This window comes from Podarcis pityusensis, assembly GCF_964106645.2.
Source record: "Podarcis pityusensis genome assembly, chromosome: 3".
Taxonomy (NCBI): Eukaryota; Metazoa; Chordata; class Lepidosauria; order Squamata; family Lacertidae; genus Podarcis; species Podarcis pityusensis.
Window position 1 is genome coordinate 59,425,172 of NC_138026.1, and position 72,089 is coordinate 59,497,260.

The 72,089-nt window shown below is 43.3% G+C and overlaps 1 long non-coding RNA gene across 1 annotated transcript; it reads left to right on the forward strand.

Annotated features, from left to right (window-relative positions):
• The first annotated feature begins 4,809 nt into the window (after positions 1-4,809).
• On the forward strand, positions 4,810-30,475 carry LOC308474420. Its single transcript, XR_013984715.1, has 2 exons — positions 4,810-4,890; positions 30,361-30,475. It is a non-coding gene; the product is annotated as an uncharacterized lncRNA (long non-coding RNA).
• The last annotated feature ends 41,614 nt before the right edge of the window (positions 30,476-72,089 follow it).

Below are 72,089 nucleotides of genomic sequence, written 5' to 3' on the forward strand. Positions count from 1 at the left end.
TGAAAGGTCTGCAGTTTGAAAGTACAGGAAATGATCATTAATTATTCTTAGACATCCTTTGTAGATGTTGGGGTTGTTGCTCAAAGAGCATCGTTTCCCAATGCTAGACAGACAGGAGGACATTCACAGCTCCATGACCTCTACATAAAAACAGGAATGCAATGATTAATGGAGCACTTAGAACTTTCTGCCACTGTGGCAGGGAGTTAGCAGGATTATTATTATTACTATTATTATTGCAGAATTGGCCATCTATATATTTAAAAGCCAGTTCATAACTTTTCATCCACTCACCTAACTTCCCTTCATGGGCTGGTATAATTAAGGCTGCAATCCTATGCATTTACCTGGGAGTGAGCACTTTTGGACTCAGTTGGACTTCCTTTTTTATATATATAAATAATTTTTATTAACTTTCAATTACATATATCCAATATAAGCCACATTCTAACATTGCCAAATTACAATTGCAATTCAAAAATAAACCAACTGATAAGCCAATTATTCTTTTTGGATGGCCTCCCGCGTGCTAGATTTCAAGGAAAGAGAAATTCATTTAATTTTGCTTCCAAAATCTTATTTAATCCAATTACATTTCAGGACTCAGTTGGACTTCCATGTGAGCAAACATGCCTGGGATTGTGTTGTAAGGCTCCCTGGCTCTGCCACCATCAGGGCCCCTAGTAGGGCAAGCGCTTTACACCTCTGGCTCTTGGAGTGGCTCAGGAGGAATTCTTGGGGATCAAACTCCCTCTGACCTCTAAGCAATAAGATGTCTCTGGTTGCCTAGCACCTTGTGCTATGCTGAACCTTTGCACAGTACTTATTTTTTAAGGGGGCACACAGGCAAAACAAGCATCCCTCTGAGAGCGTAGTAGAAGGAGGTAGAATTCTTCAAGCAAAATTTTAATTTTGAAGTATCTGGCTGGGGGATGGTGGGTTTGCATTTACCTTTAAGCTTAATGAAGTTCCCAAGGGGTGTGTGTGTGTGTGTGTGTGTGTGTGTGTGTGTGTCTTTCCTTAACTTCAAAGCATTTAGGAAAACCTCCCCCCAAGCAGTTTAAACCTCTTTGTGGCTGGGCAACTCTCCTTCCTGGGAGGACCCTCTGACCCTGCGCCATCCAATTTAGTACAGAATTAGTTCCATGTACAGAAACACAAGGATGCAGGTGGCGCTGTGGTCTAAACCACAGAGCCTAGGGCTTGCCGATCAGAAGGTCGGCAATTCGAATCCCTGCGACGGGGTGAGCTCCCATTGCTCGGTCCCTGCTCCTGCCAACCTAGCAGTTCGAAAGCATGTCAAAGTGCAAGTAGATAAATAGGTACCGCTCCGGCAGGAAGGTAAATGGTGTTTCCGTGTGCTGCTCTGATTTGCCAGAAGCGGCTTAGTCATGCTGGCACATGATCCAGAAAAACTGTCTGTGGACAAGCGCCAGCTCCCTCAGCCTGTAAAGCAAGATGAGCACTGCAACCCCAGAGTGGTCTGCAACTGGACTTAACTGTTACCTTTACCTTTTACAGAAACACAACATATTTCTATGTGATCTTTAAGACTTTATTTTAAGGTTTTTTAATTTAAAAAAACACACACACCTGACTGAATTGTGAGTCTAGTGGCTAAGTTGCCTAGAATGAGAGCTTTTAATCTGTGGACTCCCATCATGGGTCCTATATGTATTGTGACAGTTCATTAAGTGGCCAGTGAAACACCAACATGTCACACATCCATCCTCTAACTCAGGCAGCTGTGGCTGAGTCCAGGGGCCCTGAAGACATACTTCTGATGTTGGGCTGGCAGAATGATAATTTATGCACTCTGCAATTCAAAGGGATTTCATGGCAGTTGTAAATTAATGAAATCTGAATGGTTGTGTGTGTTTTTTGGTGTGTTTTTTTTTTAAAAGGGGGGAACTTCTCATTTAATTGATTGAGTTTAACATTTAAAAACAAATAAAGAACTTTGGGTCAGTTATTTTTCCTCCCTCTTTTTACAGAGAACAAGATAAATGAGATTAATGCTAGCAAGAAAGGGGGTGGGGGGGGAGAGAAATGCATGGCTTTTGGCCAACACAAAAAAACTGATTCCCTCCATGCCTCCTCTTTTATTTCCCCTTAAAAACCTGCTGTTAATCGCTGCCAAGGAAGAAGTGTAGTAACTTACTACAGATTTTGCTTTCAGTCAGGATTTTAAAAAAGAAGGAAAAAGAAAAGCCTGCAAATGAAAGAATCTCTTTAATCAGATAATTGACCAGCTGGTAATCTTAGCTCTTTTGTGACACACCAGTTGGCAGGTACAGTAGTACCTAAGCATGAGACTCTCTCTCCCTTTCCCTTCCCTTTTGGATACTTATAGAGCTCCTCTGTCTCATTCAGTCTCCAGGGATATTTCCCAGACATTTTGAAGTCCTGAAAAAAGGGACAAGCTATCAGAGGTAATGACTGCCTATGGACATGCAGATGACACTACTACAGATACTAAGGCATCATGCATTGGGGGGGGGGGGGTTTCCCCATAAACAATTGTCTTGACACAAGGCTGTGTTGCCTCAAAAGGCATAGCTTGAAGTCATTTTATGATACCTCTTTCCTCACAAAAGTGTGTAAACCAGTATTGCTGTTCACAAGGTAAAAAATGGCAAAGGACCCCTGGACAGTTAAGCCCAGTCAAAGGCAACTGTGGGATGTGGTGCTCATCTTGCTTTTCAGGCCAAGGGAGCCGGGATTTGTCTGCAGACAGCTTTCTGGGTCATGTGGCCAGCATGACTAAACTACTTCTGGCACAACAGGACACCGTGACAGAAACCAGAGCGCACGGAAAGGCCGTTTACCTTCCCACTGCAGTGGTACCTATTTATCTACTTGCACTGGCTTGTTTTCCAACTGCTAGGTTGGCAGGAGCTCGGACCAAGCAACGGGAGCTCATCCCGTTGCAGGGATTCGAACCACCGACCTTCTGATTGGCAAGCCCAAGAGGCTCCATAGTTTAGACCACAGCCCCACCCATGCCCATGATGGTATTGCCCTAGCACACCACCGCTTCTAAACCCACCTTAATAAAAACAAGGACGGGTGCTTTGCCTGTTTGACACTCTTATGATCCATTGCCCCTATTTTTACTGCTCACTGTTCTAAACTTAAGGCTCTTCCAGATGATCTGTTTATTGAGAATTCATTCTTATTTGCATCCATAAAGCTTATGTAGAGCTTAAACCGCCAGCAGATCCACACCATTCCATTTAAAGCACATCCAACACATATTTAAAGCATGCGAGTTCTCCCAAAGAATCATGGGAACTGTAGTTGCTAAGGGTACTGGGAACTGTAGCTCTGTGAGGGGAAACTACAGTTCCCAGGGTTCTTTGGAGAAGGTCATGTGCTTTCAGTGTGCATTGGATGTGCAGAGTAGGCCTTTATGGAGCATCCATTCTCATTTGCCTATGGGGTAGTTATAAGATAATGAGCATTCATCCTGATTTTCTTGCGTGGTGCTTACCCATCTTCCCCTAATCCCTTGTCCATCCCACACTTCTCAGTGCATTTCCTGGTCAGTTTCCGAACTGCAGATATAGAATCATAGAGTCATAGTACATCCATGTACGGCAGGGATTTTTTAAAGTGGCTCTGTCACCCTTTCATCCATTAACTGCACACAGCTCAGTTTTTGGTATGCGCTGTAATCGCTTCGGCAAAGCATTGATAGTCTGAAGGTAACCTTAGAAATATTTCATATATTAAATCAGCAAACTAGTTCTGCTTTCATTTTTGTTTTTCACATTTTAATTTAACAGGTAGCTGGGTGCCCTAAGCTGCTATCTCACCAGTAGCGTAGCATGGGTTGCTAGCATCCAGGGGTGTGCGGAGTGGGTAGGTGGGAGGGAGTGAAATGGGTGGAGTACGCATGCGCATTCAACTGCCTAGCAGCGTCTGTGTCTCCCAGGAGATCGCAGCCACAGGGATAAGAAAATAAGAATCATTCCGTTGTCTAGAGAGGTCACTTCCTGGTCTGCATGGAGAAGCCCAGTGGAAGCATGCAGCTGTATTGAGGCAGCACTGGGTGTTGAAATTTGGCATCCCTAACAATTTTGTGCCCAGGGCAGCTACTCCTGTGCCCCCCCCCCATGCTACACCAGTGGCTTTCACACACCACACATCTCCATTGGTCAACATGAACAACATATTTTGTAATTCCAAAATCTCCAATGTCATATTTGGTGTTCATTTGGGTGCTTAAATGGGTGCTTTGAACAGAAGAAAATAATAATAATAATAATAATAATAATAATAATAATAATAATAATATCTTAAAGGGGAGGGAGGGGTGAGAAAAAACCACCACGGGGAAGGGATTCGTCTTCATTCAAGGACCTCAAACTCAAGCTCTTTGCCATGGTTGGATGGTAGCTTCCAGATAATGGGTGAAGTCCCCACTCCTGGTTCATGGAAAGAGGAGCTGAGGAAGTGCTTGCTAAAATGTAGCATTGCCACCATTGCAAAATACTTTCCTTCCTGTCTGCCTTCTCCTTTTATTCTTTCTCTTCTCTTCGTGTCCACCAGCAGCTATGAATGAAATGCGGCGTGTTAAATGATTGACATCTATTAACGCTCCTTCACAAACCTTGTGCCTTATATCAGAAAAAGCCTACAATTGTATTTTTTTATTAAAAATTCTTTATTTTTGCAAAGGAAGAAACTAAGGGAGGGAGGGAGGAGGGAGGGAGGGAGAGATTGGAGGATAGTGTGTTCTTTGAATCTGACTCTGCTGAACCACTGCCAAATGCAGGCCGTTCCATTCAAAGGGCTGAGTGAATAAATGAGAATAACATCCTTGGGGACCTTCAGGATCAGTTTACTCTGAAAATGCTCAGCCTCACAAAGGGTCAGAGTCACAAGGTAAATGAAAATGGCTGGGAGGGGACTTTGATGGCCGAAACACTGTAACTGTAGAGGACTTGAAAGAAAATTGTATTTTTTAAAAAGGAGAGGGGAGAGGGAGAAATACTGAGGGGGTGGGAGACAGCAGGAAGTGACTTGAAGGGGGGTGGAAGCAATTGAAAAATGGTAATCTAGAGAAACTTTTCGTGCTATTTTTTTTCATATTTATGATTCAAAATTTTGCCACTTAGAACAAAATTGGTCAGCGGTGCCAGTGAGAAAGTTAGAAATGCTTTTCTGCATGACAAGACTTTCTTGGTGTGTGGCTTTTTTTGGAGGGGGGGGGGACACGGACACAAAATGCATGATCTATTACTGAAGATTGGCTGGCTGAGGAGCTATAGGATTCAGCCAAAGCCTCACTATGATGGTGGGATGCCAGAGACAACTGCCACAATGGCGCATGACACTGACAGCATGCCCCAATTCTGCCAGTGGAACATTTCCCCAGCAGAGCCATTCTAAGCCAGTTCGGTAATGTCAGAGGAATAGCTGAAAGAAGCCAGGTGGGGGTACAAGAAAAGATGCTGTAGGGGGGCAGATGCATATTTGGAAACCCTGGCTGCCCATCTCTGCTGTAAAGCAGTGATAGTAGGGCAGGTCAGTGGGCAGGATGGTTTGCTTAACCCCTGCCCACCTGCTGCTTCCTCCCTGCAGGGCAAAACATCAGGGCTAAAAAGAAAATGTGGTGAATGCATGAAGGATTAAGCACCCCAGCTCCTACTCACTATCCACCACCTGAAAATTCCTGCCCACAGTTCATACTGGGGAAGACTGCTCAGGCTACCCAGATGTATGCTGGTAGCTTTGGTATGAATCCTGTTTGGCTCTGCTGTTTGTCTGATGGAAACTGGAAGAAGGTTCACCAATAAACTATATGTGGTGTGTGTGTGTGTGTGTGTGTGTGTGTGTGTGTGTGACACATATGGTGCACATATTTCCCCTTGATAGCGGAAGCATCTTAGAAGTGTTTTGGGGGCACAGAAATTCTATACTGGTCTCCTTATCATAGACACACATACACACAAAAATCCAGGACTTGCCAGCATGACACATAACTCTTAGTACATATGGTGGCAAGTGTATGGTCAATGGAGCTGCAATATTATTCAGATGCTATGGAAGTAAGAGACACAATGGTTCTATCTTCTAAAAAACCCAACTCTTCATCTTTATTTTCACCAAAAACACAGCAACACAGACAGGAAATAATAAATAAGCAAAAGGGTTTGTCGAGGACATCAATTGGGTGTGGGGAAATAAAACCAGTTTGAAAAGCTTTATCACACCATGCATTGCACAGATCAGCCTTCTTCAACCAGGTATTGTTTGGTAGTTTTGGACTACAACTCTCATCAGCCCCAGCTAGCATGCCGATGGGAGTTGTAGTCCAAAACCTCTGAAGGGTGCCTGGTTGGGGGAGGGTGGCACAGATGAAACCTTCATATTTCTGAATGAGACCAGATTCACTAAATAATTCTCATGGGGAGTCATAGTGACCGGCCAAATGCTCATTTTTGCCCATGGGATTCATAAATTTAAGACAAAAGCAAGTGTCCAGTTTTGACCTGGTAATTCTATTACTCACAGTTAGCTCCTATGTCCATTGAAGGAAATGTTACTGTTTACTTCAGCTGCTTTGAAGTGTAGCATGCCTTTTATCTAGGCAGCAATACGTAGACAGATTTGCTCTCCTTATGAGGAAGGAAGTAAAATATGATACAACAGAATATCAGTGACAATATGGCAACATTTCCTTCCATCTCATGTTGGTGGTCACATTACTGGGGCCAAAGGATTTCCACTTTTACATGTTGCATCCAGGAGATGATAGTATTAATAATTACAGTAAGTCCAATCCATCAAATCTTGTCAGTGTTCACATCCCGTAATATCAGGCAAAAGACTCCTGTGTTTTCTGAGCAATCAAATAATAAGTCACTATGAGATATGAAGAGCTGCTTCAGATGTCACAACCTGAAGATATGAGACTCCCACCATATAGGCACATGTTGCAGCAAGCTGTGTCCGGTCAGAAATTCCCTTCAGTGTGTCCTTGTTTCAATACAGTCAGAGTACTGTGGATACATCAATGGACTAAAGAACCAGCACTGGTTCTTTAGAGGTTTAGGTTTGAATATTGGGCACTATCTCTGTTGTCTTTACAGTACCTGCTAAAGACTTTCTTCTTCCAATAAGCCATCTATAAACTATGGAGAAACCAGCAATGTGCACACAGTGTTTTAAAATGATGCCATGGCTAATACAGCTTGGTGAAAGAACCGACATTGACTGATTGTTGACATAGCTTGTAGGTGGCTCCATGGACCATGGAGAACAGCTCCCAGTACTAGTTAAGATGGGTTATCAGGCCACCTCTGTATAACACAGCTTCTTGCATCTTCGATCACCACCTTTGTTGTTGTTTAGTCGTTTAGTTGTGTCCGACTCTTCGTGACCCCATGGACCAGAGCACGCCAGGCACTCCTGTCTTCCACTGCCTCCTGCAGTTTGGTCAAACTCATGCTGGTAGCTTCGCGAACACTATCCAACCATCTCGTCCTCTGTCGTCCCCTTCTCCTTGTGCCCTCCATCTTTCCCGACATCAGGGTCTTTTCCAGGGAGTCTTCTCTTCTCATGAGGTGGCCAAAGTATTGGACCCTCAGCTTCACGATTTGTCCTTCCAGTGAGCACTCAGGGCTGATTTCCTTAAGAAGGAGAGGTTTGATCTTCTTGCAGTCCATGGGACTCTCAAGAGTCTCCTCCAACACCATCATAATACCTCTGCTGGATCAGGCTAGTGGCCCATGTAGCACAGCATCCTATACCCACAGTGGTCAGCCAGATGTCCATTAGAAGACAGTACTTTCCTTCAGTTTTCAGAACAGATATTAACAAGCCTGTAGTGTCTACGAGTAGTTCAACTGTGGCTTGCTTTGTTACATTTTAACTTGAATGAAAATTCCTATGCAGAAATTATATTATGTGAAACAAAGATATTTGGTGCTCTTGTTAATTTACACACACACACACACACACACACACACACACATATATATATAGGACAGACTCCCAAATTTGAAGGAGGTTATTGTACACCAGAATAACAGGTCTTCCCTGGATCTATATAGGATTGGGCCTAGTTTGCTTTAGAATCAGGTCTGACCTCAAATGGATGCATTTCAACATCCCAGAGCTTTCCTCACTGCATCATTGGCATTCAGGGATGCAAGGAACTATGAAAAATGTAGCCTCCATGATGCCGAATATCCCCAGAAACTCAGGGGCATGCATGGTAAGACCCTGCTGGCCATGGATGTCATGGTGCATGCACTTAACAGCTTTTAGGATCAAATGGAAGCCTTGCATAGCTACAAATGTACTTGACTCAGTCTGTGCATAGCTAAAGGGGCAACAGATAGGTCTGATGTTGGGCTACAGCAGTAGAGGCCCAAATAATAGCAGATACCATTCAGAAATAAGTGCAAAGCCTAGACTCTGTTCTTCAATCTGGTTCTTCTGAATTATTTCTGCTGTGAACTGGCATTTGTCCATCTAGCATTTGCCAGCACCTCTAACATCGCCATCATCACCATGAGTGGGCAGGCAAACCAGCAGTTTGCCCATGAACAAATTAAGCGGGTGGCTCATCAAGACCAGGCTGACTGGGGATCCTCAAACCCTGAAGCCAGATGTGGCTTCACATCTGTCAGTACAGTGGTACCTCGGGTTACAGACACTTCAGGTTACAGACTCCAATAACCCAGAAATAGTACCTCGGATTAAGAACTTTGCTTCAGGATGAGAATAGAAATTGTGCTCTGGCGGTGCAGCGGCAGTAGGAGGCCCCATTAGCTAAAGTGGTTAAGAACAGTTTCAGGTTAAGAATGGACCTCCAGAACAAATTAAGTTCTTAACCCGAGGTACCACTGTAATAGGAACACACAGAAGTATAATAGTGCTTAGAAGAAAGTGAGGCAAAAGACAGCATCCTTTGGTTCACATACAATCAGCTGAATAAAGTGGAAGGTGAAATGTTTTTCTAAAATAATTTAATATATCTGGTTTGTTAGTCATTGCAATATATAGTTAGTTAGATAGATAGATAAATTAAAAAAACTAAAAAAATGGCATCAATGAGGTATTTATTTCAATTCTGTGGACCCAACACAGCCACCAGTATTTATTTTTATTAGTAGGCTTGAGATGGTAAATGTAATTCATTAATGAGCAAACTCTGGTTTATTAAAAAAAATGGTAGCTGTGAGTTCAGGTCCTGTGGGTAATTAGTGCTGGATGCAAGTGGGTATGTTTCTCCTAGTGATATCGGTAGATAATTTATTGACAAGGCAGGTATCCAAGATTTAAAATGTATGGTTAGTTTAGATCTGACAACCCAAGTGGTGTCAATAACAGTAGACAAACTGGCTTCTACAACAATCTTGGTTCTTTGGCTCAGCTGTATACCCAGGGTAGTGGGCTAAAACAGGTTATATTTCTTTTTCCAAGTGGCACCATATGTTTTGAATGCCAAGCAAACTTACACATGGAAGAAATAAGAAAAGCCTAACTTAGCTTATTGCCATAGTCAGCACAAACATATGTTTTAAAGTATTCATTTATGGCCTTACCTCCTATGATGATTTTCATATAGAATACTCTTTTGTGAGGTATCTCCCCCCCCCCGCCCCGAATCTTCTAGATTACCTGTCCTGTTCTTCCTGAGCTTTTTGACTGCTTTGCAAACCTTTGCAAATAGAGTTTTAAATTCTGTCCTTTTTGTTTGTTTTGGGACCTCTCGACAAAAATGTCTTGAGATCTGGGAGTCTGCTTTAATTTGATTGTTTAGAAGTCAGCAAACTGAGGGAAGTTTTCTTCTTCACAGTGTACACAAGTTCAGCCTTCAGAGGGCAGCCCAAGGCAGTCAGACAATCCTCACATACCTGGGCAGGCCAACATGTGTTTTCGCTGCAATTTGAGTAGCCCCTTGTTCAGAATATGCTGAAGCAAAAGCTGAAGTTTGAAGCACTCCTCATCTGTCATTGAACTGAAGAGAGCTGAGGCAGCCATATTTAATCAACACCGAAACCTCCTTCTGGGCGATGTTTTGTACTCTCTCCTGCAATATTTTATTCTAAGCCATTTCCCAGACGGCATTATTGATTCATGTCGTTGTCTTCCACATGGCACTGAGCACTTATGCAACATGATACCTAGCTGCCCGCTCGCTTTCTGGGCATGACTTCATAACAAAACAACAATAAAAAGCGAGATAACTATTGTGTAAGCTTTAACCAGGCTGAAAATCATGTGGAACACAATGCACAAATATGTATGTCTGTAGGTTGCATTCGTTTTCTAGATAACATTAAAATGGGGCATGCGACCAACGAATCCTGAACATCTAGAAAATGCCTAGGCAAATCTGGTGGGAGCTGAATGTCTGGGAGAGTGTAGAAGCCAAAATAGCTGTTGCAACTGATTTGGGGATTTGACCACATGTTTGTTGAATTGCCCCAGGTGTTATACATTGTGACACAACATAATTTGTGCCAGATCCCTGAGAAATGTGTTTAATAGTTAATAGTTTAATAGTTATTGTCTCAAGAGCTGTCTGAAGTCAAAGTAGAATTTTCCAGATTTTGCTCAGGCATACATAGGTTTGCCCATGTTTTTCAATTTTCTCATAACATATATAAATACTATATAGGAAAGATGACACCTTTGATTAATGCAAAGATCGTTCAGGACAGACAGGAAAACAGTTGTCCATGTGGGCACTGTGATCATCTGCAAGGGATTCTGATACAGCAGGGGTTATGTCGCCAGCCTTCATGTCATGTTTGCAGACAACTTTGTAGTGCAGAGTTGGTCTGCCAATGGGCCTGGTGCCTGAACCTAGCTCATCATAGAGCACATCCTTGGGGATCCTGCCATCTTCCATTCTGTGGACATGACTAAGCCATGCGAACATGGTGGGAATGTGGGCTTGGGAGAGCACATCTTTGTTTGAGACTCTGTCCTGCCATGTGATGCTCAAAATCTTCCTGATGGAAGGCACTGAGGTGTCACTGAGGCAGGTGTAAGTTGCCCATTACTCACTTCCATGAAGCAGCGTGTTCAACACACAGACCTGATAGACCTTCCTCTGAGTATTTGTTGTTCTCATCAAATACCCTTTTGGAGAGGCGAGCCATTGCTGTAGATGCCTTGCCAAAATGTTTGTCAAGCTCTGCATCAATGGAGAGGTTGCTGGTTATGGTGGAGCCCAGGGAGACAAAATCATCTGCCACCTTGAGTGTGGGGTCACCAATGCTGGTGCATGGAGTGTTGGCAATGTCCCGACCCAGAATGTCCTTCTTCTTCTTCATCAGGCTGGTGGTGAGGCTGAACTCCATACAGGCTTGGGCAAAACAGTTAATGAATCTCTTTAGGCAGCGGTTCTCAACCTGTGGGTCCCCAGATGTTGTTGGACTACAACTCCCATCATCCCTGAGCTCTGGCCTTGCTAGCTAGGGGTGATGGGAGTTGTCGTTCAACAACATCTGGGGACCCACAGGTTGAGAAAGGCTGCTCTAGAGGTTCCTTGGAATGTGCTGTCAAGGCTGTGTCATTTGCAAACATCTTCTCTCAGATAGTAACCTGCCACACTTTTGTCTTGGAGTGAAAACCTCCCAGGTTGTACAGACGCCTGTCACTTCTTGAATGGAATTACACATCATTGTTGTACTACAAACAGGACACCCTCCCAGAATATCTTGCAAAAATGCGCAGCTGAGATATTTTTTTCAATTATTTTTATTTATTTACATTGTTTCACAATATAGACTTCAAATAAAGCTGAAGCTTTTCTTGCAGCATTTTAAAACATTAGCCATGCTACAATGTAAAGTTTACAAAAACCAAACAAATCCAGCTTTTCATCTCTGGAAGAAAATCATTTTTACATATCTGTTTTCCCTCTGCATTATGAAGGCACTGAAATATTAGCCTGGCAACGAAATGTTTTTATAACTGTGAGAGTTTAATTCATGGAAGACAACCAAGTGTCCTTGAAAACACTTGAGAGGATGTGTGTCACACGCAATTTGCAGTTTTAGTGATTCCAGCAACTGGAAACGGAACAGCATACAGATTTTAAACACACACACACACACCAAGTAAAATAAGATACCAGCAGAAGTCTTTGCTGTTATAGCAAAGTAAAATGTATCTTTACTGTGCAGTAGAGAAGGATAAGTACTATAATCAAAATAAAATGCAGCAAATAAAATCCTAAAACAGGTGTCTATGAAGAAATCATACAAGGCAGCATCAATCAATAATCAGCCAGCTAACCAGTTAAACTTCATGGTTAATTACTAGCCCTGAGCACTCTCAAGGAGAGAGAAAAACCTCAGCAGGTTCCAGAAAACATTTTATTTTGAATAAATGTTCTATCCCAGTTTTTGGCAAGATATTTTAGGTTACCAGCCCCATCAGCCCCAGCCAGGAGCTTTTGCTGGCTGGGGCTAATAGGAGTTGTGGTTCAAAACATCTGGAAGGCATCAGGCTGGCATAGGCTGTTCTGTCCCAAGAATCTTGGGGTTTTCTCCCTTCTGCAGAACTGCTATCATGTGATTCCTTGTGTCCCTTTATCCTGGAATGCGAAGAAGTTAAAAGGTGTCTATATTTTAAAATTGCCAGCATGTGTGATGGCCATGGCTGGTGCTACCAGGAGCCCTTCTGAAGCAGTTTCCTCAAGTGGCACTCTGGGAGGGGTGGCAGATTTGAATCTGGGTGCTGTGCTTGCCTTCTTGCCTCCTGCAGGCTTGCTTGTGGTGGCAATGCCTTGTCCTCTTTCAGACAGTTCCCTTCTATCCTTCATTCAGGATAGCACTCATCTCACCCTTGCTTCTTCACCCCACTCCCTCTAAAAAATGCCTCCTCTTTCCATTCTGCCAACTGACACCTCTCTCACTTTTGCACTGCATTCCCCCAGAAGAACCATCAACTTTGTTGGGTGTTTTGGATGCTATTCTCTGTTGCACAAAAAATAGCTCTTTAGAGGTCCAAAAATTTTAATAGGTTAATTTTTGATAATTATGGTGCATTTTGGGGGAAAAATGTATGTAATGATTTTTAAAAGTGAAAGGAAAACACTTTGTCTCTTTCAGGCTATATAGCAGTAATTGAACCACGGTATCTAAAATGTCTTACCTTTTTGAAACTTTACCTTTATTGGTATATGTATAAGGTCCCACTCATTCAGGAAACCCAAATGGGGGCATGACAAAAAGAAAGAATGAAAAACAGGTGGGGGAAAGTGGGCAGAGGTGAGGTTAAAAAACCTTCTCTATATATTTGACTTTGGTCCATGTGAGCCTAACATGGTTTAGGAACAGGGCTGTAGCTAGTGGGTGGCAAGGTGGACCAGGGGCGCAGGTGAGGGAGGCGTGCAAAATCAGCTTAAAATATGTCCATAAATATGTCTATAAATAAAAATATCAATTATTGCCTCATAAGAAAAGGTTTTGAATAGAGGGTGAATTGAATGGTGGGGGGGGGGGGGTTGGAGGAGAGGCAGAAAGAAGAGCTAATTTGTCCATGGCAAGGGGGCGCAATCTGGACAGTTCTGCCAGGGGCACAAGATCACCTAGCTACTGTTCTGTTTAGGAAGCAGTGGTTCGTCTGCCACAGACCCTTCTTCCACCCTTCATAGAATGGTTCTGATTGTCTCTTCTATTCTCAGTACAAATTTATGGGAAATTACAGGACACATTGGCCTATACCAAGATCCTGAACACAAACAAAATATTGTGACATGAGTTATCTTGGGAACAGCAAAAGGCATGCTGCATGAAACTATTTGGAGAGGTTATAAATTAGGTTTTTAAGAAAAGAGGATTGCCTCATGTTCATGTTATTTTCCCTTGTTGAGATTGCATCAAATAAATCCAGCAAATTTCAGCAGAAATGCCGGATCAGAGAGTGAGTGACAGAGAAAGATGCCAAAGGGGTAAAAAGAGCCAGATGAAAAATACACAAATTGGAAGAAAATAAAATAATTCATAGGTTGCCGCTCATGTTATTATGCAGACTACACTTGTTCCTCTTCTGAGTTAGGAGTTCTCCATGCATGGCTCCACAGTTTGCCATAGGCAGCTGAGAGCTATTAATGGACCACAACATCTGTTTCAGCAACAGTGGTTCCTTGGTTAATGAAACTAATTAAAAAGAAATCCAGAATAAAATCTCACGACCTATCCCGCATATCTCTGTATAAATATGGCAACAGTTGAGATAATGATAAAATTCATATGGCTAAAATTATGCACACACTATCATGGGGGATATTAAAACCTCCTTTGGACTATTCTTTAGCACTCTGATAAAATGCTGAAATGAGTTAATTCTTAAGAACTTCCCCTCTCCTCCCTCCATATGTGCCCTGCACCCTTCCCAAATCTGCTCTGGAGGGGGGGGGGGTTGGAAAACCGGAAGAGATGGGGGGCAGAAGGAGGAGATGAGGGTAAGTTCTGTTGCATAAATAGAAATGTGTGCACCATTGGGATGAGTTAGTTAGATAGCACCCCATATCTTACACAACTTAAACATGCACACATAAGACAGTCATCCGTTAGCTAAAGAAAAACCCAAGGTTTTCAGAAGTATGAAAAACATTGGGGAGGAAAACCTGAATGAGACCCCCCCCCCCATAAGCCCAAGGAGGACTGAGCGTGCTCAGTAGGCATGGCATACTGACTCATTATTGGGGATGGGGGAGAGACAAAACCCAGGTAGAAGCAGAACTTGAATGGATTTTCCTGAAAGAAGGCACAGCTGCTTGACTAGAAGACTGAGCAGCAGCATCCCAAAGTGCAATGTTTGTTGCCAGGCCCCACTGGTTCCCTCTTTTTCTGATGTTCATTCAGTGAGGGCCATTGCTTGTGATGTCAACATGGCACCGTCCATGCGCAAAAGAGAGATTTCCGCAGGCTTGAGGCAACCTCAAAGTTTTCAGAAGTACATGGTCTTTGGAGGAATCACCTGCCACCACCCCTAAAAACAAATGTGGAATGGGCATGCTTGGTAGCTAGAGATTGTTGATTTGACTGTTGGAGGGGGGAAGCAGAAAACCAGGTGGGATGGAAGGGCTGGAATCCAAAGCAAGAAGTACTTCATAATGCAACATTTTGGACGTTCACTTCAATAGAGGATGTAGCCATGCATGCAGTCTCTTTGATACTCCTTCATTATGTTGATTGCAGAGCCCGTATGTCAGGCATAGGCAACCTCGGCCCTTCAGATGTTTTGGGACTACAATTCCCATCATCCATGACCACTTGTCCTGTTAGCTAGGGATCATGGGAGTGTAGTCTCAAAATATCTAGAGGGCCAAGGTTGTCTATGCCTGCCGTATGTGCAGGAATACATATACAAATCACTTGTGTGCCTTTGTTCCATTTACAACAAAAAATATAGATACTTGTGGCATGTTTAACACCAGCACATTTATCATGACAAGGTTTCTTGGCCTATTCAACAGATTTAATATGGCACCGATTTTTCTGGACCAGAGGCCACTCATCAGATGCATGATCAAGCAGGCTTTGACCTCCAAAAGCTGAATCCATAATAAAAATGTTAGGCTTTAAAGTGCTATGTGTTTCTTCGTTGTTTTTGTTACTGCAGATTAACCTGGATGCCCCTCTGGAAGTGGCTTTGCTTTAGTGGCTCTGTATTCAGAGCACATGACTGGTACTAAGGGATAAGGCAACATAGGTTGCACCTAGCATGATAAGAAATTATCCAAAGAACCTGCCCGGGCACAGCATGCTTTTCCTTGCAAGATGTTTTCTATTCCACTGGACTCCCTGCTCAGTGCTGGAGATGGGCTGGGCCTGAATTCTATGCCACAGCATTCCAAAGACAAACAAGGAAACGGGTAACTGTACCCTTGGCTGGAAAATGTGGAGGCTGGGTGTGTGGTGCCCAAATGAATTACTCAAAAATGATTGCCTGGGACTGGGCCAAGTATTATCTCACCAGGCTTCAGCACTCACTGCAGTGGCATGACAGGGACAAACTACAGTAACCTGAGAAAGAGATAAGAGTCTGAGAGTAGTGAGAATGCTTTTAAGCTGTGCAGTAGGTGTTGGGTCTCTGCTTTGTTCTTGCTTCCCAAACCAGAAGAAGAAAATCAACCTGCTTGTGCAATCTTGTGATAAATTAGATCAGCGTTCAGGCAATTTCTTCACCGGCAATGCTTTTGAAAACGAGGCTGTGATTAATGCAATGAGATTTTTAAGCCTGCCCAGTGGCAAAGGTTCTGAGCAGGGAAGATATGGAAGCAGCATGGCAGGTGTTGCTGAGACCCAGTCATTCTATCTACCCATTTCACCCTTTCCATGTAGCAGCAGAGAAAACGGAGTGTGACTCCTGCTTCGCTTACTTTGGCTTGGCAAGCACTACTAGGAAGGCCAAAAGGAATCTGAGAGAGTCGCATGCCACTCCCTTTACTCCATTTGGGAAAGTTCCCAGCGGCCTCTGTATTGTCATAGCGCCCATGGAGCGATTTCCTTTTCACTGACGGGTGGATAGCGCCTTGTGGCTAAGTGAGAAGCAATGCTACTATGCAAGCTTCTTCTGTACCTGCTAGCTTTGCTCAGCTGGGTTTACACAATGATGCAGGACCATTGATGCATCATTCCCAATGAGAGGGGCACCCAATGGCAACTTACGGATCAAGCAATGACATTCTTGTGCTCTCTTTGGGCATCAAAAACACTAGATTCTTCTGCCTGGTGATGCCAGCATGCCCAAGCTGTTGGAATATCATTGCCAAAATGCTGGCACTGAAGCACTAAAGTATACCCAACCATTAATAAAACAGGTAAAATATGACTAATATGAGCCCATTCAACACACACACACACACACACACACACACACACACACACACACCCTTCCTCTTACCATATCTCAAGAAGAAGAAAACCTAACAAGTTCAGACTGTAGGGGAATGGAAGTATTTAACTTTAGAGACTGCCATCAAGAACATCTCTGGATGTGCTATTCACGTCCTGGTTTGGTTCACAGAAGACATTTTTCAAAAGGCTATTCAGTCTGAGAAACTGCAGTGCAATTGTTATGCATATGCCCTAAATCTTCCTCTGCCCACGCTCACCCATTGATTGAAATAATAATGACATTACTGCCACCCATTCTAAAGTTTGGACCTATGAGAGGTCAGCAAGCATACTGGACCATGAGGAATAAGCTTCCTTGGACATAGTTTGAACCAGTGCTTATGGAAGTCCCAGCAATAAAATGTATTCTTAATATTAAAGACTGTGTTTGCATATGAGAGCTCATTCCTGGATTGAGTGTGGTAAGAGCAGAAGGAAGAGTGTGCAGAGAACCTTCTATAGACTGATGAGTGTCTGGAACCAGTCTCTTATGTGCACAACTATCTCAGTCAACTCTTCTTGATGTAACATAGCAACTGGACCCCACTCAACTTTGCTGCTCCTCTCAGTACCACTGGCGCTTCTATTTTATGTAAGAGAATCTCTGCAGGCAGGAGCTTTTGCTTAAAGTGTTAATCTTCTGTCAATCCCTCGCTTGGGCCAGAATATTATTCAGGCAGCATTGAAGCTCCCCTACTGTCCTGTCTGGAATGTTCACATTTGAAGTGTAATATTACCTATGCAAGGCAGCCTACCAAAAGTCATTATTAACTTATCTAATTATGAAAATGGTATCTTCCATTCCGAGCCCTGGCTTTAAATTCTTCTTAAAAATAATAATAGAGTATTCTGTTGATTTCAGCAGCCCCTTATAAACTGCAGTTGCTGGGGAACAGAAGTGGGGATGTTGCCCTCATAGGCTGCTTGTGGGCTTCTCATAGGCATCTGGTTAGCCATGTGTGAGAACAGGATGTTGGACTAGATTAGTCTTTGGTCCGATCCAGCAGAGCTCTTCTTACATTCCTATGCATTGAGAAATACGGTAGAGATTATGCCACACCTCTGTTTTCCCCCTGCTTTCTCTGTGATGCTGATGACAGAGTGATACTACCATTGTGTGGGAAGAATCTGTAGCTGAAATGAATCTATCTGCTGCTGAAAATTCTTCTCAGAATTTTCCTCTGCCAAATCTTACTGTTGAATATTCTCTAGGTTGATACACCATCACCCACTGAGAATGTGCTGTAGAACATTCTCAGCATTCAGCTGCGGCTGTGCATTGCAGAAGAGAAGCAGTTGTGGTGAGGATTTGGGAAGGTTTCTTCACAATAGGCTCCTCCAGATGACCTGCTTATTGAACGTTCATCATCATTTGCTTGTACAAAGCTTACCTGGTGGCTTGATTATTTATTTATTTATTTATTTATTCATTCATTCATTTCACATAAATTACATACCACTTAATTATTAAAAAACCCCACCTCAAAGTGGTTTATATCCCCTCCTTACTGAGCATTCACTATGGTTTATTTGCAAGGCATTTATTAGATCGTGAACATTCATCCTGATTTGCTTGGAGGGTGTTTACACATCTTCCTGTTAGTGATTTTCTCACTGCACACTTTTCAAAGGCTTTTCCCATCACTTTCCAAACTGCAATAAGTCCATTTCTTTTTCAGTGTGGATTTACTGAACTAAGTTGACAGAGCCCTTTAAGCCACTTTAATTGCACAAACCTAAAGCTCTGGTATGCGCTCAAACCTTTCTCACAAAATAGTGACAGTTACTGGTTTTCCATTTGGGAGCCTCTGATCAGTTTCCAAATACCAAGGGCTGCTCAGAATATGGCTTATGAACCACTGGTATATTATATCTAATAGTATTTTATAGTTGATAGCATTAATTATATAATGTGCAGTGGTATATAGCACTGAACAGCATTTTGTAGGTAATATACAATGGGAAGCCATGGATATTTGACAGTATGTGACAGCTGACAGCTTATGAGATTTGACATTTGAAGCCCACAAAAATGACAGCTGTCTAGAGATGCCCAACTTCTTATTGTCAGGTAAAAATAGTTGCATTCAAGATGCAAGTTAAATTAGTGAGAGATACCCAACACACACAAATACACACACACAATCACAATTTAATTTGGCCATAAATATTTTCCAGAATGAAAATCAAATAGACACCTAAAAGCACAACCCCAAGCATGCCTACCAAGATGTCAGCTTATCTTAAATGCTCAGGTGGCATTGCCACCTAGCCACGGGCCTTGCCAGCCAGCTGGCAGCCAGCTGGGGAGGATGGCAGGCCTGTCTGCAGATTAGCTAATGGCAGGGAGATCTGGGTCTGGGGATTCCCCAGGGGGTGAGCCCAACCAACCAACCAATGGGCATAGTAAGTTACACTAAGTTCAGAGGGGCTTACTATAAGATAAGTCTATATAGGATTGCAACACACTTACCTGGGAGTAAGTCCCTTTTAACTCAGTAGGATTGCAGTTAAAGTAAAAGAGAGAATAATGGTATGATTTGCAAATATTCTCTCCAGAACCAGCCACAGCAATTATGCTTTGCTTCAGCGGACTGTTTCATTAAGTTACTTATGTTAGTTTCATAAATATTTAGAGCCTTTCAATATGTGTGTGTGCGTGCGTGCAAATTTATTAAAGAAAAAAAAATTGAGAAAATGAGAAAAACAACTTCCCCCCACAAACATATACTTAAATATAAATAAAGGAATCACAACTTTATTTCCCTTTGGGAATATAATGACAAATCTACCCTTTCTGTCTGGTGCTGTAGATTATAGTAGTGAAGAATGTATCCCTACAGGAATGCTAGCATTGTATCACACAATACGCATGGATACCACAGCCATTTCAAGCCACAGGGATTGCATCTGGATCTTCATTTTTTGTTCTTTCCCCCATTTTTCTGGAAACCAGAGTTCCAAAACAGAACTTATTTCACCCATAACCCTGGGACTTTAGGCAAACTGTGAGTCCCAAAACACAGTTTGCCCGAACTCTGTGTGTTATGGGTGTAATAAGTTCTGAATTTCCAATTGGAAGTGGACTTCCATTCCCTTGCCTTACATTCCCAGTTTCATAAGGACATGCCTTCCCTAACTTTAATGGGACTTATGCAGGCAGCGTTTCCTTCAGATTGTCCCTAATGTGGTTATTCAGAAATTTTCAGGATTTTTCTTTCTTTCTAGAGCTTTCATTTCATTTATATATAAAAAAAATTAATTCACTGTTGTTAAAAAGAAGAGGGGAATAAACCCCATCAGCTTAAGGCTATTTAATGCCGTTCCTTAATTTTTTTAAAAATAAAATGGGTGATTATCTTTAAGGGGGGGACCTTTGATTCACTGCTGCCCATTTATGTCCTTCCTTCATCCTTGGTGGCCCTCTGGTTTCTTAGACAAAGGGCCTCAATGTGCTATATATGCCTCCTCCTCTTAATGCGAACCAGCAGCCCAAATTACCTGTGTGACCTTTCCCATGAGCGTGAGGAGAAATCTCTCCTGGAGTGAGATAAAGAAATTAGGTCTTCATTCTTCCATGGTTTACTCCTAGGAATGCTTCTTGGCTGGACGCTAAGAATAAGCCAGTTATTGAAAAGGGGCGCTGGGAAGCTGACAAGCATGGCTAAGCCGAGTAGGGAAATTTGATGAGGAAATAAGATGCTTTGTAGATCAGTGTGTAGTGATTAGTCTTTTGAATGCTAGGATTATTATATAAGCAAAAAGAGAGGGGGTGCTTATTGTAACTGACAGCTTCCACTTATACAGGTATTCTTCCAACTAATGAGAAGCATAATGGACTATTTGTTTATAAATCTTAGCCCATAACCCCCCCCCCACCTTTTCCTCAGGCCAATTAAGTGGGCTGGAAAGCTTGAGACAATGATATTTCAAAGAAGAACCCACCCTCTGGCTGCCTCTCCCCAAATGCTGGAATCGCAGTAGTAGGACTAACAACAACTGCAGACAAATTAAAAACTCATTTCTTATTACTTGCATTCTTCTGTGATCACAGAATATAAAGAAGACACGTGGCATTTATAGTTCAAAAGAAAAGGCCTGAAGCCTGAGGGTAGATTTGCTTGTACCTTTAGCATAAATAACTTTTCTTCTTTCTTTCTTTCCTTTCTTTTGTATGTATAAGCACTCCAAAGAAAATCCTTCGCTGTAAACATCCATCAATTTAGGTCTATAACTAAGGGATGATCAACTAGAGAGCTGGAAACCGGCTTTGTACCCCAACTTGGTATGGAAGAATCTGTCAATTTTCAGTTCTCTCGGTTTCTCATTTTTCCAGTCAAAAACACAGTTCTCCACTCTTCTGCAGCAATTTGCATTAAAAAAAATCTTCATGAAAATTCTTCAGCACTTTAGTAAGAAGGTCTCTTAATTAACACATTTTTATACACAGTTTTTGACTAATGTAATATTTTTCCAAGCAATTTTGCTAATGTATTGTGTTTTGTATGCTATTCTAACAAATATATTCATTTCTATGCACAATTTCACCTAAGACGTGCATTTTTTGTGAACACTGGTCGATTGGCGAACGGCATCACAAAATTTGGATAAGTGTGAACTTCGAAGGAGGGCTGCGTTTCGGATCTCCTATTGTTTCGGGAAATGTGAATTTGACAGATTCAGCTTTGAATGAAAATGGTATCAAATTTCTCTCCCATCCGTAACCCCAACACACTTTATTTAGCCCCAATGGCCATACTAAATTTCAACTTAGGGTTATTAATTTTTTTACTCAGACTCATTCATTTGTAACAAGTACACCATACGCATGTCCCTGTGTGTAATGGTTCTAGGAGTTGCTCGTGCATAAGCAGGTGCCTATCTCCCCGGCTGGGTGCAAACACCTGGCTGGGTTGCCAAAGTGAACCTTTTCTCTCCGGACAGCCACTCACCCGTGGCTGACTCAATCGCTGGCAGAATCCGTCAGTGGGCGTTTCTTAAACTTCTTCCAGCAAAGAAGCTCTTTGACGCCTAGTCTCCTCCTACCCTCTCTGCGCGAAAGCCTTCTGCGCAAGGAGGGCGTGGGCAACGGAGGAGCCCTACTCTCCCCTCTGGTCCCAGACAAGGAGTCATGGGACCGCCTCGCTGCTTCCCCCATCTGCCCCCCTTCTCCACTGGTGCTACGCTGATTCTCTTCCCCAGAAGATGGGCTGCTTCTCCCGATCTCTCTGGAGCTCTCTGGAATCCCTCTGGCTTTTGCTCTCTCCCTCCGGCACTGATGGCAGTTCCCTGACATCCACCTCCCCCTCAGGACCCACCCCCCACCCCTGGCGCGATCTTCCGATACATCCTCCTCTCTCTCCTTGACCGACGATGCAGGGAATCCCCTGAAAGAACTGTCATCATCTTCTGAGGATTCAAAACCAGCCTCCCATCCTCTCGGATCTCTTCCAGCTGGTTGAACCTCCCAGTCTGATTCTTCTCCCTCGGACACCTCCCCTCCCTCCTCTTTGGAGGCAGGAAAACCCACAAAGTCCCCTTCGTCGTCTGTGGGTCCAAATTCTTCCTCCCAGAATCTAGCTAATGGTTTGGGCTTACCCGGGAACAAACCATGAAAATCTTCCACCAGATACCCGTCAGTGTTTGATTCAGCAGGGACCCAAGTGTTTTCAGACCTGGGTTCTCCCTCCCAGGCTACCAAGTACTCTACCTGGCGACCTTGCCACCTCGAATCAAGTATTTCCGTAGCTTCGTTACAGTGTTCCCTCTCCTCCCTCCCGTCCCGGAATTCCCGCCCCTCCCAGTAATGTGAAAGTGGGGACCTATGGAACACCGGGTGTATCTTCATGCTGTCAGGCAACTTGAGTTTAAATGCCACTGGGTTAACCTGCTGTATTACCTCAAAAGGCCCCAGCCGCCTAGGCTGCAACTTCTTGCACCCTCCCTTTAGGGGCAACCCTTGGGATGACAACCACACCCGGTCTCCCACCCGTATGGCCTCCCCCTCCCGACGGTGCCTGTCTGCCTGCCTCTTGTAAACTTCCTTGGCCCGCTCCAAGTTCAGCCTGAGTTGCTGGTGTAAGGCCTCCATTTCCTCCGCAAATTGCTCAGCCGCAGGTACACTCCATCCTTCCTCCCCCCGCCCCAGGAAGGCCCTGGGGTGACACCCGTAATTGGCCATGAAAGGGCTCATTCCCGTGGACACGTGTTCAGCGTTATTGTACGCAAATTCAGCCAGAGCTAATTTCTCTACCCAATCGTTCTGCCTCTCGCTGACATAGCAGCGTAGGTACTGCTGGAGTATACCGTTCGCTCTTTCGGCTTGTCCGTTGGTTTCTGGGTGCCTCGCCGTCGAGAAGCTCACCTCGACCTGCAGCAAGCTCATGAGTCTCCACCAGAACCGGGAGGTAAATTGTTTCCCGCGATCTGAGATTACCCTCAATGGGGTCCCATGCAGTCTAAAAATGTGGTCCACAAACAGCCTGGCTGTCTCCTCTGCCGATACTGCATGCGAACAAGCTACGAAATGGCACATTTTAGTCAGTAGATCGACCACTACCATGACCGCTGTCTTTCCCCTTGACTTGGGCAGATCTGTCATAAAATCAATGGACACCACCTCCCAGGGCCTTTCCGGTGTAGGTAAGGGTTCCAGTAGCCCTGTGGGGGCAGTCCTTTCCCCCTTTGCCCTCTGGCATTGGTCGCACCCTCGTACATATTCTCGTATGTCTTCCTGCACCTTTGGCCACCAGAACTGCCTGGTGACAAGTAGCATGGTCTTGTGCTGTTCAAAGTGCCCAGCTGTTGGGTTGTCATGGAGTTGTCTAAGTACCTTCCCCCTCAAAGTCTCCCCTGGTACATACAGCGCCCCCTTATAGTACAGTAGCCCTTCCTTTTCCTCAAACCCTCCATTGTCTTCCTTTCCGTCCCTGAGTTCCCTGATTTTTGTCTGAGCAAACTCATCGTCTCTGGTGAGCCTGCCAGTTCTCGTTTCCCAACCAACGCTTCCCCACACACCCACCGGTCCTCGGGGAACACGTGCCTGGTCTCTAGTGGCCCCTCTCCTTCCATGTACTCTGGTTTCCGGGAGAGAGCATCTGCCCTTACGTTTTCCTCTCCTGGCACGTATCGGATCTCGAAGAAAAACTTGGCAAACTCCTGGGACCATCTGATCTGTCTCTGGTTGAGCACTCACGCGGTCCGCCAGTATTCCAAGTTCTTGTGGTCAGTTCGGACCTGGATCTTGTGCCGCGCCCCTATCAATAGATGTCTTGATTGCCAAAATGCCGCATAGATCGCAAGCAGTTCTCGGTCATACACCATATAGTTTTGCTCCGACTTGCTCAGCTTCCTAGAGAAAAAGGCACACGGTCGCCAGTTCTCCTTGGACCCGGGTTGCAAAAGTACCGCTCCAATCACGCGGTCGGACGCGTCCGTCTCCAGTCTCATGGGCTTCTCCGGATCCACGTGCAGGAGCTGCTCTTCCAAGGTGAACGCCTTCTTCAGTTTTTCAAAGGATTGCTGCGCATCCTCTGTCCATGCGAACTTCTTTTTGCTACTAAGACAATCCGTTATGGGCGCTGTCAAGTGAGCGAAGTTCTTTATGAACTTCCTGTAGAAGTTGCTGAAGCCTAGGAACCTCTGCACATCCTTTCTTTTTTGGGGGGCCTTCCATTCCAGCACTGCCTTCACCTTGCCTGGATCCATGGCCAGTCCTTTGTCTGACAACCTGTACCCCAGGAACTCGACCTCCCTGGCATGGAATTGGCATTTTTCCAGCTTGACCCACAACTGATGCTTCTTCAGTCTCTGTAGCACCTCCCTGACGTCTCTGACGTGTTGCGTTTCATTGTCCGAATAGATTAAGACGTCATCCAAAAAGGCTACACAGTTCTTGTACAGCAGGGACCCCAACACATGGTGCATGAAGGCTTGAAAGCAGGCGGACCCCGACTGTAATCCAAATGGCATAACTAAGTACTCAAAAGCCCCCAGGGGGGTGAACATGGTCGTTTTCCATTCGTCCCCCTCCCTTATCCTAATCAGATTGTATGCCCCCCTGAGGTCCAGCTTGGTAAAAATCTTCCCCTGCCTCACTTCCGGGGTGGCGCCATCGGTAATGGCGGACTCCCTCTGATCCGGAGGGACTGGCTCTACGGAAATCGGGTCTGTTCCGCTACGGCGAAGCGGGGACCCTTTAAAAAATCACAGGCGGGTGAAGCCTGTGACCGTGGGACTCGGCGGACACCTTTCGCGCCCCCCCCCCCCAATTTGCAAAGGAACCCAGTTACGGGCTCCGGAGCGAAGCGGGGCAAGTGGCGCGGTGCTGAGAGTCAACTGCTTCTTCTGTGGAGCGAAGCCGCACAGCCGTTACCGGAGAGCGCTACCTTTTTCCTGTGACAATCTGGCTACAAAAACAACTACCCGTGAGTAGGTTAAATTTGGACAATTGGACTCTAAACAACGACCCGTGAGTAGAAAGGAAAATTGGACTAAGAAATTCCTTTTAATTTGGCACTGAAGCGGGAAGGTCTAAACAGGAAGTCAGCCTTCCACTTTTTGTAGAAAGATTAAAGCAAAGACATGGCAAGCTAGAGTTTAGAAAACCGTTTGTAAAGGATCAACTTTCATCATCTAAAATTACTGAACCCCCTTTGGAAGCAGGAGAAGAGGGGGGGATTTTTTCTGGACTGTTTAAACCTGCAGAAGAGTGTGTAAAGAAAAGCAATTTTCCACCGTCTTGAACCTGGGAGCGGGGTGTCAGGACAGACGTTTTCGGAGTTCATTGACTATAGACAAACGTTTTTGACAGACAGTTAAAAGAAGAGAAACATAGTGATTCCATTGTTCTCCTTCGCAGTTAAAAGGAACAAAATATTGACAAAATATCTGAAAAAGGAAACTTTGTTGTTAGATCTGCTTTATAAAAAAGAGAGAGAAAGATGGATACAAATAGAAGTTCTTCCCCTAGAGGGAGCTTGTGAAACTGTTATTAAATCTGAACTGGGGAGCTTTGCAGCTGCAATAGATTAAGATCGTGGGATCAGACTTTGACCTTGCACAACAATGTACTCGTAGGCTCTGGTGCGTGCTTTCTGCAAGACAAGTGCTTTATTGGAACAGTTACATGAGAAGACAGATTTGATGACTGTTGCGATCAGAAATTTTGGACAGGTAGTGGGTATCTATATAGAACCCACTCAGGAATCAATTCAGGAGTGTGCTCTGTCAGATCAGATGAGGGAGGAGGTTGTGGCTGGACCCCAGGAGGCAGAGACAGAGGGAACTGTGGCCCAGCAGGAACATGAGTTGTTGGACCTGACGAATGAACCTGGAAAAAGCCAGATTTGGAGAGATAGAGTCTTGTTTGGCTTGGAGATGGGGGGCTGGATAGACCCCCCCCCCCATGCAGGGATGTTTTTACTTTTCAAGTCTGGCGTTGGGCCGGGAGGAGTTTGGAGTTGTGGGGGTCCTCAACTTTGGAGGGACCTTGAAACATGCTTTTAAATACCACATGGAGTTCAGTGTGGACTATGGAAAAGGGGCTGATCTGTCGAGAAGGGACAAAAATATTGTCAAGCTGGAGTCTTCATGAGTGAAAGGAGCAGAAGACAAAGTAAAGTACAGGTATAAATATGAAGAAGATCTGCGGAAGGGACATGGAAGAGACTTAAGGGCCTCGGACATAAGGTTACCAGGTTAATGAACTAGATGGATGAGATAGAAAGGACTGACAAAACCCAAGACCAGGAGGAAGAGACGTTGGATGAAGATTGGAAGAAAGTTTTAAAAAATTCTACTTAGGAATGTTTTCTAAAATTAATGAGTATTAGAAAAATGTTGGAATGAAATTATTTGGCTTTAGCAGAAATGTTAAAAAGAACTATGTAAGAATATGCTATGGCTATGAGAAATTGGTATAAATAAGATTTAAGTTTTAAGTTTTAGGGTTCTTTATGGTAAGATAAGGTTAAAATAGATTAAGGTAATTTAATGACAGAATATTATGAAAAATGGAAAGGATTTGCTGTGACAATCAACAGCTAGAATACAAAAAAAGGGAGGTGTGAGGAGGTCGATGAAATAAGGTAATGACAGTTAAGGATTTGGGAATATTGGATCTGTTTTTAAATCTTTGTGGCTTATTTTTGTTTTCTGATTTTGATGTGCTATGTGTTTTGTTTTTGCTTTTTGCTTTTGACTTTTATCGATTTGTATTGTTTAATTGCTATTTGTTTCTTGTTTTTTCCTTCTTTTTCTCTTTTTTTTTGTAATTTTAAAATTCTCAATAAACATCATTTTAAAAAAAAATCTTCCCCTGCCTCACACGTGTCAAAATATCGTCAATCCTGGGCATTGGGAAAGTCACGGGTTCTGACACCAGGTTTACGGCCCTGTAATCCACGACTAATCTGGGCTGATTAGTCTCTTTTTTGTCCACAAAGAACACTGGACTGCCTCCCACCGCCTTTGATTCCCTTATGAAACCTCTCTTCAGGTTCTTGTCAATAAACTGCCTCAACTCCTGCATCTCCCGGTCGGACATGGCATACAGCTTACCCACCGGTAACTGAGCCCCTGGAAGCAGGTTGATTTGGCAGTCAAATGGCCTGTGGGGGGGCAGTCTGTCTGCCTCCCTCTCGCTGAAGACCTCCTTCAAATCTGCATATTGTGGTGGCACCTGCCCTTTTTCCTCCAGGGCCACCCCAGCCACCCTGGCCACAGTTATTCTTGGTTCCTTCCCTCCCAGACAGTGTTCTAAGCAGTAAGCTGACCCAAAGGTGAGCGACCGCTGATGCCATGACACCACTGGGTCATGTATTGTCAGCCAGCTCATTCCCAGTATTATTGGGGGTCCTGCCAGCGTGGCCACGTGAAAGGCAATGGTTTCTGTGTGCCTGGAAACACTCATCCGCATTGGCGGTGTCTGGTGTGTCACTTCCCCTCCCAGTAGTTCCCTGCCATCAGTGGTGGTCACCTGCAAGGGAAAATCTAGTGGCAACAGGTGGAGCTGGTGCTCCAGAGCGAAGTCTCTGCTGAAGAAATTACACGAGCTGCCAGAATCCAGCAGCCCCTCCACTTTGACTGGGTGCCCATTTGGGAGTTCTAGCACCACTTCAATGGCTATAGCTGCCTTGGGAGGGTCAGGCTGGGGCACTTCTATTGGTTGCTGGCCTGGCTGCTGCCCCTGCTGGTTGACAGCCAGGCTTTCTCATTTCCCTGCACCGGCCCTTCCTCCCCCTTCTCGTCGTGGCCTGCAGGGACTGACGGATTGCTGTAATGGTTCTAGGGGTTGCTCGTGCGTAAGCAGGTGCCTATCTCCCCGGCTGGGTGCAAACACCTGGCTGGGTTGCCAAAGTGAACCTTTTCTGTCCGGACAGCCACTCACCGGTGGCTGACTCAATCGCTGGCAGAATCCGTCAGAGGGCGTTTCTTAAACTTCTTCCAGCAAAGAAGCTCTTTGATGCCTAGTCTCCTCCTACTCTCTCTGCGCGAAAGCCTTCTGCGCAAGGAGGGCGTGGGCAACGGAGGAGCCCTACTCTCCCCGCTGGTCCCAGGCAAGGAGTCATGGGACCGCCTCACCGCTTCCCCCATCTGCCCCCCTTCTCCACTGGTGCTACGCTGATTCTCTTCCCCAGAAGATGGGCTGCTTCTCCCGATCTCTGGACGCTCTCTGGAATCCCTCTGGCTTTTGCTCTCTCCCTCCGACACTGATGGCAGTTACCTGACACTGTGCTTCCATCTTCTGCTGATTTGCCTCTTAAGGAGAAGATCTTTCAGGAAGTGCATTCATTTCCATTAGAGCTGTGCTAAATATTATCTGGTGTTGATTTTTGGCTATAGTACTAGCGCGTAGGACATTTAAGGGGGGGTGTTAATTTAGCTTACATTTAAAGGCAAATCTTATCACACTGGCACTTTCTGAAACAATATTTGAACCAAAACACACCCATTCTTTGCAAACCATATTTCTCTAAATTTCGCAATGCAGTTCTCCAGCCAACTAATGTGTACAAAAATGCACATACTAGGGGAAATACGCACATGGGGAAATATGACAGGAGCGAGCCAACAGCAAATCACACCAAGCAAACTGGAGCTAACTCTTTATTAGCAAATACAGTCATACCTCGGGTAAATATGCTTCGGGGTGAATATTTTCGGTGACCCGGAAGTAACAGAGCACGTTACTTCCAGGTTTCTCCGCTGACGCATGCACAGATGATGCTCAAAATGACATCACACGCATGCTCAGAAGCGGCGAATAGTGACCCACGCACACGCAGACACGGGTTGCATTCGCTTCAGGATGCGATCGGGGCTCTGGAACGGATCCCATTCACATCCAGAGGTACCACTGTAGGATCTGCACAAGAGTGTCAAGCCTAATGAGCACAACTCAGGTCTTGCCCCCATGGATCAGTTGCTGAGACTAAAGATCCCACATCCCCATAGCCTTCTTTGTCTCCTCCTCTCCAGGCTTTTCTCCAAGCAATCAGACTGTGTTTGCATGCCTGTCTTTTTTGCTCCTGCTTCATGTGTCTCCTGGTTCTGGGAAAGGAGCTTGTCACAGCAGGAGGAGGAGACACCTGTGCCTCTTCACAAGTCTGACCCATCTCTGCCTCTCAGCTTCCCTCCCCTCCTGCTTCTGTTTCTGCCTCTGTTTCTGGACTTCGGTCTGCACAGACTCTCCCCACTCACTAAGCCCTGTTACCCCTTTAGCTTCCAACACCACCTGTTCCCAGTCTTCTCCCTCTAACCACTCAACGTTGTCCCTAGGTTCTGAGCCTTCCTCCCTTGGGGGTTCCCCAGCTGGTGTCTCCCACAATTCCTTCGTATGCAACAGGTCCATGATGTACTATTATTTTTAGAAAACACTCACCATGAATGCCTCCCATGTTCTTTTATAACGGCTTTGCCGCCCACTTGAGAGGTGCCAGAACTGAGTTCGGGTGAGTTCTGGCTGAAAAAAAAAAGCCCTGATGGCATTATTGGTGCAAAATGCGTTATTTCAGGGGAAACTGCTTTGGAACACTGTGATAGGAATTTGCACTAAAATGTGGAGATTTGAACATTTTGTACTATGTCTTAAAGAAGTTCACAAGGATCAAATTTCAGAATTTTTGATGTAGAATGAAGATTCGAAAAGACCTAAGGCCTAAACAAAGCATCTGCTAAGGAAGACTGTTGCTTTGGTGCCGCTTGCCAAGTCAACCAGGAGTGTTTTTGTTAACTTTGGAGTTTAACTAGCAGAAACTACTATTACAGACAGCTTGTATGTCCTAAAGTTACATTTCTTTTTTCTATTAAAGTGCAGTCAAATATGTGTCCAATACTGCATTCATCTGGCTTCTGTAACTCTCGTGTGCTTTCAGCATTGTTATATTTTCTCCAAAGATTGAAGCTTTATTTTGGCCCTAAGAGATGTTGTGTTGTTCATAGGATTCCTAATTCTGTGTTGTTGTTTTTATTTCAGCACATGATGCCAAAGAACTGAATACAAACCCACAGGCTGTTTGGTTTTCACACATGGACTCAAATCTGTTTGTGCTTAGACCAATCTACAATGAAAAATAAAATCTGTGTTGCTTAACATATGCATCAGATTCATCTTTTGTATTTAAGCCACAAGAATACATTTCCACAAGTGACAGAGATAGTGCAAGAAGAGGGGATTGTTTAGTATCACACGTGAAAATGATCACTGGTTTCTTCAGACACGCTGCCTCGTAGGACAGCAGCCTGCAGCCCCACACAAAGGAAATTCAATCCGCTCAACAGCTAATTAAAAAAGCATTACCTTTCCCCAGCGCTGACCTCCAGCAGTGAAAAGGATAAAGATGGGTATCTGTCAATCATGTTTACCTAACAAACTCTGGCACAATATTGTGATGAACAGACAGATCTAAAAAAGGATGGATGATATCGCTCAGAACTCCAAGGTACTCTTAATACCACATTTAAAGAAGACCTCATCAGTAATTTGAAACCTTCAGCTTGCATGCCAGGGATACACCAGAGCTAAATTTTGCTCAGTCCTGCAGAGAGTAAATATACAGAGTGAGACAGGAACACTTTGGACGTTTGAGGAAAGCAACAGATCCCTTGCACGTGGCACTCATTTGCAGTTCTATTTCCCTTTCTCGAGACACATCCATATGGGATATTATTCCAACTAGTCTTGAAGCTTTATTTATTCCACTGCTATGTAGAATTTAACGCTAAGGCCAAAGTTGGATATGCTTAAGTCCCACTATAATCACCTGACAGAAGCACTTAAACCTAATTTATTTCAGTGAGTCTGGGCCACACATGACACCACCTGAATTAGACCCACAGTGTTCCAGTCCCTGCCCCTGGTGGAACAAAGGATTCCACTGAGCACACTCTTCTGCTTGGGTCTCCCTGGAAGAAGCTTCCGTGCAGGTGATAGGTTAAAGCAACTTGATGAAGTTTTAATTTCTTCCAGTTTGCCTGAAAGAATGAGCTTGGTTTTATTAAATTCCAGCCGGGTAATTAGCTGGGAAGACAAATGAATATGAGCCAGGACTGAGCACAGATCTACAGAGAGGCAGGTACAGGGGTACATCTGTTCCAGGCCCAAAGGTAACTGGGGACAAACTCTTAATTATTATTTTTTAAAGTTGCTATTCTCTTTAGACCAAACCTTTTGAAACAAAATGTGCAGGTATCAATCAAAGCCGCTGCTCTGTGAGACAGGATCTTGCCCAGACATTTCAGTGTTCTTCTTAGCCAATGAGCAATGTCAGAGCTGGAATTGAAAACAGAGAAATTTAGAGTCATACAACAAGTGCATGTCCCCAAAATTGTGTGACAGGCAGAAAGGCAGTGGAACAATGGATGAGACAGTGGAGAAGGGACTTCTTGGTGCATTTTGAAGGTGTGTTTGAGTTTTTCTTGGTTCAGGAGCAGCTCACACAGTGGGGCAAAGACGCAACAATTGCCTCTGGGCAGCCCTGTTGCTTCTACTTCTTGGGAGGTGAAGGGTGAGACAGTATCAGGTCATGGCAGCCCTAATCTTGCTGCTGCCTCACCCCTACGTCTCCTGGTAAGTGGCAAGCACACTAGTGCTTGGTGGTAGGACTCTGCACCACCAGGTGAGCCACTCCTGCCTTAGTGTATGTGTCACTCTCACTGGTTTTTCTCTCTCTCTCTAGACTGACACAATCAAGAAGGACTACTTGATTTGTTTCGAAGGGAATACTGAGTCAGATTATCAGTCCATTGAGGTGAATATTCTGCATCGTTCTGCCCATGGGTGAGAACAGTGGTAGTGTGTTCATCCGAAAGCAAAAGGTAGCAGCAAAGACAGGAGTTTGTACTCTTTCTAACTCGGTTTAATAGCATTAAACATATATTTCCATGCTCAGAAAAATGATAGGAAAAATTACCCTGCTGGTGCGAATGCAAAGAAATCATTAGTAGAGCTATATTTGATGGAGAAGGGCATTGTGGTTGAGAAAGCATGGGTTACATTACTCCTGCAATGTAGCCAATACTGCTGGAGTAGAATTGCTGGGGGTTGGGGGAGTTGGGATATATTCATGTATGTCAACACAGCAGTGTCGTCCAGTGTTATTATCCAGTATTTTGGTGTGTTCAGTTGTTTTTTGAGAAATTCAGGAGGGGAGGGGGCTGGGAGTTAAGTTGACTGCAGTCCTAAATCACTTTTGACACGCACTCTGTGCCATGTGAAATACCACACCCGTCATTGCACTGAATGTAGCAATGCCAGCCTAACTTCAATTGACGAAAGACCTGCAGTAACATAACAGGTTTACAACTCATGTAACTTGAGTTCTTGGCATGGTCTGCGGTTGGCACTGGGGGAGAGCAGGTCTCTTATGCTCTTAACAGTCATGTGGCAGGCAGAAATTCAGCAGGTTACTATGGAAATGCATTTCTGGGAAAGGCATGGCTATGGTTGACAGTGAGTGGAGATGGATTGTCTGGCTTGTATTTGGTGGGTGTCCATAGAGAAAAGTTGAATGCTTATCCCAAGGAGAAATTCATAAAAAAGTGTAGACCATTTTGGCCAAGACCCTTAATGGCTTAAGTTTTTGTTATTAATGAATGATCCGCTTTGTATTATCATGTTGTTGTTTAGTCGTTTAATCGTGTCCGACTCTTCGTGACCCCATGGACCAGAGCACGCCAGGCACTTCTGTCTTCCACTGCCTCCCGCAGTTTGGTCAAAACTCATGCTGGTAGCTTCGAGAACACCATCCAACTTTTTGTCCATGGAATTTTCTTGGCAGGGATACTGGAGTGGCTTGCCGGTTCCTCCTCCAGGTGGATCACGTTTGGTCAAAACTCTCCACTATGACCTGTTCATCTTGGGTGCCCTGCTCGGCATAGTTCATAGCTTCTCTGAGTTATTCAAGCCCCTTCGCCACGGCAAGGCAGTGATCCATGAAGGGGTTGTATTATCATATTTTACTTTATATCACAGACAGACACACATTAACCAAAAAGTCTGCAAGGTTTGGGACTTTACGTCTGGCATTCACTACAGCCAAGGCAGATTCTGTGCATAAGGAGAGGAATTCTGCCTTAGGGTTTTTTGATTTGGTATAGAGTCCTACAGTATTGTTGAATTGCATGTCTTTTTAGTGCCTTGCCCTGTCATTGTTAAATGGACAAATAAAGAAATTTGTTAGAAGTTACTTCTGAAATATATAATCCCTTACAATACAGTAAATCAGCAACGGGCATGGCCAACTATTATTTCTCATTTCTTCTCTTCAGCATCATGTAATGGTATGTGTGTGTTGGGGGAGAGGGGGGTTCCCAGTCAAATAAGGATTGCAAATAGTCAAGTCAATTACCTGCAGTTAGAAGTCATAGATCTTGCTTCCCCTCTCCTAGTATTATTTCTGCAGACACTCATGGTCACTGACAACATCAGGGCCTGCTCCATTCAGACTGCTTCCTCTGACAGCCAACTTTATGTTATATTTGCCCTGCTTTATGCTTGAATCCACCTTCCTTTTCTGCCATGGTTTAACAGCCATTGTATCCTTGACCAGTTAAGTAACTGAGATCTAGTTCAAAATCACAACAAGCAGATTAGATTGTGTTGCCCATGTCTACTGTACTTTTGTCTGAGATTAAAATGAGCCCAAGGAATTCCTCCTGTACAGATGCATTCCCTTCATTTTCTTCCACAAATCTTACACCTAGATACAGTTGTTCTACACCAGAAATATCTGCTAAAGCTGAGAATCATCTGCTAAAACTAGAACTTCGGGAAACCTTTAGGCTTCACAAACAATATCTTCCCTCAGAATTTCACCACATGACTAATTCATTCTGCATTCTTGCAGGTGTGTACTTAGCACTGTCTGTTTCCAAATGTGTGAGATAGATGATAGATAGATAAATAGATAGATAGATAGATAGATAGATAGATGGATAGATAGATGATAGATAGATGATAGATAGATGATAGATAGATAGATAGATAGATAGATAGATAGATGATAGATAGATAGATAGATGATAGATGATAGATAGATAGATGATAGATAGATAGATGATAGATAGATGATAGATAGATAGATGATAGATAGATATAGACAGATAGATGATAGATAGATGGATAGATGGATAGATAGATAGATAGATGATAGATGATAGATAGATAGATAGATAGATAGATAGATAGATATAGATGATAGATAGATAGATGATAGATAGATAGATAGATAGATAGATAGATATAGATAGATAGATAGATAGATAGATAGATAGATAGATAGATATAGATAGATGAGAGAGATACTAGGTTTACCACAAAGAGCAAGGTCATGTCACCCACAATACACAGTGGTTGATATTATAGAGTGGAGCTTCTGTTTATTTTCTTCTATAGTTCTTACATATGACTTATTAAGTTGCTGTTCAATTGACACCTTTTTTCTGCTTATGATGGAAAGGAAACTAGAGGCATCTTCATGTGAATCACTATACCATCCACCTTGCAGCTTTGTTGAAGTCTTTGCGCTTGGTACAAACTCTGGTAAAGAATGTGCCCTGTTGCCCTCACACTACTGGCTGGTGAAATCTAATATAATAATGACACACAAGTCCTTTCAAAACAGCCCAGTACAGTGGTACCTCAGGTTAAGTACTTAATTCGTTCCGAAGGTCCGTTCTTAACCTGAAACTGTTCTTAACCTGAAGCACCAATTTAGCTAATGGGGCCTCCAGCTGCCGCCGCGCCGCCGGAGCATGATTTCTGTTCTCATCCTGAAGCAAAGTTCTTAACCTGAAGCACTATTTCTGGGTTAGTGGAGTCTGTAACCTGAAGTGTATGTAACCTGAAGCGTATGTAACCTGAGGTACCACTGTATGCTAACTAAGGAGAATATTTAGAAAGTTGTGCACTTGAAACCACAGTATCATTCTTCTAGGGGTCCAGTATTGTGTATAGAGCTCAGACTTTAACACAACTGACAGAGGATTTGCTTTTGATATGCAAGTCCCTATATCCAGCTTTTCCTGTTGTCCATGTTGTATACTACTGGTAGCTACTGGTATTTTCAGTTGGGATGCTCTCATACTCTGCCCCTGCCTGCACCTGGGTATTTTGTCTCTTTTGAGTGCTACTTGCATGATGTCTGATTTCTTAAATGTGGATTGATGCAGATTAATGCAGAAGTGGTATAGAACAGACTTACAAATGAACCCATCTACACAGTGTTGTTAGCACAGTAAGATGGTGCTCCAGCAGGTTTTCTTTCTCTCTCTCTCTCTCTCTCTGTGTGTGTGTGTCTTCCTTCCTCTGTCACAGTCTCTGTCTCTCTCAAAATAAATCCAGTTCATTCTCTCCTAATCCTCTTTATAAAGTTTTGAAAATTCATTCATCAAAACGTTTTGCATGAGTGAGCTCCTAGAGATTAGTTTCAATCCAAAGTAACTGTTGTGGGATGGAGGGGACGTGTGCAACAACTTATGATTGTTTTCAATATATCTGAAAATATACCACATATATAAAATCACTTCAAGAGCTAATCCCATCTATTTGAATGAGAAGACAGGGCTGGCGTCCAATGACTGAAACAGATGGAAAGAAAGGAAAAAAGCACCATTCAAAAAACGGACTTAGGTAGCTTATTTATGTGCATTTCTCGCTTGCCCACAACATCATTATCATTTTATCAGGATCCCAAGGCTATCCTGATGAAGTGTGAGCAGATTGACTCACCAAAGCCGCAGCCCAAGAGAGGCCCAGCTCTCTGATCTTCATGGGCAGCTTGTGAAACTTTCCAGTTGAAGCTAAGATCTCCTCAGGGAATATGGCAATGAGCTCACAAAATCCTTTTTCTTCTTTTTGCTCCCCCCCCCCCTTCACTGTGATGTCTTATTTTCTTGTCTTATAGAAGCAAGGGATTGGTCTTGGTTGAATTTTGAAATGAAAACCTATAACAAATTGTATATATATATTTAAAGCATAAGGTTTCCCAGTGTTTATGACTGTTTATGAAATATTTGTTATTGCATTTTGCAATATAGGAATGAATCCATTGCTATTTTTGTCACACATATCAAATAGCCCTACTTCTTCATGTATTATTCAGTCACCTCCAAAAGACACCCACGGGTTCACACTCATGTCTGGACAATCAGAAATGCAGATTAGGGTAATTTTTCTTCTCTCAATCAGTTTGACTCAGGCTTACTGTTTTCAAAACAAAAAGGTTTATCTTTAAGGAGGGCAGAACCCCCAAATATAGCATGCATGGACAATAGGCATATTTTTTGAAGGAGGCAAAGGTATAGTGATGCAATAATTAATGGAGGACTAACACACCTTGGTTTGTGTCTGTCATGGGTTATAATTTATGCTAGTAATGGATGGATAATAGGTGAAAGCTGGTGAAACCATGCTGAAGTTTATAATACAAGGGTATACAAAGATACTAGAAGCAACTACAGCAGCCATTTTGATAAGAGCAAACCTACTTGTCATCAGTTCTTTTTTTCTGGGGGGACGCAGGGGTATGCATACCCCTAAACATTTTGTGAATTTTTGTATTTTTGTCCATTTACTGTATTTATTTCTCTCGAGTCAAAATGAGAGTACCCAATTTTTTAAGAAAAAAAGCACTGCTTGTCATACAACTTTAAAGAAAGCCCAGGAAATGCATTTTGAATTGATGCTACCAAAAATGCACCTTTTCAGTCTGCATGAATATGATGTGGAAGAATCCACAATCGTCCAGCATTGCAGGAAATGATCTACACTTTGCCATTGGGTGCTGTACACAGATGGTTCATGAAGTGACCAGGGAAGTGGAAGACCAGTTTTTCTTAAGACCCTCTGTTTGTACAGACCCTGAACTCCCATGGAGAATAAACCTAACAAATTGTGGGACAACTGTTAACTTCAAGATAGATTCAGGAGTAGATGCTACATTTATCTCAGGGCAGACCTATCAAGAATTCTGGAATCCTCCCATGATGCATAAAGCAGAAACTGTTCTATGTAGCTCAGGAGCCAACCTAGACAGTCTTCATCAGTCTTCCTCAGATGAACAGTATACAAAAAAGAAGCAGTTTGACTTGAAATGGGTATGTCCAAAAGGTCATAAACTGAACCATCTCCTTAGTTGTGTTGGGGCTGGAATGAAATGAGTGAGGAAAATATGTTACAAGTCCCCCAGTCTCACAACCAGGCCTAAACACAGTCTGATTTGCCAACATCTCTATGAGTTGGTTGCAGCACAAACCCTGTCGTGAAACCCCAATCCATGTAAGCATCTCCCATCTGGAGGAGATTTACAGTGGAATCTTCCATTCCAGCATGTGACAACAGGCTGAACAGATCTGAACAGCCTCCCAAAATAACCCAGAACTTCAAGAACTCTGACAATATAAAATACGTAGATGAGTACTTTAGGAATGGTAAAGAAAACAATTCAAAGTGCTTTGCTGAACATGTGCAATAGAATAGGATGTTAGGAATAGACTCACATCCAAAAAAAGGATGATGTGGTACCACAAACAATTAAGAAGATGTTGAGGAAAGAAATTATGGCTCTTATCAACTAAGAATATCAAGGTCTAATCAAATGTAATTAGTATACCATGTAGACAAGAGTGGGCCTCCAGCTGATGTTCCATTGAGACTCAGGGTGGAGAGCTTAACATAAACAGATGTCTCCTTCTGATTTTTGAGAAGAGGCAATCACCAGATGTAGAACATGAACACTCAAATCTATCTACTGAGATTATGCCAGAGCTACCTGGCAAAAGTAACAGTGATGGTAGTAATCAGAGCCATCTCCATTCTATCAAGTAATCCATAAACCATTGTGAATTAGAATTGTATGCAGGATCAGCTGAGTTTCCAGATGTTTACAATGTTGCAGTATTTACGTAACTATTGCCTGCTTTATTTGTCATTGGCTGCTGAAGCATTGGGCTAATGCTGGGAGCTTCCTTTTTCTTTTTTGAATTCTGTGCTTTTAAGACGCTGACAGATCTTTTCCTGCAGATCTGGGAGGACTGGATTGAGCGAAGGGATCCTTCTGCTCATCCAGCTAGCTTCCATGGGCCTCCTGCCACCTGCTGCTGTGGAGAGACACCACTGTCACTATGTAAGAGTGGACCTTACACCATATGGGTGGGATTGCCCCAAAATTGGTTGTTCTGAGAGAGGGAAGGGGCTGAGCCTTCCCAAAATACGATGGATTTTGAGTTGGCCTTGGTGATGGCATCAGGCTCTATGAGGGTCTGAACACTGCCAACTAGGGATGTGCTAAGTGGCCATTCAGGACTACCAAGCAGCACTCAGTGTTAGTATTGCACCGTAAAGAGTTGGGGCAGACCTCCAATGAAGTGTTCTCTAAGACTTCAATGGTATATTCCCCTTCTACAGCACATATAGAAATGGGAACTTTCAAAATAATGTTTAGAGTCAGCTTCCGTTTTGCTCTTTGACTATTAAGTCTTGCTTTATTTCAGATGAATCTCCATATGTCATGGCAGGAGAGGAGGGCTAAAATGAATTTGGGAGATAAAGGAAAGGGAAAATATCAGTCATCATCTAACTGCCACAATGTAAACAAATTATGCCAGTGAGCGGAATTTCCCATGTGTCTCTTGGGTGATTTAATTTTGCCAGCTGTTCATTTTCATCACTAATGTATCAGCTAGAGCTATGAAGGAGCTTTTCAGGAATGTTTCCCCTGCCTAAATAGCAAGGCATTGTTTTATTTAAAGGCGAATTTAGGAAAAGACACAAGAAAACCTGTTGAAATAAATCATATAAATGCCGGACAGGATATACATAGACACAAAGACCAAATGCTCTGTAAACAATGTTATTGGCTTTTAGCAAAATTTTGGCTATACTCCTCTTTGAAAATCCATAGCACCTTATGCCACTGGAGACTAATAAGCATGAGTTGGGCTTACCTGAACAGACCATTGAAATCCCTGAGATTTGTGCTTTTAGGACAGGAAGTTACTGAACTCTGATTAGATCATGTTTTGCATTCTTGCATTGTCTTTGTAAATCCCTGCTTAAAACTCATGTTTTCTTCACTGCACCCATATATGTATGTTCTAGGAAATCTGAGAAACTCTGTGTCATAGTTACTGTCTATTCTTAAGATGCCAGGAGGCCATTAAGTAATGTCAGGAATCTCAGGACATTTACAGGTAAAACTGAAGGCCAGTCAAGTATATGTAGTAGATTACCCATTCTTCTCTTTCCATTTTTGTACCATTTATCACCAAAGTATAATATTTAAACTGGTGCAAATGCTGCAAACAATATTGTCTGATGTTCATCAGAACAGCTGAAGAACCATGGTGTGCATTCAGTAAAAGGTTTGATTTCACTCTTTGATTATCATCATTCATTATCCACCTTTCAACCTAAGGTCCCAGGGTGAGTTACAACAATTAAAAAACAATATTTTTAAAAGTTCAAGACAATTTACAATGACAGAAAGAAGGTGGGTCCTAAAAATATACACCTCAAGTGTCAAAAGCCAGGGTAAAGAGTCTTCTGCATTTAGCGAAAGCTGTACATTGGAAGTGCGGTGCCAGGTACACCTCTGTGGGGAGGGAGTTCCACCACTTAGGTGCTGCCCCAGAGAAGGCCCTGTCCCGGGCAACCACTCCCTGAGTGTCTGAGGGCAGAGAAACTACCAAGAGGGATCCATATTGACTGGTAAGAGCCAGCATTCACAAGGGTGATTTCAAGTGTACACCTCATATTAAGGATCTCCATTTTTAATGTTTGCCTTTGAAACGAAGAGTTTTGCTTTAATAGTTGTGCAGGATTTTTGTTGGCACAAATGAGGCTCACAGCAGAATGTTGCATGTGCCGTTTCTCCTGTGCAAGATTCCAACCAGCCAGCAATGCCTACCTCCAGCACACTCCACTCCATTCCCTTCATCAGTCAGCATTCTGTATCCACTGAGTCCCCATTTACTTGTTTTGTAGTCACCATCTCCCAGTGGGCTTTCCCCTTAAACGTTTTGGTACTTCTGTGAAGCTTGAGGTATCTCTGTGTCTGCTGATACCTTCCATGATGCTTGTTGTGTGGATGGTGCTGTTTTAACTACATAAGGATCCATATTCCGATAGCACAAAGAAGGGCAGTTAAGAGGCATATCTTGTAATGCTTCGTTGAGTAATCAGCTGGTCCTCCAATCATTTCGATACTGTGGAAACTGATATGAAAGAAACAGACCTAACATTTCTTTCCACATTGCCTGTGCTTTTGGACTTCTTGGATGCACACCGGTTGTTGGGGCTGGGTAAATCGCAGGTGGACCCCCTGTTGAATCATGCCCCTTATTCTGCAACTGCTTATTCATGTGAATGTCCAGTGGCCCAGCTATGCAGGGTGAAGCTAAGGAGTCTGGCATCCAGGACTGGCGACAGCTCCGTCTCATACATGCAAAGCAGGCCGTGTGAGAAGTTCATCCTTTGCACCTGTTACACAAAGTCCTGAAGGCCAAGCCAAGATGCTGGAATGATCCTTCATGTCACACACTGGAGCACTTGAAGAATGATTGTGTATGCCAGGCTGACTCCAGCTTCCCTGATTCCTTAGAGTCTTAGCATGACTAGAATGTGCAACGTAGTAATGTGGAGCCAAAGCTGGAGAGGATGAGCATATGGTCAAAGCTGCACTAGAATTAAACATTAGGGGCAAGGGAGTCTCTGCTTCATTAAGGGACCTCTTCATTCCAGTGTTTGCCTTGCTGATGGCATTAGTAATTGCAGCAGGTGTACAAAGCGCATTAAACTTTTGGGACAGCAGCAGTTCCTTACTTAAGGGCACTCTTCATTCTGGTGTTTGGTTTGCTGGTGGAATGTGTTAGTTACGCAGATGTATAAAGCAGGCGGTGGGGTCTTAGGGCTGATCCACGCAACCACTTTTATCAGATTGGGAAAGGTAAATCTCAGCTAGTGGCTTGATTGTGGAAAGCGGCAATTGTTGAGTCAGCAGTCAACTAGCAGGTGATAATAAAAATGCTTGTTTTCTGCTTGAGTCAGTCATGTCAATCTGCCTTAAGCCCAGCACTCTTTGGCAAGGGAAGGGAGAGCCAGGCAAAATGGCCATGATGTGAATCATTTCTGGAAGGTGAGCATTTCAAACAAATGCGTATTATCTTCAAGTGCTGAGATCTAAGGCGTTGCCACTTCCTGGCTCCCTACAGAAAGCTCATGCCATACCTAGTACTTCTTTATTTCATAAAGTTTATACGCTGCCTGGTTTAAACAACCTATAAAGCGGTTTAATAAAATAATAAAATTATTGGTAAAAAGAGTTAGTAGCTCACATCAAGCTAATCTTGAAGGAAAGTGGAAACGTGAAAATCATGCCTTAAGTAACTTTGGAATACTATGCAGCTCCCGTACAAGTGGGAGAGCAAATGTTTGCAAAACTGGGGTTAGCTAAATGGTGATGAATCTGCAGGGAGCTAATTTTACATCATGTAACTGTGTAGTCATGCAGTGCTCCTGACTAATGCACTTTCAGATAAATGCTAAGTAAACAAGCAGTGTGGATTACTTGCCAATTGGTAAGCATGTGTGTAAGGTTAATCTGGTCATATTCAGTGAATAGTGATCTTGCTCTGAGTTAGGTTCGAGCAGAGCTGAACAATGTTTCTCATGCCAGATACATGATTTAACTCGAAGGCTGTGAGAGCCTATAAAGCAGCCGACACTTTCTGCTGCGTTAATCTGATAGTTGCAGAATGTGCAATGGGGAGGAGAGGAACCAGTTGGACAGTTGCCCCTCCCGCTTCTTCCGATGCCAACACTCTAAGTGATTATGGTAACAGAGATCCTCCTTTGAAGAGTATTAAGTCTTCCTCGACACATCATCTCTTCTACTTCAGCTGCACGTGTGTTATCTGATAACTAGTGGGTCCTGAGGAGTTAACATTTCATAATTTCAACAGACTCCCCTGTAAGCAAGATTTGAATTGAATTGTCCACTTGCACAACAGCTGTGAGAGGTCTTGGTTGCAAATTGACAGTCACCAAGAAAGGATGAGCAGAGGGATCTGGCAGAAATCTCTGTACTTCTGGATAGTTGAGGACTGCTGGTGGTTGGGAACAATGCCACAATTTGGCTTAATGGAGGCATCTCAGCAAGTAAAAACGGGGGTTTAACTGATCTCTGTTCAATGGATTTCACAGCTAATATGGGACGAGAGGAAGGAAGTTTAGGTTTATATCCATACTATTATTTAGACAACACCCCCCCAAGTCCTGAATTCTGTCCAGAACTCTTGTCCAACAAAGTCAGATTCACAGAAAACATTATTGTGTGTTTATTGGCCCAACCATATGATCACAATGGGTTTGACTGAGCCAAAGATAACCAAAGTCTAGTTTTGTTACTCAGCACAGCTTTATTTATTCATTCATGTTGCATTCAAATGATGTGCTTTCATTATGGCTCCTATCACAAAGATAGGCTAAGAAACTGGCAGTGTTTGTGAAAGCTTCTGTAGCATCAATGGAGCTCTCAGTTTGAGCAGATGGGGCATTGCTGGTGGTGAGAAAGCCAGATGTGGAGGAGGAGTAAACAGCCTTGATATATCCCCGAGGACCTGGCACTCCAACCAAAATCAGTATCTCCACATTGAGCTCCTCCATTTGTGGGGCAGGTGCATTAAGACTCAGTTGCATACCGTCCTGTGGACAAATGTGGTTGATTCCCACACAGATGTCTAGAGCAGGGGTTTCCAAAAACTCTAGTTGTTTTTGGACTACAACTCCCATTATCACTAGTTAGCAGGACCAGTGGTTGGGGATGATGGGAACTGTAGTCCAAAACCAGCTGGAGAACCAAGTTTAGGAAACCCTGGCCTAGAGAAACACCTTATTCATAACAAGCAAAATTAGTGGCAGGTTAGCTAATGGCACAAGTGGACTGGAACAGGATCTGTATATACATTTGAAATATCCTACCTAGTCTTCTCAGCCTGGCCCCATCCCTAATGTCTACCCCAATGTTCTTTTTCACATTCAGAAATGGCTTTGCTTAATTTGAAACAGGATCACCCAAGTCTCTGCATGTCAAGATTCAGCTAAATCTTTCATGTACGCACTGGGAGATTTCCACTGTTAGTGTTCCACTTTCTTCTTCCTACCTCCTTCATCTGGCTTATGGCTGGTTTTTGATAGATGTACCTTTATTGTCTGTCTCCACACTGTTCAACTTCTAGCTTTTCAGCACATCACCTCTGCTGTGTGGGGAGTTCTCTGAAACATCTGTATTAAATTTAATTCTCTTTCATTTCTACTCCTCCACCCCCCTCCTCAACATTATTGGATTTAGGCTAAAATGCATGGGGGGGGGGCGACTACTGTCACAGTATTGCACATCCTACCAATATATTCCTGATAATCTTTGCTCATTTTAAAGGATTGATTTTAAAGAAGTTAAGCACAGAAACCTCACCATTTATTACAGCACAAAGTAGGGTAATTTAAATCCGTGGATTAATTTAGCCACAAAACGTGTTTAACTCTTCAGCAAGCTGGTTGGAAGAATATAGTGAGAATCAAGACTAGAAAATAATCTTAACTCCTGAGTTTACCTGTGAGCAGCCACATTCAGAGTTTCATGTATTGCTAGTACAGACAGCTCTCAAAGTGGTGACCGAGATACAATGTGCATGTAATGGACAGCTCCTTGCACCAGTGTTTTTATATTCCTCTAAGGTAAGACTCTAGGATGATCAGGAGAAAAAGAGGACACCTGGCCCTTGATGAGTTGCAGAGGCAGTTTCAGCAGGTGTGGCTTGTCATGGAGTTTGGCACCTGCTGAAATTATGTGCGAATGAGCAGGTCCCCCTGTCCTCTTTTGCATCTGGCCCACTGTAGCATATAGCTCCCAGTCAGTGTGCAAGGCTAGAGAGGAATGCAGGGAAGTGCAAAAGACTAGCCACATATGGGTGACACTATTTTTCTCTAGCATGTGCTAAAAAATTCATTGAAAGCCAGGGCAGAACTATATACATTATGGGAGAAATATGGCAACGGTTGTCTGGGGATGGGTGAATCTGTTTATCTCACTCATCCCTCAGTTTATCATGTTTTGAACCTGCCATTCAATCCTGCACATTTCCATATCAATTTATGAACCCCCCCAAAGTCCTCAAGAAAATTCATCAGCATTTCAGCGCAAATTACTCCTAATATCCATTTTTGTATGCACTTTTGGGGGAATATCCACGTTTTTGCAAGGCAATTTAAACTACTATAAGGCACCGGGGTATTTACATTCTTCAATGTAATAACTGGATGGAAAAGAGCATTGCAAAATTCAGAGAAGTGCAACTATCAAAAGATGGCTGTGTTTCAGTTTGCATTTTATTTCAGAAAGTGTGAATTAGGTGTGTTTGCCTTTCAATGTGAACTGAATGGCATTTCTTATAGAATCATAGAATCATAGAGTTGGAAGAGACCACAAGGGCCATCGAGTCCAACCCCCTGCCAAGCAGGAAACACCATCAGAGCACTCCTGACATATGGTTGTCAAGCCTCTGCTTAAAAACCTCCAAAGAAGGAGACTCCACCACACTCCTTGGCAGCAAATTCCACTGTCGAACAGCTCTTACTGTCAGGGAAGTTCTTCCTAATGTTTAGGTGGAATCTTCTTTCTTGTAGTTTGGATCCATTGCTCCGTGTCCGCTTCTCTGGAGCAGCAGAAAACAACCTTTCTCCCTCCTCTATGTGACATCCCTTTATATATTTGAACATGGCTATCATATCACCCCTTAACCTCCTCTTCTCCAGGCTAAACATGCCCAGCTCCCTTAGCCGTTCCTCATAAGGCATCGTTTCCAGGCCTTTGACCATTTTGGTTGCCCTCCTCTGGACACATTCCAGTTTGTCAGTGTCCTTCTTGAACTGTGGTGCCCAGAACTGGACACAGTACTCCAGGTGAGGTCTGACCAGAGCAGAATCTTCTCCACCCCGACTGCTGACCTATGGTCTGCACACTATTCTCTCTGGTCAAATGTGGTCAAAGAAATACATAGAGACAGACTCAATATCTCCCCATGCCGCCCCCTCAGCCGCAGCTAATGGATGGAAATGCTGAATGAACTAACGTCACGTTGCACATTTCATCTTGCCCAATGCTATGGGAGAGATGTTAGTTGGCAATAGCCACACATCTCCTGTAATATGTTGTTAGTGTCTACAACACAGATTAAACACTAAAATGGTCGTAGCTGTGTGGCGAAGACCTGCTTTGAATGAAAACATTTTGTTTACCGGTCAGGAAAGTGGAAAGATGTGAGAACAGACTCGTAAATGCAGTAAAAAAGAATAGCTGCCAATTTTGCCACATGGAAGAAAATGTAACTGACAGTAGCAGGGATCCAAGAAAGTTTATATTCCAGTGTTTGCAAACCGCTAGGATACCTAGGAATTTTTCAGGCTTATTAGGCATCTAAAACTCTGTGCTCCTTTGATGGAAAAGTCTAGAAAAACCATTTTTAATCTAACAGACCCTTTAAAAAGTATTTGGTTCAGCAGCTTCCTATTGGTGGTTTTGGCTCATGTGCAGAATTTTAAGGCTGCTTTCAAAGTCAGTTGCTGCACCCTTGGCTGGGAAGCCACAGACACATATGGCAATGGATTACTTACTGTTTATTAAAAACCATAGAGGACCCTGGGTTTTAATGGGAAAACTACATTGCTACTCATTAAACCTCTTCAGAAATGTCTATCTTCATAAATATAAAATATTGAATTACATATGCCAAAGAACAGAGTTATTACAGTTCCTTAAAATGAAATCTTCCAGGCTTTATAATGTTTAGTAATATTGACCTACCAACATCCTTCTGGTGACCTTCAATCAATTTTTTGGTGTTTCCTTAAAAAATTTAGAGAGTGACTGCTCAGTGATGATGTTTAAATAAAAACACAATGCAATAGTTAATCTTACAGGCAGGTGATATTAAATTGGTGAGTGAATTTCCCAAAGTATCCTGTCTAAATTTAAATAGTATATTTTAACCCTGGCAGTGCAAGGCAACCGCAGTTACACTCAGTGGTAAGGAAGGATAGAGGAAGCTGTCAATTTTGGTTTCTCTCAGTTTCTGATTAAGTACAGTTTCTACGTACCTCAGTGTATGATTTAAAAAAAATGCAGTAAAATGCATGAGTATTTTGCCTAATTTATGCATCTTTGCAAGCAGTATTCAGTAGAATAATGAAGTTTTGAATGTTATTTTCACTAATGCATGTATTTCTATTTTGCATCACAAAATTTGGAGAAGTATGGATTTCAAAGAATAGCTGCATTTCAATTCATTTATCGGATCAGGAAGAACAAATTAGATAAGTTTGCTGTACTTGATGGGCCTTTGGTCTGATCCAATAGGGTTCTTCTGTGTTGTTTGTATACAGTCCCTTGTCATACAGAAATGCCATCATCCCTGAGACAGACATAAAGGCCCTGATCCAGATAAAATTAGGCACATTAAAATTGATATGACTTTACTTGATCTCAACAAATTTGCCCCAGTTCAATGGGTACACCCAGTTTGCTGGATTAGAACCAAAATATTTTCTTTCTTTTTTAGAAATTCAGGGAGTTACAGCTCAGAGGTCAACTCTGATATTTGAAAGTTTGATTTTTACTCTTGTCTCACAGATAAACCAGCTTTTCACACATACACACCCATCCTAACCATGTTAGGAACAAATGGGAGGCACTTCTAAGTAAAAATGCTTGGAACCAGAATCATAAAGTCACCACAAGTGAAAATAACCCCTTTGCTGTATAAATATTGGGGTTGTGGGAGAAAGAAAGAAAGAAAGAAAGAAAGAAAGAAAGAAAGAAAGAAAGAAAGAAAGAAAGCTCTGCCCGACATGCCCTAAAATGTACAAAATGTGGCCTTTCCTGGGTATTCCCTACATCTGGTGCCATGAAACAGGTCCTTGAAGCAACTGGGGTGAGTTTGCTAGGAGCCAGAACAATAAAGCCAACATCATACCAAAGACCACAGCCCACCATATTATCCCCAGTGCACTATTCCTGGCCAAAGCATTGTCACTTGTAACAATAACTCATTTTGGGATATGAACAATCTCGGCTAAATTAAAAATCTCACTGGAAAAGAATATAAATCTGCCTTTAGTTTTACAGGATAATGTGAAATGAGGGACTAAATATGAACTGACACATAAATTACAGCCACAAGTATATGTATAAAATCAGCAGTGAGTTCTGATTTACAGAGACCTGGAAGGCTGCCGTGTTCAGCCCCAGCAGTTATAACAAAGGCAGCTTTTCAATGGTGAATTCTTGGGGGAAATTTACTGTGATTCTTTATTTGTCAAGCATGAACAATATGCTTAGCAAAAGGAAATAAATCAAGTAATGTTAGACAAGAGGTGTGCGAGTTGCACAGCATGGAAAGCTACATGTAAGGAGTATCCAATACATGATAAACATAATATGTTTAGTGCCCTGAGGGAAAGACAGAAGAAGAGAAGTTCAGGCCAGGAAGTTCACACCAACCGGCTCCTGAAATAGACCACCAAGAGCTGGAAAGAATTCGGTTGTGACACCTTCCCAGGGGGCTCCCTGAAAACTTGTGTACCCTGAGGGAAAGTCAAGGCTCAGGAGCTCCTACACAGAGCAACAATGGCTGCAACAAAGTCTGCTGATTTATTCTCCGGTCTTTTCTGTCTGCTATTTTTTCTTTCTTTTGACATTTCAAATCGTGTAAACAACTGCATTAACAGGCAGGCCGTACATATCAGAAGTGGGGGAGCACTTTTCAGCCCGAGGGCTGCATTCCCTGATGAGAAACCTTCTGGAGGTCACATGCCAGAGGTGGGCAGGGACTACAGGCCAAAGTGGGCAGGACAATAGGTGGCATTCCTCCCTTTGTACAGTGAGCTATGTTCCAGCCAAGCACAAGCCAGAGGTTTCTGTGCATACACATCCATGCTCCTGCCAGGAAAGTGATGGGCATTATCGCTGTTCAAGGACACATTCCAACCAGGCAAAATCATGCAAGGTGTGGAGCATGGCTGGTGAGGGACAGCCCTGGAGATCAGATAGATAATTCTGGAGGTCCATTTTCAGCCTGTGGGCCTGAAGTTCACCACTCCCCCCTTATTGATGTGACACCAAAGCGAGCATGTAAAGACTTAGCTAATTTATATCCCAGTATCCACTTCTTAAGGAGCAATGGAGCCAATGATCACACGCAGACAGTTGCCCAAACTCACAACAAAACAATACTAGCCTTATTCAGGTGTTCCCCCTATGTGGCTGCGATTGTATGAGGGGGAAGAGTGTGTGTGTGTGTGTGTGTGTGTGTGTGTGTGTGTGTGTGTTCCCTGGCGTCTCTCCAGTCCCCTGTCACCATCACTGCTCCAGCAACCCTCCATGTGTCAGGGGCTGAAGTTCAGTCCCTAATACCTGCAGAGCTGTGGGGCTGGTGATGATGACAACAGGGAGGTGGTGAGGCTTGGGAGTACATCCCTCACTCTCTGCCTCACGTGATTGGAGTCAGGGTGAGGGATCACCCAAAGATGGCCACCAACTCCCTTCTTTCCTTTCTCTTTTTTACACCTCCACATAGCACTCAGGTGAAATCTAACTGATTGTATTATGCCAGTGGAAGGGAGCTTGCATGAGGCTCTGTAGTTTGGAGTATTGTGTTTGAAGGATATGTCCTTAATGGATGTTGCCATTTTGAGGTGGTGGGGTGACATATATTCATTTAAGAATGCGATTTGAATGAAGGCAAATTGCAAGCACTGCCTCATTTTAGTGTGTGTGTCAAAAATGAGAAGCATTCCAAAGTACTCCAAAAATTACAAGTTTATTCCAAAAATGGAATAAGCATCTACACTGTTTGAATTTTAAATGCTGACAAGTAAAATACAGCAGATGTTTGGCAGCTGTCACACTTTCTTTCCCTTGTTGATTTTGAAGTAAACACATGTTTATCCTCTTTGATGGGTGACTTGTTCTGGAGATGCCAGCATTTTGCTTGGGCATCCCTGGGCAACTGTTCCCTTGCTTCTCTATTAAGCCCACCACCAACAGTAGCAGGTTGGCTTGGAAATGACAATAAGCTACTTCTCAGAAACCTAGATGTGAGCTGGCTTCTTTCTCAGCCAATCCAAACTTACCATTCTCTTGAGCTACCCAAATCCTTCTCCACTCCACTTACAAGGTTTTGCTTTCAGCACCAGCAGTGGTGGAAAGCGTCTCTGAGGTGTGTAAAGTTAGTAGCCCAATTACATTTCTCAGGGGCTACTTTGACTTGGCCTGGTGCTCAGCTACACTATAGGCAAGGCATTGGAGGAGATGAGACGCATTAAGACGAGAAATGATACAAGGTCCTTTCCCTTCTTACTGCAGTTTCCCATTGCCTCCAGGGGTCCTGCCTCTCTACACTGGTCAGTGGGGTGAAATGGTGGGGGCTCAGGGACAATCTGAGTAGGAGACAGAATGGAAGGGAATTCTTTTCCAGCTTAGGTTCAAATTCTAACCTGGATAAAAATCCAGAGGCCATAATGTTCGCTCTTATTTGAGGTGAGCATTACCATCACCTGAGACTCCTCTGCTTCCAAGCTCGGAAGTATGAGTCCTAGCAACATGACTAATCAGCACAGTGTATCTCTTTCTGTGAATATTGTTAAGTCAATTTATTCCACGAGGAACAAAATTGCTGTCAGACTCAAAGGACATTCGACCCTGGTAGTCATTTGTTACTGGCTCAGGCAATTGCAGAACCTTTAGTCACTGAACAGCAATGAAACAACTACCCCTGTCTTTTCATGACAGTGAAACCTTAGGTTTCCTCTCTCTCCCTGAGAGAAGCTGCGAGTGAGATCAGTGCCAACAGCTCTCTGAGATAATGATTCACTGTATTCCTCGAAGGCTTTCTTTCATGAGCCTTACGAACACTCAGCAAGGACTGAAATGTAACCAGATCCAGGATTTGATACCTTGTTTCCTTCCAGTTGCCAGCCCTTTAAAGAGTTCATGTGCAGGTTTCCTGTGGACAAATGTCATTATGTGGTCTATTATTGTAAGCAAGGTTGCAGAGTGAAGGACACCCTAATTGCAAACCCTGTAAAAGGGGGGCATTTTAGGGTGGGGTGGTGGTGGAAGGATCAGGCTGGAACAGACTCCATCCAGACTGAAACCTGCTTCCACTAAATGAAAAGTCAGACAATGACTTTCAGAGTATTGTTGCATTCAGCTGTGGCGTTTATAGCATTGGCTCTAGTGCTAGCGCTGTGTGTGTGAAATCAGTTCAAGCAAAAAGTCTGCAGGGTTCTCTTGTTGGGAAATTCATTGGACCACCACATCCAGGTGAACTCAGGAAGAGAGATTTTGTAGGTTTACTTCTAAATTAGAACTGTGCTGAATCAAATTGCTGCCCAGTACTCTCCATCCCTGCTGGTTTATGCAAGTGCTGTTATATTTCATGTGGGGGGGGGGGGGAATACTAGACATGGAGAAACAAATTAGCCACCCAGCATTTGCTTGTGGTTTCCAAGAAAGTCTACGCATTTGCTTGCTTATTGCAAATGCATGCTTCATGTGGCAACAGCAGCTGGAGCTGGTAACCACTACTGCTTATGACATGTTAGACGAGAACAAATTCTTATACAGGAGGCCCACTTAATTCAATTATGCCACGACGACAAAGGAAAGCCAATGGAGCTTTAATTCAGAACAGCCATATGTTTAGTTAGAAAATGGCTTTCAGGTCTGTGCTTTAATTTGCAAGCAATGAGGAGAAATCATCTGACGATGGTCAGGCCTGGTTGGGCCGCATGAGCAGCCTTTGTGCTGGAGACAAAACTATACTATCTAGTTTTAAGAGCAGGTATGTGCATTTAAGAGCAGGATGTTGAAATTCTCTTCCATCTCTCAAGGTCAGCAGCCCAGGTAGGCCTAGGTGAGCACCTCCCAAGGCCTACACCTTCTTGAGTCTCCTACTCCTCGTACGCTTTTGGTGTGGCTACCTGTTCACCTGTTCTCCAAGACTCCATGCAATGACAAATGTGAGATACAGGAGTACTCACCACACCCCTGGCACTCTGCTTTTGGGTGGTTATGTGGACTGGATGCCAACAACCACACTTGGGACTAGCACTGCAGTCTCCACATTCTAAAAACTGAAGCCAGCACTGCAGTCTTCATAATGCATGAGAGCTGTTCTGGGCATTAGAGCCTCAATGGACACCACCATCCCTATGGAGCAGTGAGCACCTTGATCCAGGGAACTGAGTTTTCTAACCCCACAGTCCATACTCAAGCCTTCCTTACTTCCACTGGCCAGAAGATACCCATTCTGTTATGCATTCATGTTGAAGCCAGCAGGGAGCAAAAGCTGCTGAGTGCTTAGGGGAGTAGGAAGTGGGTGGTTGAGGTTTCATGCTATTGCATGCTTTTGCATTGTAAGCAAATCAGTCCCCATGCCTCCTTTACATGTAATGGGGCAGGCTGATTTGTAAATACACAAGCCTGCTGCTCTCAGATGCAGCTTCCCTCTAACCCTGTATTCCTACAGGGGTGTTGCAAATTAGGTATGGGATGCACTCTGAATGCTTCAAAACACTATATAAATGATAATATTATCTCTCTCTCTTTTCCTTTGAGAGTTGGGTGTCCATACAAACCCCATCTAATAGTGGTACATATTTCATTCCAGATATACTGGGAGTTATGTTCATTCATGCATGCAGCCTATGGATCAGGATCAAAAGAATGACTCCAGATTATGCCAAAGATTGTATGTGTCATGTGTGTGTTTCTTTTTGAACATCAAATCCCCATATCATTGCAAACTCCCTTAATTTTCCTTTTAACTGCTTCCTAAGTGGCAAAACGGGCCTGCTGCGTGAGACACAAAGTTTCAGTGCTCATGCAGGCAAGAATAACTAAATAACCAAAACCCCTAAGAAATACAAAGCTCAGTGTTGGAATGAGATTCTTATCCTTTGGAGGCAGTCCATGAAACCTCATGCCGTATGAATTTGTTAGTTTTTAAGGACCCACAAGATTCTTTGCTGTTTTTGCTGCAACAGACTAACACAGCTGACCAGATGGAATTTGGGAGTTACATATTTTGATAGGGCCAGTGAAGTGGTTCACATTGATATTGGAGGAGATTTATGGTTGGATGATAGCATATAAAAATGTTGCATAAAATTGATGCTTTGCTCTTTCAACTCCATTCTCTTGATGAGTAGCTCCATCCACTAGTTTGCTTCTCAAACTGCCCTCCTAACACAGAAACCACCCCCACCCCACCCAGCAGTCTCACACTGTCCCCCTCAGATGGCAAGTCCTGGATCTGTGAGCATCTGCAGGCAGTCTTCATTCACTGGAGATGCTCAATAGCTGCACCTATTTGGAAACAATAAACATTTCTTTTAAAAACTTCTTGTAAAGAGCGGGACATCTGTATGCTTTGGTGGGGCTTTTTCGGAAGCTACAGAACCTGGAGCCAGAATCCAAGGTGTGGTTTAATAGACCCACATTAGTTGCTAAACCTATCATATTACAGAACTGGAAAGCAACCAAACCTATCAGTAAACAATTGCTTTTGATCACATTGACTTTGGTGGCACATGAAAACAATCTAGATGACCCTCTTCCAACTCCACAATTCTATGATTCTATAGAGAATAAATTCACAGCAATGTGGCAAGAATACATTGGTTCATATGTATAATGCCATGAAAATCAAAGTGATCTTTATAAAGATGTGCTGCAATCACTTATGCACTAATCACAGGTGGAATTTTAGTCTCCTTTTTCTCTTATCTTTTCTCTTTTGTTCTTTTTTTGTTTTGTTTTGGAGTGTCAGTTAAGGTTTTCCTCTGAAATGCAGTAAAACAGCTGCCACTTATGCCAGAACCCAATGCTTTTTTGCTGAATGTTTTCTGACACTCAGCCTGATTTGGGTGAAAATACATAGTGGTTTTCACAATTTCAAAACACCTTGAGAGAACTGTAACATTTGTGTGTGTGTGTGTGTGTGTGTGTGTGTGTATGTGCGCGCGCACACGCACATGTACACGCACAAACACATGCTGTTGCTTTTCCTTCTCTTTCTACCTTACAGCCAATGTGTTTGTCTGTCCTGACTTTTGATTCTAGACCTGAAAAAATCAAGGCAGCTAACTCTGCAAAGAAGAACATTCATAGCTTCTATTCATAATGAACAGCTATGGTCAGTTTTTTAAAAAAACAAAACAAATAAACAGGCTTTTACTTTACCATTCTGTTCTAGCCCCAAAGAACAGAACTGATAATTTCCAGCCTTAACTTCTAAAAAGAAGTTGTTGGTAATAAGTGGTTATAAAATATGCCACATCCCATAATAATAAGCTGTGAATAATTGTTCGACATTGTTACTTCTAGACCTACTACATGGATGTACGGTATGAGATCTGTACCACATATTACACCCAGGCTTGGCATCCTGCCGCATGCATGAAAAGTCCAAAGGTGGTGATGGGGTGCGCCACATATACTTATAGATTTGAGAATAGGGCTGCTCTGTCCATGAAAATGAATGAGGCAGCCTATGAGGCAACAGAAGCTTAAGTGCATACACATAGCTAAGCACTGGGGTATCTGGTGGCATCTGCAATTTAAGAAACACACCTGTCACCACGGCGAACTTAGACATTGTCAACCAGGACTAAGCTAGAACCATGTGAGCTGCCTCCTTAGGACTCCCCTGCTCAGCGCCTGAGGGCCCCAGTCCTGCCACCCAACACCTAGGGCGGGGCCTGATGGGCTCTATAAAGGACTGCTGCCACGGCTGCTGCTGCTGGGCAGAGAGGGCTCCATTTTGTTTTGGTTTTTTGTTTAAATTGCTGTTATTTTTTACCTATGTCATTTTAAACTGTGATATTAATGCTGTATTCTTAGTTTTAGATTTTGATTTATGTGGAAATTGTTTCCCATTTGGTTGTGTGTTTTTTTAATGTGGTTTACAGTGGTACCTCAGGTTAAGTACTTAATTCGTTCCGGAGGTCTATTCTTAACCTGAAACTGTTCTTAACCTGAAGCACCACTTTAGCTAATGGGGCCTCCCGCTGCGCCGCCGGAGCACAATTTCTGTTCTCATTCTGAAGCAAAGTTCTTAACCTGAAGCACTATTTCTGGGTTAGCGGAGTCTGTAACCTGAAGCGTATGTGTCAGAGTTGCTTCCAGATCCTAGCTCACAGAGGATCACGCTAGCCAGCGATCATTAAATAAAAGTCTTTATTGAGTTACAGTTTCCATTCTCAAGCTGCTGCGTGCAACCCTACGTCTAATGGTTAGATCGGCGAAGCTCCATCTGAGTCTCCGCCCCTTGTACACCAACTTAATATCCTAGCCTTGCTCCACCTTTTCCGCCTGACTGTTCTTCTCTGGGTCCCTCTGTCCCCCGGGGTCTCTTCCTTCCGGGATTCCTCTGACGCTGACGCTGACCCCCCTGACTCTTCTCCCTCCTTTCGGCGGGCTTTAGGACCTGGCTCCCTTTCCGGGCTGCCTACTGCGCCACCTTCCTGTGCATTTGAACTTGGCGCGCGCGCCCAACCTTCCACCTTCCGTCTGACCGTTTCTTCGCTCCCCGATGGAGGTGTGGCCACTCCTGACTCGTGCCCTCCCCCCTGTTGTGAGCTGCCAGCGCTTGATCCCTGGCGCCCTTCCTCTTCCCTGCTCTCTGGCGGTGACGCTGGTCCCGATTTCCAACTGCTCCCCTCTGAGTCCCCTCTGGCTCTATCTTCCTGGGGTGTCCCCCTAGGCTCCCCCCTTGCCCTGGCCACTGGTGCTCCTTTCTGTGAATCTTCTGATTCACTGGAAAGACTCGGAGATCTCGGGTCGTCGTCATCACTCATCTTTTCTTCTGCCTCCTCCCCCTCGCTCTCTGTTTCCTCCCTTGCCCTTGCCTCTGCTCCTGAACCCCTGACAGTATGTAACCCGAGGCACCACTGTATTTATTGTTTATGATTTTTGTAATTACATAAATCTTGTTATGCTGTAAGCCGCCTTGAGCATTGTTTTTTTAACTGTGGAAAGGCGGCATACAAATAAAAAATGATGATGATGATTGGCGCCTTCAAATCCTACAACAGTTCTGTCTAGATAATCGTCTTGTTTTCCATTCCAGTCTATTCCACACTTCCCCACAAAAATGTTCAGCTGAATGGGAGCATTTAAAAACAGCAGCAACCGCAACAATAGAGCTGGCATTAAATAAATACCTTTTATTGAGGCAGTGCAAATGGTATTCGCAAGCCTGCTGTGCCTGGGCTAAAAACTGACAAATCTCTAAAAAACAGTGATGTGAAGAGTTACATAGTTACTGTGGAACAGAATCTGTCATATGCTCTTATTATTGCTCTGGTTTGCTCAGGATTAATATCTCCCCCACATGTACTGAATTAAAATTATAGTTGGTGAGATAGTGGCTGTGGAAAAAGTTTCCCCAAACTAGCTAAAAGGATAAAGGTTTTAAAAGGAAAAAAAGAAAAGGGTTGGGGGGGGGTGGTCTTGCAAACATTGTGAACCACAACCAGAAAGACTTTTCTCCTCTTTGACCGCTCCTTGTGAATATGGATGCCAAGTGAGCATGGAGAACGGTCAGGCATAAACAAGCTGAGCCAGCAGATGAATGCTGGCTGACACATAAGGGCAAAAGGGAAAATGTGGAGAGGATCTCCGATTAAAAGGATGTTTGACATTCACTACACAGCAACTCATGTTATAGAAGATGGACCAGAAGCCTTGAAAAAGATATAGGGGGCATCTCCAGAAGATTTGCTTATTGCACATTCATCTTGATTTGCTTCCCCAAAGTTTATGCGGAGGGTAGACTCACACCAAACATTTGAAGGACATTACTTTCCCCAAAGAGCCCCAGGAACCAGAGTTTTGTTAAGGGTGCTGGGAACTGTAGTGCTGTAAGGAGTAAAATTAAGTTCCCAGGATTTTTTAGGGGAAGCAGTGTGCTTTAAATATGTGGTAAGCCTATGCAGGGGCAAACTTTGGTAATCTTTTGTAATATGGCGCCCTGTGTGAGACCAAAATTTGCCTCCCTCCCAATGGATCTTCTCAATTATGGATCTTCTCAATTTTGCACCTCCTTGGCTTGGCACCCTGTGCAGGGAATGGCTCACACTGCCAGAAATCTAGTGTTGGTTTTGCTGAGTATTCATTTTGATTTGTTTGCAGGGAGATTATGCAATAATTAGCCAACATGCTGATTTGCTTGTGCAGTGTTTATATTATATCAACCATTCACTCATTCCACACTTTTCAGTGCATTTCCCTATCACTTTCTTAACCACAAAAAGTCCAGGGGTTTGTTTTGTTTCAAATGGTGGATTTGTTGTGCTAAAGCAACAGAGTTGCTTTAATCCACAAACCTAAATTTCCACTATGTGCTTGAATCTCTCCCACAAAATAGGCAGCCTAAGATGGCTCCAAATTATTAGCTTGTTGTTATTTATATCCCACTTTTCTATTAAAATAGTAGAAGAGGTTTATAGTAAACCTGAAGATTACAGTAACGTATTCCCTTTCAAAAGATATTTCCCCACAGCTTCAAACATCTCAAATAAGTTAAAGCAAAGAGACCTAATGAGATACCATCAAGAAACAATATACAACAGAGACAGCAGAAAGGGAAAAAATGTGATCCAGATTCTGATATAATTTAGAGCCAAGATCTAAAGAGGCACTTTAAACATGGCCAGTGGGATCCCCCTCCTCAACAAGAACAGCAGATCGCAATGCAATATAATAACTAGTTTTCAAAACTGCCTTAAGTCTCAGAAGCAGTCTGCTGTGGTCCAAAAGGAGTTGCAGTTTGATGAAGACAACTCTAAGCGCCCCTTGGGGATATGGAACTAATTTTGCCGTTCTTTGACCACAGCCTAAAAGCATCAAAGTCCACTTCAGACCTTCAGTTCTTGATCTCCAGCTCATGATTTGGAGATAGGGCTCATTACTATGTCCTCCCTCCTTCCCATTCCCTAATTTCCTTTCCATGTTTTGCTGTAACCTCAGTGAAGGGGCTTGCATATTGAAAACAGCAAAGCCAAACTGAGCTTTAAATAGGATTGTAGCTTCCTTTGAGCACCTAGTCCCACCCCACTGATGGAACCTCTTGCTCTTAAAGGGGCTCCGCCTGCTTTAGAAGCCATTGAGCAGAAGGCCAAGGTTCTACTATTGCCTCTAAGATGGAGTGTGAGGAAGGCAGTGCAACCTGTTCGGGCACTGACATCATGTGCTCCTCTGGTGTGAGGGCACATTATCATCTCAGAGGACATCTAGGACTATGTCCTCTGAAACCATGGCTTCGTCTCCTGAGGAGGAGGAGTCAGAGTCCTGGATCATGACAGGTGCCCCTTTCTTATGAGTAATTCAATATCTTCAGTCCTTACAACAACTACACAGCACATCATATCATTACTTGAAGGCAAAGGTAAGTCAGTAACATAAGTATACATTAATATTGGTCATGATCCAAGGCTTCAATCCTATACACACACATACCTAGGAAAAATGAGAGGTACTTCTGATTGTGCTATATATTTCAATGAATGAAATTAAACTCGTGATTAACTCAATGAAATGCAAAGGACATGACAGTGCTTAACTGTGGTTAAATTATGCATATACAAAAAAGAATATGCAAATCTGTAATTAGATGAAGGCTAGAGTGATATGCTATTTACCTTAGCAAATTGTAAAAAGAGTTATAACTCCAGCAAATCCACAGTATTTCTTTTTTTCTGTTCTGGAATAACTTGATCTAAGGGATAATTCCCCCCCCCCCCCCACACACACACATTAGGAATATCCTAGGTCCTGGGGCCCATTAGTATTAGAACAGCAAATACATTTCAGGAAAAAAAGAGAAGATTAGAGAAGCCACTTGCCAGTAACCCAGTCGCCATCTTGTCTGGTGCTAATGGTCTTAGGACATGTCAACAATCTGATGAGTTCCAATGTTTGGCTGAAGCATGAAAACACTCCGCCTCTGTAATAGCACAGTGGAACACATCTTGCCAAACAGGGTAAAAAGTTTAACATGGAGCCCAATCATGTTTTTACAGCCGAAAGACTTACAGCTTTAAGAGCTGTTTGACAGTTGGGCTTTCCCTAGACTTTTCAGCATTATGTCTATTTTCCAGTTGAGGTTTTGAGTTACTATCTTGCTGATTTGCCAATGTACAAGTCCATGCAGGGCTGAATATGAATGATGCAGCAATACTCTGGAATTTTTAAACGTTATTTGGGGGAGGGCAGGGGAACCTTTTCATGCACTAGCTGCAACCAATCAACTTCTGCCTGATGCCAAGAAATTAAACACAGTAAAGCCAGACCCCTCTCAGCAGTGAGTTGATTGCTTTAAATAAGGGAGATTTCCTGAATGTTTAAATTGAAACTTCAACTATGATTAAAGCAACGAGAAGTACCGGGATGGCTTCCTAACTATTTAGTTCCTAAAATTCCTGTGAGGTCTGGAGATGACAAATTCAATTCTGATGTGCTGCATTTTACACTCTGCAGGCTGTAGTAAAAAGGGGAAACTAATCAGGCTTGGGTTTCCCAGGGGCTGAGCTTTAAGATGTTTTCCTATTTAAACTTATGGAAATATGTTAAAACCCACATCGACTGGGTGAGGATTATACAATATGAAATGTATGCGCCAGTAGGTGTTTTGTTTTTATTTTGTTTTTCACTGTGTGCTTCTTTAGGCTTTTCGGTATTTTTTGTTGTTGTTGGTTTAAACTTTCATCCCGCAAGGGGAGGGGAATGCCTCCAGTCCTGTGAAGAACACTTTGATATAATCCATAAAATTTACTGCACAAGAATTTGAATAATTAAAGCTGCAAGCCTAAAAGCACTAGGAATTTCCATCCCCTATGGACACCATGACACTTACTTGTAGGTAAACATGCTGCAGCTTCAGCTTAATTTAAAATGCAGTATGGATTTCTGTATAGTATATATGCAAATCCATACCATACCATAATACAGTATAGTACTGCATATGGATATACTATAAATCCATAGTATAGTATAATAAGTCTAGATTTGGGTGTAAGGGCAGAAGAGGAAGGTGTATTTTCTGAAATTTGCATCAGAATTCCTTTCCTCTAGTTAATTTTAGCATCATAAAAAGGACAAATTTTCTTCTATTTTATTGTAATGTGCTTGAATTTTTTTGGATACATTATTTTTATTGATTTTCCAATATCGTTCCAATAACAGTCTCATTATAACAATGCCAATCTTATCCAACTAATACAATTATTAAAACCAATTATTTATATACTGAATTATACTATTTAGTTAAAGTGACTTCCTCACTTGCTAGTTTTGATGGGTTTCTCTTTGTTTTTGTTTTTATTTTCTGCGTTCCAAAATCTTAATAACTTCAATTACATTCCCTTCAAGATAGTAATCCCTTACAAAACAGCTACAATCTTATGGTTTAAATTTGTGTTAATGTATTAAGTAATTTATAAAGTTTCAGGTGAGGCATTGTTCTTTCCTGCATGTGGTAATTTCCCCCACCCCATGATATTGTCGCAACCATATATGGTGTTGTGTCCTTCATTCATCCGTTTATATTTCCCACAATGAGTGGCTGTCTCACAGTTTTCCAAAAGCCTCTGCGTCGCTTCGTCCCATGATTCAAGAGCTTGGTAGAGATGCCTCTGTTCCAACAAATAAACTGTCCTAGCCATTTTCCCCCAACCCAGGTAGAGCGGTCTGATTCCAACCGCCAATGATTAATATGAAAACCTCTGACCTTGCATGTGGCAGGCTCCTTTCCTTGTTTCAGCTGAAAAATTTATAGTCAGTTATCTTTCCAGTTAGATTGCATTACAAATTGTCTCAGTCTCCTTCGCATTTCTTTGAAAATAATGGAGAATGGGGTGGTTTCATTCTATATTCCAACATAGTCCTTTCAAAGAGTGAAACTACCCCCCTTATTCTCTCTCTCTTCCATTCCATACACAGTTCCAGTTGGATGTTAAATTTCATGTTATTAATCCAGTTTTTTCCACCCTCACTTTTTATGTAATATTTTAACCTTGCATTCCAGGGAGGGTTGCCGAATCAGAAATGTAGAAGAAAAACTTTGAAAAACAGCTGTAGGTTCCCCTCCCCCCATTATCTCTGGCACCAAATGAAACCTTATCTCAATTCCAACTTCTAAATCCTTGTAGCTGAGATGTTCCACAGTTTGTTGTCTCATCGCCTCTAGCACACACCTGTACTTTACTCCATTTAAAGCCCAATTAGAAGTATATCCTCTGCTTCCAGGAACAGATCGAAGGGTCACGGCAGTCAGAGTGCTCCATGCACCCAGTGCCTTTGCCTGCCCTCGCATTCCAAAAGGAAGCAAGTGCCAGACTACAGGGCAATCCGCAATTGGGAGCCCTTTCCTCTCCCACCCAGAGAGGAATTCAAAGAATGAGTTTCCCCCATCATTCTTTGTTTATCTCCCTGCGGTGTTGAGGGAGTCCTCCATTCCTGGTGCAGGCGGAAACTGGAAGTTGTAATGTGCTTGGAATAAATGGCTTCTAACAAATGCTATTGGATAAAGACAATCTTTAATACTAGAAGCAGTTGATAACAATTCTATCAGCATTCCTAACAATAATCAGTATTAGCTTTTTCTTATTTTGCCTGCTATCTGAAAATTTTAGGGTTAAAAGAACTTAGGTCCTATGGAGCTATACAATGAAGATAATCTTTCATACTAAAGACAGTTGATAATAGCCACTTTATCAGTGTTCCTGAATTTGCATTCTCTTTGAAAATTTCAGGGTCAAAAGTAACAAATAAGAAAATGATTTTATTTTTTTAAAAAAGGAGGGGGGAAGCAGAGAGACCAATTTCCATGCTTTGCAGCCATTGCTGAAAAAGAATTTGGCTCTTGTGGTTCCTAGGAATTCATACTTTATGTTAGCCTGTGTTTATATGAATAGAAAATTAGCTGTTTCAGAAGCAACAAATGTCATCTCTTTACAGAGAGATTCTTTAAACATGCAGTTATATGGCTTTCGTTAGGCTTCAGCTTGTTCTGCGATAAACCAATCTCAGCTCCTGGTGTAGAGAAGCCATTTTCTGTTTGTGCTCCAACACAAATGTTGGTTTTAAATTTCTTCTTCCATAAACACTATCGTTTTGACTGATGCACCATAAATGACATCTGTTGATAAGTGTGGCTTAGGTTCCTTTTGAAATAAACTTGAACCAGCCTATTTGTTGTCGAGAAGCATTGTGCTGTTGTGAACTCTGAAACACCAGTTGTAGCATTTGCAATTCCACATACAGCCAATCTGTTAAATTGTGATCTTTTGCTATGGCTATTTTATATATGTTGGAAGCTGCCTAGACTGGCTGAGGTAACCCAGGGGGTACAAATAATAAAATTATTATTATTATAAAATATACAGTGCTTCCTCAGTGAGAAGTGGGTTCAAGCAGAAAGCAAAAATCTCTCCTCTTGTGACTGTTGTAATATGGGTCAGGGATAGCCAAGGTTTCACCTTCCAGATGTTATTGGACCAGGTTGATAAGACTTGTGTGCACAAGATTGAGGCACCAGAGTCTACTCTATTTGGAAAGAGTAAGATGGGTGAATTTGTGAATTTTGGTTTCTCCAAGTTTCTCCTTTTTCCAGTCTTAAGTTCAGTTGTCCACATATCAATATCAGTTTGCAATTTTGTTTGAAGTGCAAATTTCTCCAAATATGCACATTTGTGTGTGCAGTTTTGCTTACTGTACACATTTCTGCAATGCAGTTTCTTTTTTTGCAAATGCATTTTTGTATGTTAATTTCTACAAATTTATTCATTTTTATACCCACTTTACCATACCGCATGCATCCTTATACACATTACACGCCTAGAGAACTCCACTGCAAAACTCAGAGAAGTCTGAATTTCAGAGGATGGCTGTGTTTCAGTTTGCATCTTGTTTCAGAATGTGTGACTTAGTTGACATTCAGAACAGCACTATTTCAGCTTCCTGGCATTTCCTAACCTGTTAATTTCCATGTTTTATGTGATCTTTCACATAATATAAAAGCAACCTCTGAAAATCTAGTGCTCAACTTCATGTTAATTGTTTTCCGGGGGGGGGCTGTTTTCAACCCCATTAACTCAGAAAATCACAGGGCTTTTGTAGTGTGATTTCACGTGATGAAAATTGGGATGGAATTGCAGTATACAGTTCTTTCCTGTCTTTTAGAATTTAGCACAGCGTTGATCAAAAAGCTGCAAGTCCATAACTCAAGAGGTACGTCAGTATAAAAGGAAGGTTAGAAATTGGGACAGAAGTGCTGTGCTATTAACATATGAGAGTGCTGGAGGTGAAATAGTTAAACAAGTTACCCAATCAGAACCCAGGGGGGTGGAGTCAGAGGGACTATAAAACCAGCTCTGGGAGGGGCGAAGGGAACAGTTTGTTGGGAGTTGGGTGGTTGGTTGGAGTGGGAGTGAATTGGGATAGAGTCTGTGGGTAGGTTGAGTTAGTGTAGCGAAATAAGCTGAGTCAAGAACGGTTAGGGACTAGGAAGACAAGTAAATATATGAGAGGTGGTTTAGTGAGTGAGAGCAGGTAGCGGAAGTTTAGGTCTGGATAGGCACCCCATGAATGTAATTGACCGATACCGTTTATATAAATCTGTAACTGGTTGAATGGAGCACAGCTGTAGGCACTCTTAGAAAGTAAAATCAACCTCGGTGGTGCTGCATATAATCAGCAAGCTTCCAGGAACCATTTTCTTCACTGTGAGATTTTGGCTGTGATCTGGGCTCTGGGTGAGAGTCAGGGTCAATGTATGGAGTCCTGAGAGAGAGACAGGAAGCTGAAGGATGTTAAGTGGGGAGATGTACAGGAAGGATAAGAAAATGCTGTGTGTGTGTGTGTGATCTGTATTAATGGATTTAGTATGTATTTTTGTAACATTTGTTGTTCTAGTCTTCCACACACTGCTTACAGATTTTTAATATATTAAATGCTATAGAATTGGTCTTAATTGGTTAATTAATATCACCTGTTTAAAAAGAAACCTGCACCAGATAACCAAAAATCCACTGTAATCTTAGATAAATTATGTTGCTTGTATATATTAAGGAAATGAGGTGAATGTACACATTTCTCAAATGCCGCATAATTTATTCTGGAATATTTTTGCCTTGGAGGAAGGACAAGAAGCTAGGCAAGGTGCTGATGACATGCCCCAAACCACGGGGGAATTTTCACTAGCCAGCCCTCTGCTGCCTTTGCAAATGTCAGCAGTCACTGCTGATACGTTACTCTAAGCCCTTTTGCAAGGTGTGTTCTATTTAAAAACAGAAAGGCAAGGAAGCTGAATTTTGCAGTCGGAATTGCATTCTTTACTTTTTCCCGTGTTCCTGTGGAATTGTCACAAGATATACATGCGGCACTGCATGTTAAAAAGATAGGCTGCACCGTGAGTCACATGCAAGAATGTGCCACCCATAATTGTTTAAGAATTACATCTATCTCTTCACTCCAAAAGGGGCTGCAGCTGGCATTACCTTAGGAGCGAATCAAAGCAAAATGTGGCCAGGCAGAAGCCCCAGCTGCACGCAATTACCATATCCACACAGACTAAACAAACGGGCTACTGCTCCCCCACCCTTCCTGATTTCAAAAGATAGGGAATCCTCGGCCAGTGAGGGAGTGTGTGAATTAGATTTATGCCAGTTCAGCAGCAGGATCATTCAATCAGACTGTTATTTTGCATAATTGAACATGCTAAGTCCTCCATCAGAACCCTGGCTGAGTTGCAAAGTGATTGCAAGTGACAGGCAAATGCAGCGAAAGAAGAAAGGGTGGGGTGGGAAAGTTTTAGCCCCCCCACCAAAACCGACCCCTTCAGAAGCACCGTTTTCCTGCTCAGCTCAACTTGAGGCTTATATTTTAGGGCTTTTCACTTGGGGAGAAGAAAGGGGTTTCTGTGTTCTTTGAAGCTTGTGTGTGCTGCTTCAACAGGAAGCCAGAGTTTCTGTCAGTCAACAGCACATGCAAAATTTATCAAGTATATTATTTGACACAGAGGTTACTCTGTCATTACTAACTAACAGGGGTCTGCCAGGGAATTATACTCTCTCCTGCTCTCTCTCTTTTTTAATGGAAGCATGTGCTGCCAAAGGCAAAGTGTCCATTGATTGATTGCCACAGCTGACCCAAATATACAGGAATCACTGTGTAATAAGCTCTTTATCATATATAAACCACCCAAACCTAAGTTCAAGTAAAATTAGGGATCCTGCTAATGCACACAAGGCCAAAGGGGTTGGGAGTGGAGAAGAGACTCCAGCGGTGTTTGACTTTTGGTTGGGCTCTGCTGCTTGAGGTTTTGAGGTTTAGGCATCTGCTGAATTGTCCTCAGTTCAACATCATTTTTCTCCTGTCCTGGTTGTTGCATCTGATAATGCTCTTCTGTGGGCAGATTTACACCAGGCATTGAAGAAGTGGTGTTTGGATTTGATATCCTGCTTTATCACTACCCTGAGGAGTCTCAAAGCGGCTAACATTCTCCTTTCCCTTCCTCCCCCACAACAAACACTCTATGAGGTGAGTGAGGCTGAGAGACTTCAGAGAAGTGTGACTAGCCCAAGGTCACCCAGCAGCTGCATGTGGAGGAGTGGGGAATCGAACCTGGTTCACCAGATTACGAGTCTACCGCTCTTAACCACTACACCACGCTGGATGTGTGAAAGCACATCCAGTGCACATTTAAAGCCCATGAACTTCCCTCAAAGAGTCCTGGATATAGTGGTTAGTTAAGGGTGCTGGGAATTATAGCTCTGAGAAGCAGAATCAACAGTCCCCATGATTCTTTGATTAACTATTTACAGTGGATAGGCAGGGGGAAATTGAGGACTGGGAGCAAAGAACTGGTTGCTGCTGAATTTAATGTCTAGGCCTTAAGAATGAAATTCTGTCCTGTATTGATTCTTCTGTCACTTGTGACTTGGCAACTTTACATGGGCAACCAAAGCCAAGAAGCTGTGGTCCTGGGAGAAGGAGCTGAGTTTTTAAAATTCACCCAGCCAGTTATTTGACTGCAGGCTTCTAGTTATATTTAGTAACTGACAATATGGCAAGCAGGTATGGCAATGATGTATTTATTTAAAATATTTACATTACTTCTTTTCCAATAAGAAGCTCATAGCATACACCCACACGTACAAAATGCCATCTTAAATCAACAAAACAAGACAAAGAAGATCACAAAAGCTAACAGACCGACACCAGCCAAATGCTGATGTTTTGTGCATTCAGGAAGCATTTTCCGTGTTGACCTGTCTGCAACCCGTGAATGTCTGCCACTGATGCTTCACTGCAGAGGCTAGGCTAGAAGACCTCTCACTTATGTCTAGTTTTCTATCTAAGAGAACTTCTTTTACCAGAAGGAATATTTAGTTATGCGAGCCCCACCTGCAGTCTGAACCGGCAAATCCCCAGACTTAGATTTACAATGTCAGTGAAAACTTGGCCTAAAAGGGCTGAAATCCTATGTACACTTACTTGGAAGTAAGTCCCAATGAACACAATGTGACTTGCTGCTGAATGTGAGTAATACACAGGATTCCACTATTAGCTTCTCTCCCATTTAAGTTAATCACAGCAGAAGCAGAAGTGGCTCTGGATAACCACGTTAAAGCAACAGAACAGCATTGCTCTGAGAATGGCAGTGGTTGCAGCAAAAGCTGAAGAAAAGCAAACAATTTCACTCCCCTGTTCAATTTAATTCCCCTTTATGTGACCCTACAGATATTGTTGAGTCTGGCCCTCAAGACCCTTCCTAGGCCACACCTACCCAATCTATGACCTTCATCAGCTCTACTTTGCGCCTTCCTCCATTGATTTTACCTAGCTGTAATCACGGATTGACTTTGGTATGATTTCTCCAACCAAAAATGCATACATTATTATTGGACGTAACACCGAAAACTATCTTTTATTAGTGGATATTGCTTGCAAAAATGGGATGCACCAGACAAAACTACATATGGAAAACAAACGTTAGGAGAAACATGCATGGAAATGCATGTAAAATGGAGAGAAATTGAAAGTAAGGTATTGTTAAATATGGTACAGCTCTCCCATACAGGTATACTACCCCCAAATTCTTGCTGAAGTTCATTCCACATGCAAGACTTGCATGTTTCCTAACATGCATGTTAGAAGACTGTTGTGATGGCCTTGGACTCGGGCTCAGGCTCGGAACCAGAGGAGACTTAGTCTGCACAGGATCGCTTGCCTCAGGCATCATCTGAACTGAGTCTGGGGCCTGATTCCCCTGCACAGGTTCCCCTGCAACAAACACCAGGTGGGCTGAGTCAGGTGCCTGAACCTGCCCTGGCTCCAGATGTGGGGATTACCTTGTTGCCTTCAGCTGGGCCATCACTTACAGCTGCTCCACTACCAGTTTGGTCAGGGGAGGCTAAGGCGGCCCCCGGGTCTAGTAACCCACCAATGTCTCCCAAGCTGTAGAGACTAAGGTCTGAGAGAAGGAGAGACCTGAGTACTCGCAGGAGGAGTGCTCGCCTTCAGGAGAAACAAGGAGGTGAGTCACCGGGGGATCTGGACCGGCCGCTACTCCGTCAAAGAAAAAAGGCTGTCGGACCCCGCCCCAGGTTGCGGGAGCAACATTGCTGTGTGCTAGATCCTGTACCTGTCATTGCCTGGTTTCCTGTCTTGGCCCTGTTGGACTGACTCCCGGTGGAACCTTTGGATTCTGGACCGGTCCTGGACCGCGTTTCACGGGTTACCCCCAGGCCCAGCACAACTGTTTTAACATGTAAGCTTTTTCCATTAAACAGAAAAGATGGCACTGATGTGGAATGCTTTCAGTCAAACAATCCTCAAATGAATTCTAAGGTGATGGAATGGTATGAGAAAATTGTTCCACATCCATTTTATTCATGCTTACATCAGTTTCTTTATTCTGAAGAAACTGTAGATTTTTTTTTTTTCAGGCAAAGAGAGATTGAACCCAACTTCTGTTCCAGGATTTATGATAGCTTTGCTGTGCATTTCACAACCCCTTTTCATAATGTTGAGCACAGTCACAAACGAACAAATTTATGCCTTTCCAGTTGAAACCGTATAAAACATAGGCTTGCAGAGTTGGTTTTCATATGGCATCAGTGTGAAAGCAAGTGATGCTTGGTAGCTTCAGGTGGGATTTATATTACATTTTTTGTTCGCTTAACCCTGAGATTTAATGTGAAATTCAGGAGGTAAAAATTCACTTGGAACAAAACCAAAATAAACAAAGCTCCCCTGAAAAGGGCTTTTCAAATTCATAAATAAACTTCTGAGTATTTGTGTTCTTTAACAAATACTCAAATTCACATTTACCTCCCCTGGAATGTTTTACTTTGCTTTTGATTAGTTTGACTTCAACCTCAATTAGTTTAGGTTGGATGTTGATCAGTTGCCCTTTGATTAGCTCTCACACAGTACAATCCATAGGACACCACTTGCATGAAAGCCAACTTGATCTCACAAGAGAAGGGAGAGGTTACAAACGGAAGTACTCCTGATGGAGCTAGGTTGTGGACTGCAGCCTAAGTTCATTAAAATCAAGCTAATACAAATCACATTTTTTTAAAAAAGTTGTGAAAAATGTGCTCATTTAATGCAGGCACTGTAATCCAGAAACCCCTGGATCTGGAGCAGTCCTGGTGTTCTGAGGGTTCGCTGAAAACATTTTGGAGTGCCAGGTGAGATTATTTGTGAATCGAGTGCTGCTTGCCCTGCTTTGTGCCTCTGAAATGGTCGCAGTGATCATATGCCTACCTTTTAATGTTTAGTGCCATTCTGCGTCTTTCTCAACATCTCTTCCCATCTTGCTTTCAGTCCCTTGGTTAGAACCTGAGTTGAAACAATTCTCATATTTTACATATCATTTTTCTCACTTCTACCTGGGGGAGGGAGGAGCATGAGAGGGTAGTTTCAGAAAACTTTTTATTTTATTTTTAAAGAATAATCATATTTAACCACGGGGGCTGGGGCTGGGGGTGTGTGCAATGTTGGACTCACAGCCCACTGCAATGCAGGCAGGTAACATAGCATTTGATTCATGGCATGTGACAGGCTGACTCAGACCACAGACCATCATTTTCTGAATAACAGTTAAGGACGAGGTAGAAATTCTCTTCCATTAGAGTTTTAATGCCAACCTACCTAACACAGAGTTTCCCAAGAAATAGATGAGCTGAAGCACAGCTGTACTTCAAAAATTGCATTTCTTCATACAGAAATCCGAATGTTGTGGATAAAGTGCACATATTGGTGAAAATAACATATAATATGCATTATATTAGGGGACATCAAAAATACGTATATCATACAAAAAGCATACAAAAGGTGTATATTTGGGGTGGGGGGGAAATACACTAAAATAATGATGGATTCTCGTCAGGACTTTAAAACAACATCAACAACACAAAAAGCCCTATAACCTGATGCAGAAATGTGTAGAAACGGACTGGAAAAACAAGAACCTGAGAGAAACAAATTTGAGAGATTCAACTGTCCCTTTTAACAGTGCAAGCCCCACTGAGATGGAGTAAGGGTTTATAGGATTGCAACTGAAATCTTATTTGCAACCATAGAGAATAAGGAATGAACAAGCAGAACGGAATGGAACAAAGTAATGATCAGAGGCACTAGTGGGTAATTGCCCCCATATGCACAGCAGGGAGGTCTTGATGGCTGCATCTAGATGTGATGATGGTTGCTAGACAGAACAATGCAAGCCTAAGATTTCCAGACTGAAATCCTGTGGCTGTGCATGCTTATGTGGGTTGAATCCCCATTCAACTTAAATTAAATGTGTATGTATTTATTTATCAGTTTGTCTATTACATTTTGAGCCTGCTCTTTCTCTCAAAGGAGCCCATGGCAGCAAACAACAAACTAGCAAAATAATACAGTTTAAAATTAAGAGGATGTAATGAAGTTTAAAATCATTAAGAAGATCTAAAAATATGTCTTGTACATCTGTGAAAATATTGCTTCCTTTGAAAATAATAATAATTAATAATTTAAAAAACTGCAACCATTTGGCTCAGCCTTGTTGTCTCTCATAAACTGAGTCTCGATTTTGTTGTTGGATCCACTTGGAGTGAGGGTGCAAAACTCCCACCAAGCCCTGCTGGTGACCAACATTTGGTTTCTTGGGTCACAAATTACATAAGTTGAAGCCATGCAAAGTCCCATTTATATCTTTCATTGCTCTCTTAAAGTGCTTGATTATTGCGTGGACAGGCGGAGGCCCCAGATCCCGAGCGGTCCCCCCCCGTCATGTGTAATAACGACTCAAGACAACGTGCTATGGGATCAAATTGGCCACAACTTTATTAAATTTCAAATGTGGGTAGACCTTGGCTCAGGCATTGGGCGTTCTCCCTCCCCAGTCTCCAGCCAGGGACCTAGGGAGCATCAGGGTTATCCAGTGTGGGGGGGGGAATGGGCCGGCTCTGGAGAACATATGTTCAAGCAGAGATAGCCGCCGCCGTTACGCCGCCGCCGCAGGGGAGAGCAATGACGACCTTTCGGCGTACGGTCAAAGCCTCCCTTCAGAAACCCCTTTAACGGGGAACCCTGGTATCGCCGCCGCAAAGAGGAAGATGGACTAAAGGATTCCGCCCAAGGCCTGATACCGCCACCCGAGACTGCAAAGATTGCGGTCTCGCCACCAAGACTACCTACATCTGAAAAGCCCCTTTGCCATCCTCCAACCAGTCCATCAGGCCATGCCTGATGTAGCTCAGCCAACGCTCGTTGCCAAGGTCCGATAAGTGCACGCCATCGGGCCTAATAGCTCCTTCATGTAAACTTTAATGTTGGGGTGTTTCACGACCCGACCTCCCATGCGAGTGGTTGCAGAGCGCACTGCCCTATTGATTTGTTCAACAGTGTAATTAAGTCTAGTGGGTTTGATGTTGCCACGCCAATGCAAGCGTGGCAGAAGGTCGGACCAGAAAATTGTGATGCTGGGGTGAGTGGCGTGTACGCTTTCCAGGTCTGCGATCGCTGTTTTGATCAGAATTATGCTTTTACGCACGACCAAGTCATTTTCGCCGAGGTGGAGCACAACCGCGTTTGGCGGGTGGCGGAACGCAAGTTCGTGATGCAACCGAGGGAGCAGGGCATCCCATCACATTCCACGTTGTCCGAACCAGGAAATGGAGATCTTTGGCTGCAGACCCAGATGTTCTCCGTCTGGACCAGTGGTGGCATGGATGGCCGCCCAATGCACTATGCTGTGGCCGAAGATCCACACATGTTTGGGGGTTGAGCCTGAAAGAAAGGATTATATGGTATCTGTCAGTGCCTGCTGGTTGTATCTAATGTAGCCTTTGAAGGCAGCTGAACACCACCGCCCCATTGTTTTTATGTGTTCTGCTGGGAGGCTGCTTGCAGCTGCCATGGTTGCTGCACCGATACGAAAGGAATGCCCGGAAAATTGTGCCGGGTCGCCTCCACAAGCATGGATGGCCTTACGCATTATTGAGACAAATTGGCAACGGGTCATGGGGCGGCCTGATGCATGAATGAGGAGAGGGCCTGGTCCCGGAGGACGTACCTTCAGGAATTTGCGTGTGTCCGCGACAGGGCATGGTCCAGTGTGTGGGGAGGAGGCTAGACTTAGCGTGGAACCCCTACCTAGTTAATCGGTTTTGGAGGCTTGGATTTTGACGTATCATGGTTGATATCAGCCACAGACAAGCCCCTGCGATGAGGTGACAATGTGCCCCCTATGCACTCTCCGATACGGAGCGCACCAAAGAAAGCCAGGGAGAAGGCCGCCCTGAAGAGCCTGACCTCATAGTTGGACCAGCAAATACTGGCGAGCGCATCCCATATCAGCCGGAGGATCTCAATGGTTACTGGCCTCCTCTTATCTGGAATGGGCGGGTGGGAGCGATGCCACCCTGCAATAAGCTTCCTTACGTGGAAAGTGTTACAGGGGTCTGGGAGCCAAAAACAGTTGCTGAAGTAGGAGATAGCGGCCTTGTGCAGGCTGATGGTCTTAAGGGCCATGCCCCTACGCTTTAGGTGAACCAAATATTTTAGAACATCAGACTCCTTAGCTGCACGTCTGCGTCGTAAACCAAACTTATCTCTGAACCCCTCGAATTGGGACCATGCTCTGGTGTAGGACTGCAGTGTTGATGGTGCAAGGGCGCTCAGAACTCCTGCTGTCACTTCTCTCATCCAAGTTCCCAGAGGTCCTCCGGAAAGGCTTCTGGGAGTTGATTGGCCTCGGGTGCTAGGTCGCGAAAACGCTCCATCTGAAAGCGAGACAGGGCATCTGCAATGTCGTTATTGAGGCCCGGGATGAACCGTGCGGAAAAGGAGACGTTACCTTTCAAACATTCCAGCATGAAGAGACGGAGCACGCGAATTACCCTGTTGGATTTTGCAGATTGCTTCGCAATGATTCTTACCACCGCCTGGTTCTCTGACCAGAAGCACACCCTGGTGTCCTTGAGGAGGTGCCCCCAAACACGGAGAGCCACTAGGATTGGGAAGAACTCAAGAAAAGTTAAGTCACGTGTGATGCCCTCCGCATGCCAAGAGGTCGGCCAAGGCTGCGCAC